Source organism: Cavia porcellus, unplaced genomic scaffold, assembly GCF_034190915.1.
Source record: "Cavia porcellus strain 051 isolate PalLab524CR breed Dunkin Hartley unplaced genomic scaffold, mCavPor4.1 scaffold_1, whole genome shotgun sequence".
Lineage (NCBI taxonomy): Eukaryota > Metazoa > Chordata > Mammalia > Rodentia > Caviidae > Cavia > Cavia porcellus.
The window spans coordinates 131,840,673-131,912,761 of NW_026947484.1; the positions used below are offsets into that span (position 1 = coordinate 131,840,673).

The 72,089-nt window shown below is 37.8% G+C and overlaps 1 long non-coding RNA gene across 2 annotated transcripts; it reads left to right on the forward strand.

Annotated features, from left to right (window-relative positions):
- The first annotated feature begins 1,382 nt into the window (after nucleotides 1-1,382).
- LOC134477534 (uncharacterized) lies at nucleotides 1,383-23,137 on the forward strand. Of its 2 annotated transcripts, none has more exons than XR_010049556.1 (2): nucleotides 1,383-1,505; nucleotides 22,596-23,137. It is a non-coding gene; the product is annotated as an uncharacterized LOC134477534 (long non-coding RNA). The 2 variants fall into 2 exon arrangements; XR_010049555.1 differs by lacking the exon at nucleotides 22,596-23,137 and adding an exon at nucleotides 15,130-18,398 and having other exon boundaries at nucleotides 1,388-1,505.
- Nucleotides 23,138-72,089: the final 48,952 nt, after the last annotated feature.

Consider the following 72,089-nt stretch of genomic DNA (forward strand, 5'->3'; position numbering starts at 1 on the left):
TACGATGCTGAGTTTACCTCACTGAAACCTTGAAAGCTCATGTATACAGATGACTAACAGTGGTTAAGAGTTTAGAATCCTGAATTCAATAGAAAAATAGGTTCTCTGTAGAGAGAATCTCTAGAGCAAATCTACTTCTTGCTGTAAATACTAACCTGGAAAGAATCCTCTGAGCATCTCTTGGATGGTTACTATGGAGGGAAATCAGTCTGAATCTTGGTCTGCCTGGTCTCACAGAAGTCACTCAACCAGGACTCCCACCTGCTAAAAGCACAGCCTGCTTTCTTATACTTTTGAGAGGAAGCATCAGGTTCCTAAGCAGCATTCTGTAGGGCTTTGGGTGTTTAATAACCCAAAGAAAGATTGAGAGAAAAATCGGGGTCTCACGTTTCTTGGTGGAAATGTGGACTCTGTTGGTGTCCTTCCAATGTGACAAAGAAAGAGGTCCCTACCAGGAGCTAAAACTGTCCCTTGTGCCAGAGGTTATGGGCACTGGTTCTTCCAGATAGATTTTGGGATGCTCCTCTGTGAGCTGGGAACTGGAGGGAACTAGACATAGCTACAGGAGTTCTGAGGAAGCTTTTGAGCCAGAATTTGTGGGTAGGGCAGCTGCTGGGAGTCACAGTGGCGTCAGTCCATCTCCCCTGCTCTACTGTGGTGGGTGGAGTGGGTAGGACTGTGGCTATGATTCATCCACAATACAATTTGAGGATGCTGCTAGTACACCCAGCCGGACATGCTCTCCCGGAACTGCAAAACTAGAGGGACAAGGTCAGCACAGCTTGGTCTCAGAAAGTAAAGTTCCCTGGAGGGTTCACTGGGCAATGCCAACAATGGCGTTCCTACCATTTATCTGGATGCCTCAGGTTGGGTCAATTCCTGAGTGACAGAGCTGGCTGCCTCCCCACACTGAGCCAGGACTTGAGCCCAAGTGAGAACCTCTACTCAGTCCTATCAAGAGATCAGTGAAGCCTGTGCTTTGCCTGCCAGGACAGTGTCCTTGGCCCCCTCCTCAGCCATGCCACTGCACATGTACAAGCAGTCTTCCTTTCCCAGGGCCAGCCAGCTGCTGCTCTGCTGGAGTTGGAGGCCTGTTCAGGGTATTTGAGACAGGGGAGTAGGAGGTAAGCCAAACGGAAGTCACAAATATCAACTTAAAAATAACCCCCTCTATGTCAGCCAGGGGGAGGAGCTTGCTAAGGAGCCAAGTTATGATGGTAATGGCTCATGTCCACATAAGAAAGGCCTCAAAGCAAATCAGCAGAGGTTAAACCTGGAGCCCACCCCTGGCTCTTATCAGCCTGGGCAAGCCACTGCCCTACTTGTCTCAGGGACTTCCTCTCCAGCCAGCATCTGTTTCCTCTCCTATATTTAAACAACCAGGTTAGTGAACTTGTGAGAGCATTTCTGCCCAGGAAAAACAAAGCCTTCTACACAACACACAGAGCATACTGTGCCTCTCAGGCCTTGTGGCCTGCTCTGTGGTCCTTCTCAGCTGCTACTGGGTGAGTGTAGCCTGGGGTCCTGTCCTCCAAATCCATTATTTTGTACAGTGAGTAGCAAAGCTGAGGTCTGAAGAAGTCCTAGCTTGAGGGAGGGAGGGCAGGCAACTGATAAGGTCCATCTAAGCAGTGCATGATGCCTTCCAATGCCGGATAGCATGAAGGGTTTGGAACCTCAAGAAAACCAGAAATATATGTAGTAACTTGTTTCACAGCCCTAGGCCTGAGGGCTGATGGTGCAACCTTTTCATACTGCTGGTCTTGAGATGAATTCAGGCCTTTGATTCCAGCAACATTCTCACTTTTATCTAACAAAGCTAGTTTTTTGGGGGGTAGGAGGCCCCATCTGTTGAGAATCATTCTATATAATTGTTGGGAGAATTGCAGTCAGGGCTTGCCTGAGGCCTAGTGTCTTGCCATGCAGGCTGGCTGTGGGATATAGGAACATAATTCTGCGTGCCTCCTGTCACAGTTCAGGACTCGATGGTCCTGTGACATTGTGCTGCCCCATATCAAGACTGCAGCACCAACTAAAGACACTCTGGTTCCTTGAGAACCCAGTAGTAATAAAAATAGGGATTCACCTTGGAAAAGAACAAACTCCTTTTTAACCTACTATCTCTCCCCACTGTCTTCATCAACATAGAGATCTTCATTAGCATAAAGTCATCACTACCCTCTGGGTCATCTGATAATCCCTCAGATAATTGTACACACTAATAAGTAGTGGCTGTCTCGGGATGTCTTTGTCTCTGCCTGTCCTGAGGCATTGACCTCCCTGTCCCCCTGCCATGCATTATTAAATTTGTCTTTGTTTCTTATTTCATCTTTGTACCACACCCCTCATGCAGGCAGTTGAGGATGTTGGCCAAGTCCCGATAACCATGCACTAGAATCTTTTCCTGCTTCTGCTGGCTCCTTAGACCCAAAATCTTATGATCTTGTGGTCCTATTTTATCACACACATATATCTCATGAAACATTTGGTGGGAGGAGAGGTGTCTCAAAAAACTTCTAGATAATCTCTCCTCTTGGTGAGATCTTGACTCACAACACTGAGTAAACCAACAGCTCATATGTCTTCTCGTAGGCCACCTACGAAGAATTATTCTCTGTGAGTGATTTTATGCCGTCCTGGCACTGCAGGATGACCTCACTGAAAGTAGCAATTGTCATTGAAGATAGTAAGGATGGCTCCTGTCGGCAGGATTCTGCTCCCCTGGACTCATTTGCACATAACCCAGGTCATTTGTCCCAGCCAAGAAAGAGAGAGGCCTGCCTTTAAAACTGTTGTCCTTTCCTTAGATATAGCAAACTCCCAGCTAGTTGAATGTTTTATATTCTGGGAATTTTCTCGGAGCAGTGTTTCTGAATTCCAGCCCATAAAAACACAGGCTGGAGTTCTGCCAGGATCCAAAACTCCAGCTGTCACCTAGTGGATGTTTGAGTTAGAGCAAGTTACTTTAATTTTCGTGAGCCAACTGCCACATCTGTAAAGTGAGACTGAAATTGGTCAGTAAAAACCACCTCAAAGAGATGGGGGAAAGGCAAGAAGATGATATTTATAAACACCTTTCCTGGAAGCTCATAATGGGTCCTCAGTGGGCTGATGCACTTTCTGTTGCATCATGAGTTTTCTATTTCTGTTTGGCTTGTGTTCTCCTTCAAAGTCTACATCAAAAACTTCAGACTTCTTGTTGAAGCCAGAATCTTACTCAGCATTCACTCTAAAACTACTCCCTTTGTGTTACCAGCAAGGATTATTTGACCATTGCCATACTGTGCTGACCAGCCCTTTGTGTGTCTTGAAACCTTCCTATAATGCAGGTATCATTATTGCACCCATTTTATAGATAAATTGGGTGAGGTTAAGTGACTTGACCAAGGACACATAGGTAGTAAAATGGTAGAACCAGGATTTGGACCAAGAGAGGCTGGCTCCAAAGCCATCACTTTTAGCTACTTGGCTAGACCTATGGTAACACACTTCAGGTACCATTAGGGATTTTTTCTAACTTCAGTGCAGATGTGTTTTGATTCTTGATTTTCCAGAATCTGGCCTACAATTTACCACACTGAAATGAAGTTTATGTCTAAGTCAGGGTTTCTCAACTCCAGTTCTAAACAAGAGTCTAAGCTTAAGAGAAGTCAAGCAACTTTTCTAAATTCTTGAAGGCAGCAAAACCAGAATCTAAACTAAGGTTTCTCCTAATATCAAGGCCCAAAAACTTATATGACTCACTTAGTTCCTAAATAAAGGTGTGAACTCCATCCTGAAATCTATTTGTTCCTTCTGATTTTCTTTCTGCAAAACTGTTCAGCTTCTGAATTTACAACACCCAGCTGCTACTTATCAGAGCACAATCTAGATGTAAAGATTTTGGAGCTAAATCAACTGTAACCTAAGGGTTTAAGCTCTTGTTTACAACCCTGTGTCCCTGAGTGTGCCAGGAGGCTTGACTTGAGCATCTACTTCCCAGGTTCCTCCAGAATCATGGTGAGGGCTAAGCAAGCCTTGGAAACACAGGGTGACTACTCAGCTGATTGACTTCAGCCACTGTTGAAAAGAACCAAGGCAGAAATCACAGCTCAAACTTCTGCCTAAATGTCATCACCTTTTGGCTCCAGATTAATTTATTAAAATCTTTATGGACATAAAATGGACCTAATTTGCAAATTACATCACTTCCTTGATATGGAGAGATGTATAATTTAAGAGACCACTAGGCACATAGTATCCAATTGCATATAGGAGCACTAATGCATAGCAGATTGAGACTATACCAAAGCTAGGTTTCTTTAGTCTTTATTTGTCTTTATATTTGGTCTCTATTTCCTTCTCTAGGTACATGATTTATTTCTCCTCTTTGCTGGGTCCAGCTGTACACAGACACAGTCATCCAGATATTATACTGTACATTAACAAATAGGATCCCTTCTCATGGTTATATACATGTACCAAATCCCTACAATGAATGTAATCATTATATATGTATATAGTACATATATATATATGAGTTTTCTATTTCTGTTTGCATATATATATATATAATATATATGCAAATAGGTACCAATAAAATCTTTTAAGAAGGTTCTCTTTTCCATCCATTCCTCAATGCATAAACAAATTTGAAAATAAATTCTCAAGGAAACTGGAAAAAAAGTGGGTTGTCTACCAGAACCGGCTTGTTTTCCTTTGTGAAACAGCAGCTAGTAGCAGCTGTTCCCAGGTTAGTAAAGTCCAAAGGCCTTGGCAACCTTAACAACTGGGCAATCAGCAGTCAGTAGTCAGCTGCCATCCCAGGTCCTCCAAAGCCCTGCAAAATATTTCTCCTGACTCAAGTCATCACAGAATAAATAATTTTCACTGTGAAATAAAATGAAAAATCTTGCAAACAAATCAGCAGAAAGATGGTGACAAGGGAATGGAAGAAGTCTGTCTCCAATATAAGAATCTGAAAGATTAGGACCTCAGAGTATGTTAGGGTTCCATATTGCTCAACTTTGTAAACAGAAGAGAAGATAAACTTCAATGGTAATGATACAGAAATTTCCTCTGAGTGACTTTTCAGTGTAACTAAGAGACTGTTTTGGGTTCATTTTTCAATAGTGTTTAAAATAGTGTTTTCAAAACTAGGCATGGCAGAACACACCTGTAATCCCAGCACTCAGGAGGTGGAGGCAGGAGAATAGCAATGAGTCCAAGCCCAGCCTGGCCACACAGTGAGTTCAAGGTCAGTCTAGACTTCATAGCAACACTGTCTTAAAATAATAATAATAATAACAATAACAAAATAGTGTTTTCAAAGTGTAAGTATCAACACAGGAGTGAATTATGAAATCAAACTAGTTGATCATGACTGAAGTATAATTTCAATTAAAGAAATAGAATAAAATGGATATGTCAGATTACTTTACACAGAGTAAGGGTATTTTTGTTGTGGTGTGTGTTTTGGTTGTTGGCTAGCAATCTAAAATATATTCCTCTAGTTTTATATCTTTATTGAAGTAAAATTAACATGCAATAAACTGCACATATTTAAAGTATCCAATGTGATCTATATGTGTGTGAAATCATTAAACAATGAACATAATAAACATGCCCATGGCTCCCCAAAGTTTCCACATACCGCTTTGTAATCTCTCTCTCCATCCTTTACCCATTTCTTCCCCTAACTGCTTATCTTTCACTGTAGTTCGGGCTTCCTAGAAACTTATATAAATGGGACATACAGTGAATACGTACCCTTTTGCATTTGGTTTCTTTCACTCAACCTGATTGTGAGATTCATCCATATTATTGTGTGATTTCATCATGCAGTGTTATTATGGAACAGGAATCCATCATATCAACCTATCACAATTTGCTTATGCATTAATCTGCTGATGGTCAGCTGGGTATTTCTATTTTTTTTTATTTTTGGCTATTTTCTTTCTTTCTTTTTTCTTTTTTTTTTTCATGATAGGGTCTTCCTATGTAGTCCAATCTGGTCTTGAACTCATTGTATAGGCCAGGCTGGCCTTGAATTCATAATAATCCTCCTGCCTCAGCCTCCTAGTGATGGAATTACAGACATGTGCCACCATGCATCGCTCAAACTGGACTATTTTTACTTTGGGACTGTTACAGATAAAGCTGTCATAAACATTTATGTACAAGTCCATATATGGACATACATTTTCTTAGGTAAATAACTAGTTATGGAATGACCAGATCATATTAGCTGTCTATTTAACGTAAGAAACTGCAAATCTTACTGTAAAATGACATTTTACATTCTTATTGATAATGAATGAGAGTCCCAGTTCCTCTAGATAAATCTTCACCATGCTTAAAATGGTCAAGTGCTTTCATCTTAGGCTTTGCAAAGATTAGGTAGTAGTGGCTCATTTAATTTGCACTATACAATCACATTCCAATTAACATAAGGGATTGGTAAGGTAATTTCATCCTCATCGTGTGAACACCAGAGAGTGCACGTACACAGATCTAGATGGCATATAGGTCAATCACTCCTCATGGCTTCTTGATGTGATCAGGAGATGCAGGAAACCAGAGGTATGAGGCTGCTATCACCATAATGTGGCACACCAGTTTACAGTGAACGCTTTATACTAAGTAGAAGTACACTCTTAAAAATGTTAAAATATAGGGGCTGAGGATTTAGCTCAGCAGCATAAGTGCCTGCCTTGCAAGCAGGCAGTCGTGTGTTCATTCCCCGGTACCTATAAAAAGGAAAAAGACAAAAAAAAAAAGTTAAAATATATAGTACAGTAAACACATAGACCAGTAACAGTCATTCATCATCATCATCAAATACTACGTACTGTATGTAATCATATGTGGTGTACTTTCATATGATTGGCAGTGCAGTAAGTTTGCTTATTTCAGCCTCATTACAAACACATAAGGAGTTTATGTAGTCTTTTCAGATCTGCTTCTTGTGCTAACATGCATTTAAATTTTCTCATGTCTTTTCGTAGCTAATAGCTCATTCATTGTGGTGCTGAATGATATTCCACTGTCTGAATGTATTACAGTTTATTTAGTCACATGCTAAAGGCCATCTTGGTTACTTCCAAATTTTGACAGTTATGAATGAAGATGCTATGAACATCCCTGTTCAGATTCTTCTGTGGAGCCATGCTTTCAAACTCATTTGAGAAAATACCAAAGAGTGTGTGGTTGCTGGATAGTGTAAGAGTACATTTACTTTTGAAAGAAATTCCCATTAGTAATGAATTGGTTTTAGTTAATCTACATCTTCACAAGAATTTGATTGATATCTTAGATTTTGATCAATGTAATAGCTGTCTACTGGTATCTCATTCTTTTAATTTTTAATTCTCTAATGATATACAAGGTACAGCTTCTTTTGATATATATTTATTTAATATCGTAATATCTTCTTTGGTGAGGTATCTGTTCAGGTCTTCTGTTCACTTTTTAACTGGGTTGTTCATTTTGTTAATACTAAATTTTAAGAATGCTTTAAACATTTTTGTGTAACAGAATATTATCAAGCCAGGCATGGTGGCACACTCTGTACTACCAGTATTTGCTGAAGATGGAGGATTACCATGAGTTTGAGGCCAGTCTGAAATACATAGTGAGACCCTGCTTCAAACAAACAAACAAAGAACCTTATCAGATATGTCTTTTGCAAAAGTTTTCTCCTATTCTATGGCTTGTCTCCAATTCTCTTAACATTGGTTGTTTTTGGGGGCGGTCAGACAGGAGTTCTGTATTTTAATGAAATGCAGAATATCAATCATTTCTTTCATGGATCATGGATGGTGCGTTTCTTGTTGCATCTAAAATGTTGCCATATCCCAAGGTCCTCTAGATTTTCTCTTGTTGTTTTCTAAGAGTTTTATGGTTTTGCATTTTACTTTTCACTCTGTGATTAATTTTGAGTTAGTTTTTGTAAAGGTTATAATGTCTGGGTCTAGATTCTTGCTAGCTTTGTTTTGTTTGTTTGTTTTTTGTTTTATGTGGATACCCAATTTCTCATCACCGTTTGCTGAAAAGATACTTTTCTCTCTATTGTATTGCCCTTGCTCCTTTGTCAAAAGTCACTTGACCATATCTATTTCGGGACTCTATCTTCTATTCCATTTATATATTTGTCTACTATTTCACCAACTCCACACTGTCTTGATTATTGTAACTTTATAGGAAGTCTTAAAGTTGGGTAGTGTTAGTCCTCTGATTTTGTTGTTCTCTTTCAGTATTGTATTGGCTGTTAAAGAGCCTTTCACTGCTCAGGAAAGACTTTAGAGTCAGTGCATTAGTATCCACAAAATAATTTCTGTTTTAGGTGTTTTGTTTGGCTTTAAATTTGGTTTTGGTCTTTTGAAACAGGACCTTGCTATATAGTTCACGCTGGGTTTGAACTCTTTGTAGTCCAGTCTGGCCTTGAAATTTCAGTGATCCTCCTGCCTTAGCCTCCTGAGCACTAAGATTACAGTAATGCATGACCACACTTAGGTAACTTCTGAATTTTTTCTCTGAAATTGTGTTGAATTTGTAGATCAAATTAGGAATAAATAACATCCTAATACTATTGAGTCTTATTCATGCCCATGGAATGTCTTTCCATTTATTTAATAATTTTTCCCCCACTGTTGGATATGAAGCCCATGACCTTGCACATGACAGGCAACTCTCTACAACTGAACCACATTCCCAGGTCTAGTTCTTTTTACTTCTTTTGTCTGAGTTTTGTGATTTTTCTCACATAGACCTTGTAAATATGTTGTTAGAGCAGATGCTAATGTAAATGCTAATATATCTTAATTTGATAATCCAAATATCCAATGACAGTATAATAAAGCAATTTACTTTAGCAGTTTTAACCTTGCATCCACAACTTAGCTAAAATTATCAACTCCAGGAACATTTTTATTGATTCTTTGTGGTTTTCTACAGGCAATTATGTCATCCAGGAAAATTTTACAACTTCCTCTTAATCTGTATTCCTTTTATTCCTTTTTTGTATCTTATAATAGCTAGAATTTTCAGGATTGCCCCCAAAAAGGAGCAGTGACAGATGAAATTCATGCGTTGTTCCTGTAATTAAATACTTTTAGTGATTACATTTTCTCTCTTTGGTTAGCTAATTAGCTGTAACTGTTTGATTTTTCTATTATATAATAAAACGGTTATACTACACAGACTATCCTCAACTAATACAATACCATTTAATATATACTATAAGACCCTTAAAACAGTTTATCTTCATCCTCTTCTCCTTGATATTTATGCTTTTGCTGTACATTTTACTTACTTATGTTATAAATCTTTCAATATATTATTATTTTTGTTTCTCATTGTCAAATATTTTAAAGAATCTTTTTAATAATGAAATTATCTTTTATATTTATTTATATATTGACTATTTCCAGTACTTTTTACTGCTTTCTATAGATCTGGTATTGTTTTCCTCTTCTGCCTATACAATTTCCTTTAACATTTCTATGTTTCTTCTTTTGTAATGCTTAAGATTAAACACAGGGCTTTGCACATGCTAGGCAAGTGCTGTACCATGAAGTCTACCCTCAGTTTAGCTTTAATATTTCTTTTTTCTTTCTCTTTCGTCCCCCTGCCCTTGCCCCACTGGAAATTTAACCCAAGGCCTCATACATATAATTTTAACATTCGTCTTACAGACCTGCTGGTAACTAAGTCCTTCAGTTTTCATTTCCCTAGAAAACGTCATTTTTGAAATGACTAAAAAAGTCATGTTTTAAAAGATATTTCTACTCTTGTTTAAACGTGTTCTCTAAGATCAGAAGTTTAATCTTCAATACAACAATATTGAGAAGGGGATCTTTAGGAGGTTATTGGGTCATGAGAGGTCCCACATGAATGACTTCATTCCATGACTGCAGGAGGGTCCCTGATGAGAGGATGAGATCCCATCCCTTCCTCCCTCATGCATGTGCTCTTAGCCCTTCTGCTTTCCACCTGGGGATACTACACCAAGGAGGCTCTCACCAGGTGCAACAAGCCCCTGGCCTTGGACACCTCAGCCTCCAGAACTGTAAGAAATAAATCTCTGTTCTCCACAAGTCACTCTGTCTTGGGCATTTTGTTATAGCACCACAAAAAAAAAAAAACTAAGACAGTTTTTGACAGATTTTTTTTTCTGTCAATGTTTTAAATATCCTTCCAGTTTATGGCTTTTTTTTTCTTATATGCTGCTTTCTGCCATTTTTGTCTTTATTCCTTTACATTAATATGTCTTTTTTTCTGAAGATTTTTCAGATTTCATCTTTAGCTCTGCTTTTGAGCAATTCGGATATGATGTTTCTTGGTATGATTATTCATGTGTAGAGAATATTTTTGTTATGAAGCTTATCAAGCTTCTTATGATTAGAAATTTACATTAGGAATTAAATTTGGAAACTTCTCAGCTGGTATGCTTTATAACATTTTTGCTGTCGATTCTTTTTCCTGTCATTCAGGGACTCTATTTACATGTATATTAGGCTGATGGAGATTGGACCACAGTTTATTGATATGTTTTCATATTTTGAAATGTTCTTTTCCTTATGTTTCACTTGATACTATTTCTATGCTGTCTTCCTTTATTAATCTTTTGTTATTTCTGTTATGTGGCATCTAACTGCTGTTAATCTCACTGAGTGTATTTTTTGTTGTTATTTCTGATATTGTAATTTTTATCTCCAGGATTCTGTTAGGGTAGTTTTTGTTTCTATCTTTCTCATCTCTATTTACAACACTCATTCTTTGTCATCTAGAACACATGGGATACACTGAAACTTTTATTTAAATTTTGTCAAATAATTTTATCAAAAATTTAGTTTCCAAGTCTCTCTTGTTTTTATTTTGGGTTTTTGTTTTTGTTTTTGCCTTTGTTTTTGAGACAGGAATTCACTGTGTGGTTGACACTGGCCATGAACTCACTAAGTAGCCCAGACTGTTAGAACTCTTGGTGATCCTCCTGCCTCCATGTCCTGAGTAATGGGATTTATAGACATGAGCTATTATGACCAGCTGTTTCTTTTGATCTTACTCATTATTAGTCATAGTCTTACTTCTGTACATTCCAGGTAGTTTTCTGAATGGATTCCAGGCCTTATGAATTTTACCTTGTGTTATGGCTTGTGTCTGGATGCTCCTCACCCCTGCCAGGCCTCATTCAGTAATAGGTGGGATATTTTCAGAGGTGGCCAAATCTAGAGTGTGTGAGTCTAGGATTAAGGGTGTATAATTACTAAACAAGCCCCTTGATTGGTTTGGCACTGTCCTTATTCCAGTGGCCAAGAGTATAAAAGGGGAAGAAAGAAGCTATTAAGGTCCCTTGCTTGCTTGGCTACCTTCTGCTTGCTATAATCTGTGTCACCTCTGTAATGCCTGTCTGCCATCCAACCTGCCTTGGGGCTGGATATTACAAATTGAAACCCTACAAACTGGACACTAAATAAACCTTTTCTCCTTTAACTTATGAGTTAAGTAAAAGTAGCTAAGTTACCTTGCTGGCACTAGATAACTTTTATTTCCATAAATATTTTTTAGTTTTATTCTATAGCACAGTTAAGTTACTTACTTAGAGATGGTTTCATCCTTTCTAGGTTTGTTTTTAAATTTTTAGGTGAAGCTAGTGCTACCCATAGTACAAGGTCAATTTTGTCCTACAATTTAGGCAGTAGCTTTCTAAATACTCTGCCCCAAATCCCAATAATTAGGAATGGTTTCAGTCTGGTTGGGGGCATCAAGGGACATGAATGATTTGGTACTTTTTGGTAATTTTTTCCTAAGCTCCAGGTAGTTTCCTCACAAATGTAAGCTGACTAGCACTTAGTTGAAAACTTCAGAAAGAGCCTGTTCAGGTTCCCACAGCTTTCTCTGGATACATCAAAACCCAGCTTGCTCTGGTATGGATGTGTTATGCAAACTGTAGCTCTGTTGTCCTCTCTAGACCCCCGTGTGCATGTCCTCAACTAGTAATTTCTCCCTGGCTTTCTCCTCCTTGCACTATAATGGGAATGTCTCCCCCAGAAGTAGGCTGGGCTACTTGTAGGGCCTACGCCATCTGTTTTTCCTCTCTCAGGGGTCACTTTCATGCACTGACTGATAAAGTTAGTGTTACAAAATTGTTGTTTCCTACATTTCATCCAATCTATTATTTGTTCCACATAGGAAAGTAAATATCATTCCTCTTACTTCATCTTAGTCAAAATTAAAAGTCTAAAATGTATTTTTATTTGGGTTGGGGAGGAGTGTGAACAACACTGTCTTTAATGACACATTTCTCTGAGTAATAAACATTCATCCATGCAAAGGTGCAACCAGATTTAGAAAACCATCTCTTTTAAAGAATCCTAATTTTATCATTGGTCATTAGAAAAATGCAAATTAAAACAACATTGAGGTTCCACCTCACTCCAGAAAGAATGGCCAGCATCAAGGAAACCATCAATAACAAATTCTGGAGAGGCTGGGGAAAAAGGAACTCTCCTGCACTGTTGGTGGGAGTGTAGACTGGTGCAACCACTGTGGAAATCAGTCTGGAGGTTTTTCAAAAAGCTGGAATTAGAAGTCTAATTTGACCCAGCTGTTCCAATTCTGGGCATATTCTCAGAAGAAATGAAAACATCATACCACAGTGATATATGTGCACCCATGTTTATAACATCACCATTTGTAATAGCCAAATCTTTGAAACAACCTAAATGCTCATCAACTGAGGAATGGATAAAAAAGATGTGGTATTTTTATGCAATGGAGTACTACTCAGCTGTAAAGAATGATCACATCGAGGCTTTTATAGGCAAATAGATGCAACAGGAGACCATACTCATAAGTGAAATAAATCAAACAAACACACATGGTTAAATACTGTATTGTTTCCTAGTATAAGAAACCAAAAGAGTGGGGCTGGGGATTTAGCTCAGCAGCATAAGCGCCTGCCTTGCAAGCAGGCAGTCGTGAGTTCGATCCCCAGTACCGATAAAAAGGGGAAAAAAAGACCAAAAAAAATCACAAGAAACCAAAAGAGTAAGTAAGATACAAAATCTACAGTGAACATTGTGAAATGGTAAGAAACTGCTCAAAGGGGAAAAATAACTCAGATAGGGAAATAGAGAAAAGAAAGAAGGGAAAAGAAAAAAGATATAAGTGTGTGTATATATACACCTAAGATAGTTAAGATGATTGTGCTACTAATTCTATTAGTTTTTGGAATAAGACAGTTAACATTCACAAGATTAGTTCAATTTTGCATACATACATCTGGTAATCTGAGTAACTCTTTTGAAGGTAACTATGTAAAACAACAACCTTAGTTATGTTCCTACAACTTTGTTTTGAAGGCCTAATTATTGTTTTGGGCTCTTTGTTACTGTTATATATTTGTCTCTTTTGTTTCCTGTTTTTCTTGTATTTTATTTTGCTTTGTTTTTCCCTATAATACAGAAAGGATAGATGTACATGTACAGACTTACACATGCCTAGAATTTACAAAAATTGATTTGAAGGTATGAATAGCTGCTTTGAAGAAAATAAGACATTACGGTAGCCATTGTTGATTTTCTATCATCTTGTTTTGAAGTCCAATAATGCTTTTATTCTTTGTTTTGATTGGTTTCAGTCTGTTTTCTATTATTTGCTTTCAATATGTGTGAAGACATGGACAGCTATTTTGAAGAGAACAAGAGATATTATGGTAGCCATTGTTGATTTTCCGGTTGTCTGGTTTTGAAGGCTTGTATTGCTTTCATTAATTTGCTTTGATTGGTTTTATACTATTTTGTTTTGGTTGAATTCATGGTGTGTAAAGACATGGATAACTATTTCGGGGAGAACAGGAGACATTGTGGTAGCCACGGGTGATTTCCTGTTATCTTGTCTTGAAATCCTGTGTTACTTGCATTGTTTTGCTCTGATTTGCTTTGTTCTGTTTTTTTTTTTTTTGTTTTATTCTCTTTAAAATTAACAAAAAGAATCTTAATTTGTCTTTTTAGAGGACTCTAATTTATACAAATACTTCACTTGAATTCAAGTATCTTAAATATTTAAAATCATGTACAAAAGACAATGAGGAATTGAGCCCTTACAAACTGCACAGATCAGCTTTACTGTGAGAAGATAGGATCAGCAGAGAAACGATTCTCAGATATCCATCAGCCCTGACTGATAGTCAAGACCGACTTGACTATCTTCAAGACCTGAGCCAAAAGCTCTGATAGTATCCTAGCCTTCTCTGGGGAATGAGAGCAGAGAGAGCCAGCCATGGGCTTCAGAGTGGGAGAGAGGAATGGATCTGCTTAGTTTATTTCACAGACCTCTGAACACAATCAGAGAAAATCCTTTTTAGTGCTAGACTTATATCCTAGGCATAAATGAGGAATTTTGGGGATATAGCAACACTTTCCTAGGACCTCATAGCATACTCAATTAACTTCCAAATGTTACTCATTTAGTAGCTGAGTAAATGAAACTTCCCACTCACACCTGGTGTGAGTTTAGTACAGCTACTGAGTCTTACAAGATACAACTCTCAGCATGTTTCAGCGCTGATCATCTGTTTATTAGAAAGCTACCTTGTTAGACAATACATTACATTTGCATTTGCATTTGAAAAAATAATCTAGCATAATGTAGAAATTTATCAAGTTTGGAGTTGAACTTGAGTTTATCTTCCTCTGCTACAAATGGATGGGCTGGAGATTTGAAGGTTAATCTTGACTGTCAACTTGACTTGATTAAGAGACTTCTGGAGCTGGACATGATAGTGCATGCCTGTAACCCCAGCAGTTAGGGAGGCTGAGTCAGGAGGATTTCAAGTTCAAGTCCCACCTAGGTAACTTAGTGACACTCTAACTCAAAATTTAAAAAATAATAAAATAAGGTCTGGGAATATAGCTCAGTGTACTGAATCTCTGAGTTTAATCCCCTGGACAGGAAAAAGAGAGAAATATTCCGGAGAGATTTTGATGGTACTAACCCCATTAATGGGCTAACCTACTGATGAGTTCATAGCTGAATAGGGTATTTGGAGGTGAGGCTCACTTGGAGGAATTGAGTATTGGGAGTGTGATTTCAGGTATGATATCTGATCCACAATCCCTTATTCTTTCGCTCTTGTGCTCCTCTCAGCTTCCTGACCACCACCAAGTAAGCAGCTTTGCTCTTCCACCAAGATGTTCTGTCTTACTTCAGACCCCCAGAAATAGAACTAGCCAGCCATGGACTGAAACCTCTGAAACCATGAGCCAAATAAACTATATCCTTCTTTGAGCTGTGTATGTCAGACAATTTGTCCCAGCAATGGGAAAGCTGGCCATTCACCGGGGAAGACTCTTAACTTTTCTGATTCTCTGTCTCATCCATTTATAAAATGATATGTGAAGAAGGAGGAGTGGCCACATGAAAGAGATGTGAAGATGGTATCTCTTATCAAAATGAAAACATTAAATGGTCTGAAATGAAATTCTTGTGAGCCCAAGAAAATCTACAGAAAGTTCATCTGTAATCCAGAAAATTAAAATTCTCTGAAGTAGTCTAAGTGAGAATGGCTCTTTTTGGACATGGCAAATCATCCTTCAAGTCTACCTTTTCCAGAGACTTAAGTCTTTCCTGTAACAGTGTCCTCCACTTTGAGACTCTGATAAGGAGAGGTGAAGGTTGGTCAGTTACACTAGTCAGAGTTTAGCATTGCCTGATCATTTTGTATTCAATGAAGGCCTTGATATGAAAGACAACAGCATGGTACTTCTCCAGGAGACCTTGGCCTAGTTCAAGGCAAAAGGGAAGAAGCTGATAACAGATCTGGCAAGCGAACTACTGGGATCTGTCAGAATATGACCAATTCAGACAAGCCTATCAGCAGGCCAGCAAGGTCTCGGTAGCTGAAGCTTGATCCAGACCTCACAGGCTAGTATGCTTTTTGGGTAACCTTGTTTATCCATAATGCTCAGCAAAGAGAGGATCACTGTTTGTCTTTTTCATAGATAGAAAACCCACTGCTGCTTTAAAGCAGCCTGCTCTTCAAAACAGAATAATTGATCTCAGAATGGATATACGTTTTATCTTTGTTACATAAATTGAATCATAGCATGCATACCATAAGTGTATGCCACCTAATAAATATATCATAGGTATGTTTCAGTGTTAATACATCTTCATTCATTTTAATGACAACATGAAATTCAATTGCATAGTTGTAAGAACTGAGTTCTTTTTAGATTTAGAATATAAGATACTGCAGTATACATGACAGCATATCACAAAATGTGTCACAAAATGTGATCTTGGGGTCTTGGGTTGTAGACATGTATGAGAGACAATACAAAAGAATCAGCGTTTGCGGAGAGAGGAGCAAAGGTTATGGATAGATAACAACTGGCTACAGAGGCTCCCTGAGATAGTCAACTTAGAATTCAACATAATACAGAGTGGGGAGCCCCAAACAGAGGGAAATGAATTCTCTTGTCCCAAGAAGAAAATAAATTGAGAAGAGCCAACCAAACACACAGTCCCATGCTATTATTGGAACAACTAAAGGTTCAGTGTTCCCGCTACAGCAGGTGACTTGCTGACCATCCGAGGTCTGGCTGAAACTTGCTGAGGTCCTGCCATGACTTGCCGAGGTCCCACAGTGACTTGCCAACTTGTCCGAGGTCCTGCCACTTGGACTCACTGGAGGCACAGTTACATTGAGTTTGGAGATTGGTGAGCCAAATGGAAAGCTGAGTTGGCAGGGTGCCTACATCGACAGACAGCCATGAATTTGTGGTAACCTGGTCAAAAGGGGTGATCCAGAAGATTCAAAGGGATTACCAGGAAATTAAAAACTCTATGGAAAGACAGCAAATCAGCTTGAAAGGAACTAAGGATAGATTATACAAACTGGAGGACAATTTTGCAATGTGGGAGTATGAAAGGGAAAACTTTTTAAAAATAACAAGGAAACAAGCAGTAACAATACAAAGGCTAGAAGATGACAAGAGGATCTATAACTTGAGAATAAAGAATGTGAATGAAGAAGCTGGGGTACAAACAAAGGAACTACAAAGGTTATTCACAGAAATAATTAAGGAAAACTTCCCAAACATAGGAAAAGGAAATGATATTCTGATATATGAGGCATACAGAACTCCAGCACCTACAACCAAAACAGAACTAAACCCAGGCATATAATAATCAATATCCCAGAAATTCAGTATAAGAACAGAATATTAAAAGCTATTAGAGACAAGAAACAGATCACCTATAGAGGAAGGCCCATCAGAATAATGACAGACTTCTCAACACAAACCATCAAGAAGAGCCTGGAGCGAAATATTCCAAGCCCTGAAAGAAAATAACCTCCAGCCCAGATTGATATACCCTGCTAAACTGTCTCTAGAAATTAATGGAGAAACGAGATGCTTCCAAGACAAAGAGGAACTTGGGAAATTCGCAACCACCAATCCAACTCTACAGAGAATAGTGCAGGGCATTCTAGAGAGAGAGAAAAGTACTAGGATTCCAGGAATAGTGGCAGAGAATGGAGCAGAAAACAGAATGAAGAAGATAAGCAGACAACTGATGGCAAAAAAAGAGCATAACAGAAATGAGGTAGAGAAGATTTTATTCAAAACTGATATGATTGATAGTATCAAGTCTGAGAGTATAGGCAACTACACTGAAGATGACAGTATTCTACGATACACATTCTGGTTTGATAACTGCCAGTTTTTGAAGTGCTATACTATATACAAAGTTTTGTTTTTATTAATACTGTTATATACCGATATATTCAATTATACTATGTCCAATGATATAGCCAATTCTATTGGAGATAACAAGAGACAACACAGGAACCATGGTAGCTCTTTGTACAATGGTCTTACATGTTTTTCTTGATTTCCTGTGTTTATAGGAATATGTTTTTTTGTCTTGTTTTGTTTTGTTTCTCCCTCTAATATAGAAAGGATAGAAATACATGTTAAGACTCATGCATGTGTAGAATCTATAAACAGTTTGTGAGAACTGATCTTACGACACATGATGAAATGAACAGATACTTTGAAGAAAAAGAGACACTAAAGTACCCAGTGCTGATCCTGGAGGGTCATAATGTGAAACCCAGCAATAGTACTATTCTTTGTTCAGAGTGATATTAGACTCCTTGGGTTTGTTCACTCTCAATATAATTGAAGATATGGATAACTGCATGTATGTTTAAGTGTATAGGATTGATAATCATATTTCTAGTTTTTGTTGGACAGTTGAACAGAACTGGTTGAAATCTCACTGTTTGAATCCCCACTTTACATGTTCCATTTTTGTATCTTGAACAACTATTTGTAAAACGACAATATGTAAACATCAACTAGTGATTTAAAAAAAAAGAATCAGCATTTGCTTTTATCAATACTGAATTCCTAAAAGATAAGAGTGTTTTCTTTATGTGACCTGCGAGCTGCTGATTACACTTACAATTCATATTGATCAATTTTGATGTATTCCTCTCCAGACATGCTTTCTGGCAGGCCCTTCAAAAGGAAGCCACATCCTTCCTTCCCCTTCCCACGACCTGGATGGGGAAGAATTAATCCTTCAGGGAAGATCTATGTATAACCTAGCAAGAAAAGAGCCTCTGGAAGCACATGAATGATGTGAATATAGCTAGTGGGCTGGCTTGTACACATGTGTGTATGTAGTTGTGTGTTAAATGTGTGCATATGCCTGTGTATGTAAGTGTGGACTTGGTGCCCTGAATTCTGCCTTTACTCTTCACCCTGATTTACTCTCTCATTACTTTCTATTCACACCTGGGACTTGAAGTATACCAGTGAATACTAAAGTGGTCTATTCAGAATTAAAATATACCATGACCGTCAGAAAATCAAGAGGAAGAAATTGTGAAAGTTAGAGGAGCATCTTGATCAGTGTCTGACTATAAGTACCAGGCTCCATCACGTATCAGCTTTATTACTTAAGCTATATAGGATCAGTTTCCCTACCTTTAAGTTGATGAAGATAATAATATTTACCTTATAGAGAATTAAGTTATTTAAATTCATAAAGTACTTCTAACAGTATCTAGCACAGAGTAGCAAATAAATGCCAACTATTATCATTACATCTAAAGGCGTCCACACATCCCCACCTCTAAACCTCAGTTTCCCTTTGTGATAACTTGCATAAGCTTCACTGTGTATAAAAAGATTTCATGTTTAAAAAGTTATCATTCAGAGGCTTAGTGAAAAAAAAATTATCACTTTAGAAATTGTTCCCAAAAAGAGGGTTGGAAGCATTTTAAGAACCATCTGATTAGATCCTGTAAGCAATAGGCACAGAAAGCCCTCTGGACTTTTGAAATCAGATGGGCCTTTATTCAACACATTCTAGTAGGGACACTTTACAAAATTAAGTTAACACAGCCCCAAAAAACCAGTAGCCCAGGAAATCACCCACCTAAAATGGTCATCATAGGCAGAGTAAGTGTTTAAGGAACGGTAAAGTGTTTGACTGCTTTTCATCTCACTGAAAGTCTCCATTCACATACTTGCTGAACAACTCACTGAGGCTACGTGCTAATGAGGGGTGTGGACTTGTGGATGTGCTGATTGTTTCTTCGAGTTTGCAGCCTGGGAAACTAATAGAAATATATGTGTCCTGTAAGATTTGTCTCTAACACAGAGAGAATCAAAAAGGAATGAAAAAGATGCTGGCCATTGAGCTCTAGGAATCCAGTTGCCTTCTCCCAGCCTCTGGACACACAACAGCCCCATTATGCGAGGACAAAAATTGAACCGAAGCTTTCTTGCAAGCAATTTGAACTTGGACCTTCAGTACACAGACTAGCAGCCAGCTCCCAACCCCAACACCCCCTCCCCTTTGCTCTCCTCTCCATCTTTGCAAGAGAATTTAGTTCCATTTAAGTCCAGGAGACATGGCAAAAACAACACTCCAGACACCACTTCCATTTATGGCAATGGGATCAAACAAGTGAGACACAGCCCTTCAGCTCACAAGGCCCTTAGATTCTCTGTGCCTCATACATTCATGTCTTCTCCTCCCACTAGAGAGGAGGGAGGCCAGAAGAGTTGTTCTTTTTAAATTTTTTTGAAGGACCAAAAATATCAGTCAAAGAATAGAGTCACTAGTTATTTACACAAGAAAGGTGTTAAGTCAGCCATAGGTCACTTTCCCCATCCTTTAGATGAGGAAACTGAGGCCAAAGAAGCTAAAAGAAAAAAGCACACTGAGAAGAATCCCCAACATGAGCTACCTTAGAACATCAGAGAAGCCCAGACTATGCCCTTGTCTCCCCATACTTACTTGCATTATTAGATTCGTGTGTGTGTGTGTGTGTGTGTGTGTGTGTGTGTGTGTGTGGTACTAGGGACCAAACTCACGACCTTGCACTTGCCAGGCAGAGGCGCTTATGCCACTAAGCTAAATCCCCAGCCCCCATTATTAGATTCTTATTAACATGCATTGACAAATCACTGTATTCTAACTCCTATATTTCAGAGAAGGAGCAAAATTCTACCTTGTGGGAGCTGACAATAACAAGTCAATTTGTCTTTGGATCCACTTCATCTCTGCTGCCTCCCAACCCTTTTCATTGTAATAATACACCTTTTTCTTTCTTTGTTGTCACTCACGTTCAAATCCTTAAAGTTATATTTCACAGTCACCCCTTTTCAGTAATCAACAAGTCATATTAATGGTTTAAGTAGTCAATCATTCTTTCAGCAGACACCTGCCTCCTTCAGGTACAAAGCACAGGCTGTGTGCCTTCCTTTCTTCTCCAGTCCTTTTCTTAATACCCTCAACCCAGTCTCTTTGTCACTTTCCATTTGACTGGTGCTGCAAAGTCTACTCAGAGGCCAACTTCTGTCACCAACATGCTATGTCTAACTTTGCTTTAACAACTCACACTCATGCCTTCCTTCTGCTCCTTAGCCTATAGTTAATTGCTTCCTATCATCCACCAATTCAAATTTATCTCTTGGTTCAAGTTTTCCTGCAACCACTTCATCTACTCGTTTATTTCCCCATTATTTTCATCTGACTCCGTCAAGGTCTAGGATCATGTATCCCTTACTCTCTGTAGAGCTCTTTTCACCCAACCTCAGAATAATGGCTTCCTTACTTCTTCCCAATCATTCACATCTAGAACAGCACTGCTCAAACTGATATATGCTTATTTGCTCATAGCTTATCTCGTTACCTGGATGCTCACTATACTTCTTGTTTTGCTTTCTGATGTCTAGCAGGGTGTAGGAGCCCAACAAATACTTTGCACTGGATTAACCAATAGCTCCAAGCTTAACTATGAGTTCTCCATAGGTGTTCAATGGACCTCTTGCTGAGCACCTGAAGGAAACCTGTCATCAAATCATCATCCCAATGCAGGCAGATATGGAAACAGTTATTGTGACATAATAATATATGATACGGTATTTATCTTTAAAGGCAAAACTTCCCTTTTTGAAAAGCCAAATCCAGTGAGGGTAAAATTTCAAGCAGCATTTTCAACATTTTCTTAGGACAAACTGTCTTAGTACCAGGGAGATCACCAGACTTCCCTTTCTTGACATACCATTTAAAGAAAGAGGAAGAAGGTAAGTTTTGGAGACACACAATCTTATTTTATTATGCCTAAGGGATACATATCTATTTTAAGAAAATTAAAGCAATATAATTAGCAATATAAGATATATGGAGTCTATGATAACAAGAATAAAAATATATGATCTTTTTCTGTTGACTCACTTTAACTAGTACTCATTTATTCAAGGGAGATTTCCTCCTGCATCTTTAATTACCAAAATTGGTTTTTACTTTTTTTGAGGGGAGGAGGTTCAGACAGGGTCTCACTATATAGTCCAGGCTGTCCTTGAACTCACTATGTAGCCAAGGCTAGCCTCAAACTTGCAACAACCCTCCTGCCTCAGCCTCATGAGCACTAGGATTACAGGCATGCACCACCACATTCAGGCCACCATTTTCTTTAAATACTTTCCTTAAATACTTAGGCATTTAAGATATATTTGCTTTGTTAGTTCATATATCTTCATAAATTTTAAAAAGAATGATTAGATCCCAAATTGAGCATATCAGGATGATATCAGTCACTAAAAATACACTTCTTGGGTTGGAAGTGTAGCTCATTGGCGGAGCACATCCTTAGCATGGGTAAGGTCCTGGGCTTACCCCAAGCACCTCAATAAACAAAAAATACAGTAGGACTACATACACTTCACTGAAAATCACAATTGCTCTTACAGAATTGGCTCTCATAGCAAACGTGTATCAACTACATCCAGTGGATAAGCAAAATGTGTATCTGTTATTCCTTGCTCTCAAATTTATCAAATTTCGAAGCCAGGTTTGTGTTGGGAAGTCCACCACTTACTTCCTCACTTCCTTACTGTCTACAGCACCCATGTATGTCGGCGAAGTACAGCTCCAAGCAGAGGTAAGAAGGAAGTTCCTGGTGACAGTGTCTCTCTTTTGTCCTGACTACTGAATCAGCCTGCTCTCTATGTCTGGTCATTTCGGTTGGCACCTTCCTCTGCTTATTTTGTCTTATATGTATTTGCTTATCTTTGATATCTCAGGAATGAAGCTCACTGGATCTCCTCCGATTTAGATCCATATCATCTATAAAACAACTGCAGCATCTTCAGTGATGAAAGATATTCGGAGAAACATCCTCAAGAAATAAAGTTGCATAAAGCAAGTTTCCATCTAAAAACACTGGAGAATAAAAAGAATCTCTGAGCCTCTGGCATTCCTCCAGGAAAGGACTTCTGTGCCACAGAGGAATTGGACTTTTGCCCAGTGACCTTTGGAATGACCTGAACTTTATATACTTTTTTTGAATAGGAGGCCTGTGTAAGCAACCTGGCAACAGGAGAATTTTTCCAACTCTACTCTGTGAAAGTCCTCTTATATCTATATTCTTCTGTAAGTGTTCATGTATTCCACAATAGCCTTGTGAGCTTTATCCTTAGCACCAACACTAGATAATCTCTCCCATTTAAGCTTCCCTTTGGCCACAGCAGTGATATCTCACCCAGAACATCAGGCCCTCATCTTACAGACACCAAATGCCTTTTACTTCTTCTAAATTAAGTTTAACAGACCATATCTCCCAAAACATTGTGTTTTGTGTTTATTCACGGTGTTTTTTGAGTTTTGTTGTTGTTAGACTTGTTTGTATGTTCATTTGTGGATTTTTTGGTGCTAGGGATTAGACCCAGGGCCTCACATATGCCAGGAAAGATCTCTACTTATGAGCTACACCTCCAGCTCCCCATAGGAAGTTTTAAATAAAGCAGAAAAAGAAGATCTAGCTTCCAACTTTAAGGGACTTACCTAAAATTACTATATATTATAATATCCAAACAACATAGACTGTATGCCACTAGAACTCAGAGGAGAGAATCTTAACACAACCTGGGTTTTGGGGAAGGTTTCTTGAAGAAATGATATATAACCTGATTCCTAAAGAAAGAACTAGAAGGAAATATTCCCCCTCTCCCCCAAAATGGAAATGGTGTTGTTGGCAGAAAGGACAGTATAAGCCAGACATTGAAGTATATAGGAATGGGCCACATAAGAAGTACAGGTATTTGGGGATTAATGAAGAAGTTAGAAAATAAGTGCAGTACAGAGGAATGGGGTAGGCGGGAAGGTTGGCAAGAAGCAGAGAAAGAGGGGAGGATCTTAGAGGAGGAGCCTCCTAAGGGATGCCCTCAGGAACATACTTCCTCCAAAGAGGTCCCAACTTGTAAGTAAGAACACGTTTAGCTTTAATCTCATCCATGGAGTAATCCACTGATATGTATAGCCTCCCCAGGAACCAATAGCCTTCAGAAAGTCTCGCTTTTGAACACATAAGACTTTGGAGGAATATTCTAGATCTAAACTGTAAAAATGAGTTATAATTATAAAATCTTGTAGATGAAAGCACAGGAAAACTTGAGACCTTGGATGTGGTAATGATTTCTTGAATGTGACACTTAAAGCATAAGGAATAAAGGGGAAAAATAATTATTATACGTCAAAATTTTAAATTGTTGTGCATTGAAAGTCACTCTAACAGAGTAACAAGGCAACCTATAAGAGAAAATACTTTCAGTAAGGGGTTATTATTTCACATTTGAAAGGATTTCAATACCAACAAATCTGATTTTAAAATTGGCAAAGACATTAAATAGACATTTCTCTAAAGAAGATATAGAAAAGGTCAGTAAACACATGAAAAGGTACTTAATATCACTCACTAATCACTAGAGAAATATAAATTAAAGCCACAAGATAACACTTGACTCCTATTATTTTTTTTATTTTATTTAAGAGGAAAAAGAGAAAAATACACTGAGATACCATCTCACTCCTGAAAGAATGGCCAGTATCAAGAAAACCAACAACAAATGCTGGAGAGGCTGTGGGGAAAAAGGAACTCTCCTGCATTGTTGGTGGAAGTGTATACTGGTACAGCCTTTGTGGAGATCTGTCTGGAGATTTCTCAAAAAGTTGGGATTGGAAATCCCATTTATTCCAGCTATTCCACTTCTAGGATATTCCCAGAAGAACTGAAAGCATCATACCACAGTGATATATGTGCACCTATGTTTATAGCAGCACAATTTGACTCCTATTATAATGGCTATCATAATAAATAACAGTAACAATATATCTTGGTAAGACTGCAGAGACATGAGAATTTTTGTGTATGTTGGCAGCAATGTATGACAGCTGTAGTGAGTTGGTAACTGGTAGTCAACTTAAACACCAGCTGAACTCAATCAGTGTGGTACTGACTGTGGATCACCCACCTGAGCACTGCTGCCAGCATAAAAAGGAGACCTGGAGGGGAAGAGCAGAGTTGGGAGCTCTCGTAAGTGGTGTTATTGTTGTTTGGAGTTGTTGGTATTCCAGAAGGAGCTTGTAATGCTGGCTTCCTTAATATGAACTTGGCTATTAACATGGGAGGAGTCTGGACCTTGTGCTGAGAATGACTGTGGTTCTCTTTGTGGAAGCTTTGGTTCTTACTTTGAGCAATGCTTCCTGGCCCTAGAGGGGAAGATGTGTGCTGTCTAATCTCCAGGAGAAGTTTGTCATGCTAGCTTCCTAATATGCACTCTGCTGTTCTCATCGTCAGGAGCTTGGGTCCTCATTGTCACTGAGGATGGCTGTGGTACTTTTCAGGGGAACCCTGGTACTTATTTTGAATGTTGCTTTTTGTTACTTTTTCTGGTACTGGGGATGGTTCTGGTACTCACAACGTCACGCTTGCCAGGCAGGCACTTACACCGCTGAGTTAAATCCCCAGCCCCCTAAATGTTACTTCTTGGCTTCAGTGCAAAACCCTCAGTCTACTGCCACAGATCCTTAACCCTGCTGGCATAGACTTTCTAGCTTCTACCGCTGACCTTAGGGCAGCACAGATCCATGAAATAGACTTGCATGAGTCATTGTTGTGAGCTGTAGGTTTTCAGCTAAACTCAAACAAATTATTGCCATGGGATCCAAGCTCTCAGCTGGATTTTCTAGGTCTTTAGTGTTGTGGACAGATTTCCTGCACTTTCTTGTATTTAACTCTGGGTGATCATTATAAACAATATTATAAATTATGTGTCTTGTATGTAATTGTTCTCCCTGCAACCCCTCACTAAAATGGTCCAGCAGCTATAGAAAACAGTATGGAGGTTCTTAAAATGTTCAGAATTACCATAATTCAACATTTTGCTTCCAGGCATATGCCAAAAATTTTAAAGTAGGAACTTTAAAGTAGGTGTTTACAAACTCATGATTATAGTAGCATTACTCACAAGAGCCAGAAGGTATAAGCAACCCAAGAAAGAATGAATAAACAAATGTGATATTCATATGTACAAGTACTGCAATAATCAAAATAAGTATGAAATTCTGACACTTCTTGCAGCATGGATAAACCTTGAGAATATTATACTCAGCAAAATACAACCTGTCCCAACAGAACAAATAATGTATATTCCTTCAAAACCTACAGTAGTCAATAGTCAAACTCATTTGACAAAAGTAATAGTGGTTGACAGCGATTGGGGAAGAGGGAAATGGGGATGTAGAGTTGGGTGGGTACAAAGTTTTCATTTGGAAGAATGAAGAAAACTTTAGAGATGGTTGATGGTAATGATTTCACAATGCTTCTTTTTGTCTTTGAACTATACGTTCAAAAATGGCTAAAATTGCAAATTTTCTTATTTTTATTTTACCACAATATTTTTAAAACCTAGCAACTAAAGAAAAGCAAGACATCCTGCATTATATCCTTATATTCCCAGGCTTCACTACCAAAACTAACATCCAGGAGCAGCATACGTGTCGTGGTCCTGTTTGTGTGTGGAATGGATTACTCCAGCTGTAGGAAGGAGGATGGATTTAAGCAGGACGAAGGGTAGGAAGATAGGTGAGGTCTCCTTGACTGCATTTCCTCACTCCCTGAGTGAGAGATATACAGAGAAACACAATTAAAAATTTAACTAAAATACTTTTCTCAGTTATAATTTTTTGATGAATATTGTTTGCATTTGAAATGCTTTTGAAAGATGATCAGTGAAATAAAGTAGAAACTCAGCAAATCATACTCATTCCACATCTTGATATACAAATTTTAATATTTTAATTAAAATGTAGAATAATGTAATACAATTAAAAGTTGGAAATATGATTCTGGTAGTTTGTCATTTGTTAACATAGTTACAATGGCTATATGTCATAATTATCTTCCTTGTATGTTTCTAATTAAGATGAATCATAAGAAATACTCTGCATGAGCTTTGGAAGCAGCAGCCGTAACGTTTTGGCAAGTAAATGGTTGGTGACAGAGCACTAGGTACTAGGGCGACCCACATACAATGTCCCTATCTGCTGGCTCATCTCCTTTGCATGGTGTCAGCAGCTGCCCCACCTCCTCCTGGAGCTTCCTTCGGCTTTTCTGACTCCAGAGCCAAATGAACACTTAACTCCAAAACAAAGTGACCTGCCCAGTTCTCCTGTAGACACCAACACTATTATTGTTGCAGGTGGTGAGAGCTGAGATAGGTGTCCCTGAGTTCCTGCTTGTTCCTTGTTCCTTTTCTCCACTTTACGCTCATCTCTGTGCCCTGAAAACTTTATGCTTTATTGTCAAACACAAAGATGATGCTTCACAGAGTCTGGTAATCTCACAATTGTGTAAGGTCAAATTTATAGTGGTTTTGCTTCTTTGAAAGTACTCTGATAGAGAATTTGGCTCCAATTAGGACTCCAAGGTATAGATCCTAATGTAATGTTCTTGGAATAGATTCTAGGTTCTCTTGAATTTATTCTCTGATTATACTAGGTTTATAGATATTAATGGCCCTGTCTCCAGGGGTAAAGAGGATGCTAGTACTGTATGCCACACAGTAGCAAACAGTTACATGTATCAACACTTTTTACCAAGTGCTTAAAGACCAAGGTTTAGCAAAATTTTTCTTAAAAGATAAATATTTTAGATTTTGTAAACCACATAGCCCAGCCACAACTATTTAACCCAGCAATTGTAGCACAAAAGCAGCCATAAACAATAAGTACTATACACGGGAGTGGCTGGGTTCCAATATAACTTTATTCACAAAAATGGGAAGCAAGCCAGATTTGGCCCAGGAGGCATAGTTTGCCTACTTCTGCCATAGAAGGTAATTTAGAAGAACAAGGATTTGCTTCCACAGATATTTTAGTGAAAATGTGAACTATAACAGGATTGATTAATTACTTCAAGGTGCACTGCAGAATTTGGGGCAAGGAAATGATGAATTCAGGGTTTTACATTCTTAGCTCAAACTTCTTCCATATAAGGAATATGAACTCTTCTGTGAGCACCCAGAAAGAGTCCTGATTGGTTTAGTGATGACAGAACCAAAATCAATAGATGATCTGTAGGTTTAATGGAATAGGAAAAACACATTTATTTGTAAGGAAGAAAGATTGGGACAGTCAAATTCAGAGGCAGCCAAGCAGGGACATTTACAGCAGCTTATGGAGCCCAGACTTCTTGACACACAAATTTGGAAACTACACATGTGTGTATGGTCACAATCATGAGAATAAGAAACTAACAGGAAAAGGTGGGAGGGAGAAGGGCAGCAGGCTAGGGCAGAGTCTGAGGGTCCTAGGAGTCAGTGGATGGGCAGAAGACAAGGTGCCAATAACAAAGCACAGAAAATCAGATGTAGGAGGCTCATGCCTGTAATCCCAGAACTCTGATAAACTAAAAGCAAGAGGATTTCAAGTCTGAGCCCAGCTTGGACAATGTAGCAAGAACTTGTCTCTAAATAAAAAATAAAAAGGCCTGGGAGTACAGCTCAGAGCCCTGAGTTAATCCCCATTACCTTTTAAAAAAATAAGATCCTGAGAAGTCTACAACCCCAGAAAGCTGAGTGATGCCACCAAAGCCAACAAAAGAGTTCCTAGAAGTTTGAGTGAATCAAATATGGTAATGATTAATGAATAAGCTGAAATTGAAAGACACAAAAAATATTCACTGACTTCCAAGAAACAAATTTGGTTTTTGTGTACATTTTCACTAAAAATACCAAACTAAAATGATTTTGTGTGAATTCAGGTATATATATTTTAACCTTAAAATCAAAGATTCTGATTTTTAAAACTAAAGAATTTCATTTCCAAGATATTCTGCCAGACAAAAAAAATCTATACTGGGAGGTCTCAACAAGTACTTCTCCTGTCCATTTCCCACACAGCAACCAGAGTGATCACTTAGAAATGCAGCAGTATTATATCAGTCTTCTGTTCCAAGTCCCAATAAAGAGTGGTTACAAAACTACTAATGCAATCACTTCTTGGTGCCTTAATGCTTTAAATAAATAGAAAGTGAATTTTTCCTCACTAAAAGACTGTGCCCCACTTTGAGGACATGTGGAGGGGTATACAGTGTGATAGAGAACATAAATCTCTCAACACCACCAGGTAATATTAAGCAAACTTCTTTTGTTTAGTAAGAAAAAGAAAATATTGAAGACTAACAAAAAAATGAGACTGCTGCGCATGGTGGTGCATGCCTATAATTACAGCATTTGGGAGGCTGAAGCAGGAGGATTGCTGTGGGTTTGAGGGCAGCCTGGGCTACAAAGTGAGTTGAAGGCCAGCCTAAACTGCATACAGAGACCCTGTCTCAAGCAGAGAGAAACAGAGAGAGAGCAAGAGAGAGAGAGAGAGAGAGAGAGAGACTATAACACAAATATGAAGAGGAATTTGAATGCTCTCCTACAACATTGGCTGGTCCCAGTAATCTATAGCAGTTATTTTACTGGCCAGCAGGATAGAAGACAGTTTCAAGCCACATAAATTCAAAAGGAAGATTACAGCTGAGTATGGTGGCATACACCTGTAATCCCTGCACTTGGGAGACTGAGGCAAAAAGATTGCCATAATTTCAAGGGCATCCTGAGCTGCATAGTGAGCTCAAGTCCAGCCTAAACTACATAGATCCTGTCTCTAAAAACAAGTCCTAATTAACATAGGTACAAAAATCCTCAATAAAACACTAGCAAACAGAATGCAGCAAATCATCAAGAAGATCATACACCCCAACCAAGTGGGATTCATCCCAGGAATGCAAGGACGGTTCAACATACACAAATCAATAAATGTAATACACCATATTAACAGAGCAGAAGACAAAAGTCACATGATCATTTCAATAGATGCAGAAAGAGATTTTGACAAAGTCCAACACATTCATGTTAAAAACCCTACAGAGATTCTGGAAGAACATGGCAGATAGATAGCAGCAGCCTCTGAGACTCTCAGAGAAACCGCACTTGAAATCTAGGAATGGTGCTGGACAGGAAGTCCCAGGCAAGGGGGGATATTCTTTGCTGACCCAGGAATGAATTAAATTAAGAGAAACCATCTGGAAACACACTCCTGGTGAGACAGCAGACACAGATAAGGTCTCAGCATGGAAGCTGGACACACACTACTGGAAACTGCGATTTGAATTACCTGCAGCCGCTGTTGCGTCCCGGTTGGCACAGCAGGGAGAGAGGTGCAAAAGCTCAGAGAATGGGAAGCATTGAAAGGAGTTGGGAGCAGGACTGGCCAGGTGCCCTGCATCGACCTGCGGTGAGTGAGCGAATTGGACCCTTACATAGAGAAAGAGGCTTCAGCGGAGTACATACTCGGACCGGGCAGACTTCCCGGAACAAGAAGCTGCAGTGACTTCAGTCACATATCCCCCTCTCAAGCAGGATTGGTGGGGAGTGCCTGGCCTGTGAGACGCCACTGGCTGAGACCCAATAGGCTAGCCCAACTCAGGTCCCAGCACCTGAAGGTGCACCCTAGAGGTGAAGCCTTGGGGTAGGTTGACCTGGAGGGGCGGGCCCAGCATAGGCTGCCCAGGTCTGTGTCTCCCTAGTACACTGCAGTGGGCGGGAACACCTAGCCAGCGCAATTCAAACAGACTGTGGCTGACAGGGAAGGAAACTGGGCCTCCTGTACATGCTTAAATGTAAGGAACAAAGAATATGGGAAGAGGGAGCAACAAGAAAGGGTCCTCAGCCCCCAATCCTGAGAAACACGCAATAGCAGACACAGCACCAATAGATATAAAGTGCTATCTCCAAAGCCTCATAGACGAGTTCAGGAATGAAGTTATTAATGACCTGAAGCAAGACATAAGCAGAATAGTTAGAGAAATGCTAAGCACTGCCCAAGAAAAAACAGATAGTGGAATGGAAGAACATAAAAAAAGGGGAGAATTGTTTGATGGAGAAGATAGAGAAAACATATAATACATGAAGCAGGTTCAAAGAGATTACCAGGGAAACTAAAAACTCTATCAAAAACTGGCATAACAGCTTCAAAGAAACTAAGGACAGATTATATGAACTGGAGGGAAGATTTGTAATATGGGAGAATGAAATGAAAAATTTCTTAAAAATAACAAAAAAACAAACAACAACAATACAGAAACTAGAAGATGATAAGAGGATCTATAACTTAAGAATTAAGAACATAAGAGAAGAAGTGGGGACACAAACAAATGGACTACAAAAGCTATTCACAGAAATAATCCAAGAGAATTTCCCTAATTTGGCAAATGGTAAAGATACTCAGATATATGAGGCATACAAGACCCCAGAAACCTACAACCAAACAGAGCTACACCCAGGCATATAATAATCAAAATTCCAGAAATACAATATAAGAACAGAATATTAAAAGCTGTCAGAGACAAGAAACAGATCACTTACAAGGGAACACCCATCAGAATTACAGCAGACTTCTCGGCACAAACCATCAAATCACAAAGAGGGTGGGGGGAAATAATTCAAGCTTTGAAAGATAATAACCTCCAGCCAAGATTGATATATCCTGCACAACTGTCCCTAGAAATTGATGGAAAAACAAGGTGCTTCCAGGATAAAGAGGAACTAGGGGAATTTGCAATCACTAATTCAACTCTACAGAGAATACTGCAGGATAGTCTAAAAAAAGAAAATACCAAGATTCCAGAAATAGTGGCAGAGAGGCCAGTAGTGGCAGAAAACGAAATGAAGAATGACAAACTGACAACAAACGACAGAAAAAGAGCTCAACAGAAATGAGGCAGAGAAAATCGGAAGGTAGAAACAGCTATTTTGGAGAAAACAAGACATAATAGCTAGTGCTGATTTAGTATCATCTTGCTTTGAAGTCCCATCAAACGTGTATTCTTCAGTCTCCATTGGTCTTAAAAGGTTGTATCTTATTGGATTTTATTATATATGATAATATAAGCAAAAACTTTTATAGACAAGGAATTTATATAGAAACCATTGTTCATTTTCTGTCAATTGGTTCTAAATACCCTGTAATAATGTCATTCTCTTGAATGGTTTTATAGTGTTGTGATATGTTTGGTGCTACAGTATAAGAAGTTATACTCAAAGATTTCAAGGAAAGAGACATTATGGTAATTATTTTTATGTCAGCATATCTTGTGGTGAAACTTAAATGGTTTGCTTAAATGGTTATGATTTGACCTGCGCTGTTCTGTTGTTATGCCCTCTTTTATCTCAATCCCCCCCTTTTTTAAAATTATTTACTTTTTTCTTTTTATTTTTTAATTAAGGGAAAAATAAATAAAAAATATCAGGATACATTATAGGAACCTACTTTGATTTCCTATTAACTTGATTTGAAATCCTGTATTGCCCTCACCATCTTGTTTTGACTGATATTTCTCTATTCTGCTTTGCTTGATAGTACCAAGATCGAAAGTATAGGCATAACTGTGAAGACAATAAGAATCATTATGACGCCCATTCCGACTATTATTTTCTTTTAAAATCCTGTAATGTCTCCAATGCTTTGGTTTTATTCTTTCCTGTTTAGTTCAATTTTATTATAATTGCCAATTCTTCTTAAAATAGCAAGAGGCAGTATGGTAACCATTGTTGATCACCTTATATTTTGTTTTTACATTATCTATTATGTCCATTCTTTTGATTTGACTGACTCTGTTCTGATATGTCACATTTAGTTTTACTCTCTTCCAAAAAAGTAATAAGAACTGTGGGAGTAATAAAACCCAAAATGTGTAATTGTCATTCTACAAAAAAAAAAAAAAGAAAAGAAAGTGCTCTAAATGTTATAACTGCATATATGTTTAAGTGTATAAGATAGATAACCATATTACTGAGTGTTTTTTGGATCATTGAACAAAACTATTTGCACTCTCACTGTTTGAAAGTCCACTTTAGGTGCTTCAATTTTGTAACTTGCACAACTATTTCTAAGATGAGAATATGTAATCTATTAACTAAGGATTTCTTACTGTTTATTTTTTAAATTTTATATTATTTGTACCCTTTTTCTGTTTTTTTTCCTTTTTCTCCTTAAATAAAAAAATAAAAATTAAAAGTTTAAAAAAACCCTACAGAATTTTTTTTTAATTTTAGGGGCCTTCTAGGAAAATTGTGGAGTAGTAAGCAGCAAAGAAATCAGCCTCTCTAAGAAAGACCATCTAGACGTAGGAATATCCTATTTTGAGGAAGACAAGAAGGAAAGAAGTCAGCCCCTTGGACTCAGGAAGAGTTTGAACTCTGAATCAAAGTCTACATAGAGAGTAAAAAGAAAAACTTCAGTGAAGAAGGTGGTAGCTGGTGGCACCTTCATCTGGAGCTGGTCTCACTGCACGAGGGGAGCTGTTGGAAGCTGTGGATGGTGATGATGGTGGCTGGTAACCCCTGAGGGCTCTGTGCAGAGGCTCTGTGGTGAAAGAGAGCTGCAGAGGTGAAGGACTCTGCTGGCTGGTGGTGAGTGCAGAGGAGGGAGTGACTGTCTGGGAGTAGCTGGATAAGGCCAGAATCAGAACTGTTGCTGGCTTCCTCCAGCAGCTCCTAGCTGGGGCCACATCTCTGGAAGTTGCTTGGACTGTGGCGAGCCCAATGAGTCCAATCTTGGGACAGGCCTGTTAACATTGTCTGCTACTCTGTCATAAAGCAACTCCTGACTTGTAGGGATACAGTGGCATGATTTGCGTCACTATCTCCATAGACTGTCTACTAGTGAATCCAGAGACAAAGTGGAAGTGGAATATTTTGCTTTATTTTGTCCTGTTTTGTTTTATTGTTTTTGTTTTTCTTCTTTCCTTGTTTGTTTTATTCAGTTTGTTTTTTATTTCACTATCTTTTTTTTTAATGTGAGTGTGGTTCATAACCTCCTTGTGGGTGTGTAGTTTTGTTCTGTTCTACCTTTTATCTCTTCCAGATTTCTTTTCCTGCAGTCCTTCTGCATCAGTTTCCCCAAGTTGATGGGATTCAGCTTTATCCTCCAATCTACTTCTAATCTCTTTCTCTTTTCCCACTTTTCTGTTTTCTCTTTAATCTATTTTTAATTTTAACCCTTGAGGACAGAATAGATGTATTGCAGTCTCATATATTGTATATAATTGTTTTGCATTCCATTGACAAGATATGAGAAGACACTTAAATAAGACACAACTTCAGATACCCAGTTCACCAAAGGCAGACCCAGGGGGACATGACACTGAAAAATCCAAAATCCCCCTACCAGGGCTCTCTGAAGTAGTAACAAAGCAACTGAATGAGGCTCCAGAAAAAAATGAAATCAGAAATAACCTCTCAAATAACTACAGAAATTACCAAAATACATACCATGCTTAGTGATGTTAGACACAGACAAAAAATAGGCAAGCTTAAGCAAATTATGGAAGCATGACATAAGAAACAAGTGGAATCCATAAAGCAGATTCAAGCAGATATCCAGGAGAATAAAAAACTTCAATGAAAGTATTCAAGTCATATTAGGCCAATGTGAGGACAGGATCTTTGATAGTAAAGACAGAATTGTAGTTAGTGAGCAGGAAAAGAAAGATTTCTCAAAACTAGCAAGGGAACATGAGAAATCAATCCAGCAGCTGCTAGATGAGACAAAGAAGAATAACTTAAGATTAACTGGAGTCAATGAACAGGGAGGAGATACCATAAAAGACATTAAAAACATGTTCACAGACATTGTGACAGAAAACTTTCCTGGTAGAGAAAAAGAATTTTACATACAAATAAGTGAGGCATGTAGAACTCCAATTAGCAATGATCAAAAAATCTATAACCAGGCATATCACAGTCAAGATTCCAGAAATTCAACACAAGAATAGAATTTTAAAAGCTGTTAGGGAAAAATACCAAATCACTTATAAAGGAAAGCCCATAAGAATTACTGACTTCTCAGCACAAACTCCCAAGTCAAGGAAAGCTTGGAGTAAAGTACTCCAAATTCTAAAGGGTAAGAACTTTCAACCCAGATTGATGTATCCTGTGAAACTATCTTTCAATACTGAGGGAGAAATAACATACTTCCTTGTCAAAGAACATCTGAAGAAGTTTATAACCATCAAACCAGTACTTCAAAATGTTCTGAAGGACATTCTAGAAAGATATAATAAGGAATATAAGCTCTATGAACCCCAGCAGAAGGAATCCACCAGGAAAGGCAAACAATTAGAGGGAAGGGAAAAAGGAAAAAAGGGGGGGAATCAATATTAGAAAAATAACATGACAAGGATAAATCAATACATATCCATTTTAACCATTAATGTTAATGGTCTCAGTTCACTGGTCAAAAGATACAGACAGGAAGAATGGATCAGGAAGCAAGATACAACACTATGCTGTATACAAGAAACACATTTAATCCAAAAAGAAATTTATAGATTGAAAGTTAAAGGATGGAAAATAATATTTCATGCAACAAGAACCCAGAAAAAAAGCAAGGATTGCTATTCTATTTGCAGACAGCGTGAATTTCAAGCCAAGACTGATTAGGCGAGATAAAGAAAGTCACTACATTCTGGTAAAGGGAACAATCCAAGAGGAAGTGATAACAATCATAAATATATATGCAACAAATGTTAGTGTATGCAGTTATATAAAACAATTATTAATGGACATGAAAAATCAATTAAGCTTAATATAGTTGTACTGGGAGACATCAATATTCTGCTATCACAAAAAGACTGACCAACTAGACCAAAAAAATGAAATATTAGAGCTAAATCAAACTTTTGAGCAAATGTACTTAGTAGATGTCTATAGAGTGTTCCACCCCATAACAGCAGAACACATTCTTCTCAGCTGCACATGGCACATTCTCCAAAATAGACCATATACTGGCTCATAGAACATGCTTAAGTAAATGTAAAGGAATGAAATTATCCCATGCATACTATCAGACAAACTGGGCAATGAAATAGGAAATCCATGCCAAAGGAAACCACAAGAACTTCATCAACACGTGGAAATTAACAAGCACCCTATTGAACAATCAATGAGTCACAGATGAAATTACAGAAGAAATTAGACAGATTTTGCAGTTGAATGACAGTGACAAGACAACATACCAGAACTTGTGGGACACAATGAAAACAATCTTAAGAGGGAAATTTATAGCAGTAAATACCCATATCCAGAAAACAGAGCAAGCACATATAAACAACTTAATGCTGAAACTTAAACTTCTAAAAAAAAGAGCAGGCTAAACCAAAAGCTCATACAAGGGAGAAAATTGTAAGGATCAGCGCAGAAATTAATACACTGGAGACTAAAAAAAAATAAAAAGAATCAATGAGTTGAAGAGTTGGTCCTTTGAAAGATTAAATAAAATTAATAAACCCTTGGCCAATATTATCAGAAAAAACTCAAATCCGTGTGATTAGCAATGAAAAGAGTGAAATTACGACAGACCTTGTAGAAATCTAGAACTTGCTTTGAAATCCATACTTACTTTGAAAATTTGTATTCTAATAAGATGGAAAATAAAGAAGAAATGGATAGATTCCGAGACACGTGAATTACCAAAGCACAAGAAGATATAAAAATCCTAATAATCCAATATCAATAAACGACATTAAAGATGTAATTAAAAACCTCTTAACAAAGAAAAGCCAAGGCCCTGATGGATTCACTGCTGAATTCCACAAGAAATTTAGTGAAAATCTAACACCACTACTTCACAAACTCTTTAATGAAGTTGAAAGGGAAGAAATATTCCCCAATTCATTCCCAGGAGCAAGCATTACTCCGATACCAAAACCAGAGAAGGACCCAACTAAGAAAGAGAATTACAGGTCAATCTCCCTAATGAACATTGATGGAAAAATCCTTAATAAGATACTGGCAAACAGATTGTAACAAATCATTAAGAAGATTGTACACCATGATCAAGTGGGATTCATCCCAGGGATGCAGGGATGGTTCAGCATACAAAAATCCATAAATGTAATATGTCTATTAACAAAGCCAAAGACAAAAATCATGATCATCTCAATAGATGCAAAAAAAACTTTTGGTGAAGTCCAGCACCCATTCATAAAAACCCAACAGAAAATTAGAATAGATGGTCTTTATCTCAATCTGATAAAAGCCATCTATGACAAACCAACAGCCAACATCATATTAAAAGGACAAAAATTGAAAGCTTTCACTCTATAATCTAAAACAAGACAAGGATGTCCACTATCTCCACTCTTATTCAACATAGTCTTAGAAACTTTAGCCAAGCAATTAGACAAGAGAAAGAAATAAAGATAGGAAAGGAAGAAGTTAAATTATCATTATTTATAGGTGACATGATATTCAACTTAGAAGACCCCAAAGACCCCACCAAAAGACTTCTAGATTTAATAAGTAGATTTAGTAATGTAGCTGGTTGTAAAGTTAGCATTCAAAAAATCAGTAGCCTTCTTGTATATGAACAACAAACTCACTGAGACAGAAATCAAGGAAACAATATAACAGGATCTGAAAAAATGAAATATCTAGGAATCAATTAACAAAAGATGTAAAAGACCTCCACACTGAAAACTACAGTACTCTGAAAAAGATTGATGAAGACATTAGAAAATGGAAAGATATCCCGTGCTTTTGAGTAGGAAGAACCAATATAGTGAAAATGGCCATACTTCCAAAACTGTTATACAGATTCAATGCAATCACAATCAAAATTCCAATAGCATATGTTACAGAATTAGAGAAAAAAATCCCAAAATTCACCTGGAGTCAGAAAAGACCTAGAAAAGCAAAGGTGATCCTGGGTAACAAAGCCAAGATGGGGGCATCACAGAGAGAATGACTTCAGCCAAGCAATGACTCAGGCCACACACAGTGGGTTACTTTAACTAAGCCTCTGTGAGCCATTTTGAATTGACTTTTGGATGTCTTAAGAAATTTTTGATGTGCTATAAGGTTTGGATTTTTTTACATGTGGATATCCAGATGTTTCTGTATATTTATTGAGGGTGCAATCCTTTCTCCACTCAATTGCTTTTGCATCTTTGTCAGAAATGAATTGTCTGTTATGTGCGTATTTATTTTGCGACCATATGTTGATATTTTGGTGGTTTGTCTGTCCTGATATTAATGCTGTTTTGTAATGATTGGTGTAACTAATACACCAATCATGGTGATAAATCGTGGGATTGGGGAGGGTTGGAGCTCTAAATTTGTTCCTTTATCAAAGTGGTTTAGACTATTATAAGTCTTATATTTTTAAAGAAATATAAGAATATAATGTTAATCTATACAAAAATGATGCTGACAGTTTTATAAGGAATTGTGTTTTCTGATCTTTATTATTTTTTCTATTTGTTTTTCGTTTTATTCTCTTTTTTATTTCTCAAGGAAAGATATGGGACATTTCATAGCTTTCTTCTTTTCTGATGAATTTACTTGGTGTTAAAAACTTTTTTAGAAAATAAAAACATAAAAACCCAACAGAAAATAAGAATAATCTCTACCTTAATCAGATGAAAGCTATCTATGACAAACCAACAGCCAATATCATATTAAACTGACAAAAACAGAAAGCTTTCACTCTAAAATCTAGAGCAAGACAAAGATGTCTACTATCATCACTTCTATTCAATATAGTTCTGGAAATATTGGCCACAGCAATTAGACAAGAGAGAAATAAAAAGAATAAAGATAGAAAAAGAATAAGTTAAATTACTGTTATTTGCAAATGACAGGATACTCTACCTAGAAGACCCTAAAAATTCCACCAAAACACTATTAAAGTTAATAAGCAAGTTCAGCGGCATAGCTGGATACAAAATCAATACTCAAAAATCAACAGCATTCTTGTACACAAACTCACCAAGAGAGAAATGAGGGAAACAACAGCTTTCACAACAGCAAAATGAAATAGTAGTCAATTTAACGAAAGATGCAAAAGATCTCTATATTGAAAATTACAGTACTCTGATAAAGGAGATTGAAGAGGGTATCAGAAAATGGAAAGATATCCCTTGCTCATGGATAGGAAGGACCAACATTGTGAAGATAGTCATACTTCCAAAACTGTTATACAGACTTCATGCAATCCAAATCCAGATACTGTTAGCATAACTCACAGATCTAGAGAAAATATTCCTAAAATTCATTTGGAAGCAAAAGAGACCTAGAATAGCAAAGGCAATCCTGGGCAACAAAAGCAAGGCAGGTGGCATCACAATCCTTGACTTTAAATTATGCTGCAAAGTAACTGTGATAAAATTAACATGATACTGGAAAAAAAAAAACAGACCCGAAAATCAGTGGAACAGATTAGAAGAAGATGAAGACACAACCTCAAACACATTCAGCTGCCTTATTTTGGGCAAAGGAGCCAAACATGTTCACTGGAAGTAAGATAGCCTCTTTAATAGGTTTTACTGGAAAGACTGGTTCTCTACATGCCAAAGGCTAAAACTAGACACATGTCTATAATCATGCACAAAAATCAAAATGGATCAAAGATCTAATATTAAAACAGAAGCACTAAATCTACTTGAAGACAAAGTAGGCAGAAATCTTGAAGACATGAGTAAGCAGAGAGCTCATGAACAAAACCCAAACTGCATGAGCAGTACTTCAAAGAATGAACAAATGCTATCTTATCTTATTAAAAAGTTTTTGCACATCAAAAGAAATCACCAACGGAGTGAAAGACAATCCACAAAATGGAAAAAAATTTAGCCCACTGTCCCTCAGACAAAGGACTTTTATCTAGAAAATAAAAAGAATTGAAAAAAATCAGGCACCTCAAATTCAAAGCCCCAATCCAAAACGGCATATGAAATTGCCAGGTAAAGAAATACAAATGGCAAATAAATATATGAAAAAATATTCAGCAACTCTGGTCATTCAAGTGATGCAAATTAAAACAACACTGAGATTCCATCTCACTCCAGAAAGAATGGCCACCATCAAGAAATCAACCTATCACAAATGCTAGAGGACCTCTGAAGAGGAAAGAACCCTTTGCCACTGTTGGTGGGAGTGTAGACTGGTGCAACTACTGTGGAAATCAGCATAGAGATTTCTCAAAAATTAGAATTAGGGGTCCCACTTGATCCAGCTATTTCCCTTCTAGGTATCTTCCCAGGACAATTAAAAAACATCATACCAAAATGATATATGAATAACCATGTTTATATCAGTACCATTTTTTAAAATTTTATTTAAAAGGAAAAAGAGAAAAAACAAAACAAAACAAAGCGATGCAAAGGTACAAGTAATACAGAACTATAAAAAAAAACAGTAAGAAATCACCAGTTAATAGATTACACATTATCGTCTTAGAGATAGTTGCTCAAGTCACAGTATCAAAGCATACAAAGTGAACATTCAAACAGAGAGACTGCAAACAGTTGTGTTCAATGATCCAACCAAAAACATTAATATGGTCAACTATTTAACACCCCTAAACACACTTGCAGTTGTATCCTTTAGAGCACTTTTTTCCCTCTCTTTTTTACAACAAAATTTACACATTTTGGGTTTTATTACTCCTTAGTTCTTATTACTTTTTTTTGGAAGAGAATAAAGTCAAATATGGCAAAACAAAGCTGTCAGTCAAAACCAAGGATAGACATAGTACATGATGTAAGAACAGAGTACAAGGTTATCAACAATGGTTACCATAATGTCTCTTGTTTCCTTAAAAAGAATTGTCTATCTCATTAGGTTATTATAAAGTTGAACAAAACAGTAGAGAACAAGACCAATAAAAATTAAACATTGTAAACATTACAGGACTTCCAAAGGAGATAATAGTCAAACCAGAATGGGCATCTTAGTGAATCTTATTGCCTTCAAAGTAGTTGCCTATACCCCCAAACTTGATACTATCATACAGAATGGAACAGAGTCTAATCAGTCAAAACAAGATAGTGGGAGTATTACAGGACTTCAAAACAAGTTAATAGGAAATCAAAAAAAGTTACTATAATATCTCCTTCTAATTTTTTAAATTTTTCCCCTTAATTAAAAAAACCATAAAAAATAACTAAATAATTTTTTTAGTGAATAAGGGAGAGATTGAGATAAAAGAGGACATAACAACATAACAATACAGGTCAAAGCATGACTGTTTCAGCAATCTAGTGCTTCACCACCAAATAACCCGATTTAGCAGTAGTTACCATAGTGTCTATCTTTTTCCTTGAAATATTTGAATATAACTTCATATACTATAGCTTCAAATATTTCCATATCAAGAAGCCCAGAATAAAGCCTTTCCAATTAATAAGTGAAAACTTTATAAGGCTTCAAGGCCACATAATGGGGAATCACGATTACCACATACTTTTATATATCTGAATCATTACTTACATTAGGGAAACTATTTGATATTCACACATGCGAGATTGATTTATTTCACTTATGAGTATGGTCTCAAGCTGCGCCCATTTATTGATAAATATCTCAATGTGGTCCTTCTTTATAGCTGAGTAGTTCTCCATTGTATAGAAATACCACAGCTTTTTTATCCATTCCTCAGTTGATGGACACTTGGGTTGTTTCCAAGATCTGGCAATTACAAATTGTGCTGCTATAAACATAGGTGCACATATATCACTGTGATATGATGCTTTTAGTTCTTCTGGGAATATGCCTAGAAGTGGAATAGCTGGAATAAATGGGACTTCCAATCCCAGCTTTTTGAGAAATCTCCAGACTGACCTCTACAATGGTTGTACCAGTCTACACTCCCAACGGTGTAGGAGAGTTCCTTTTTCCCCACAGCCTCTCTAGCATTTGTTGTTGTTGGTTTTCTTGATCCTGGCCATTCTTTCAGGAGTGAGATGGTATCTTAGTGTGGTTTTAATTTGCATTTCTCTAATGACCAATGATGATGAACATTTTTTCATGTATTTATTTGCCCTTTGTATTTCTGTATCTGAGAAGTGCGTATTCATCTCAGATGCCCATTTTTGGATTGGATCTTTGAATTTTGGGGATCTGAGTTTTTTTTAATTCTTTATATGTTTTAGACAAGAGTCCCTTGTCTGAGAGAGAGTTCACTAAAATCTTTTCCCAGTTTGTGGGTTTTCTTTTCACTATGCTGGAGATTTCTTTTGACATGCAGAAACTTTTTAATAAGAAGTGGTCCAAGTTATTGATTCTGGGAAGTATTTCCCGTGCGGCTTGAGTCCTGTTCATGAATTCTCTACCACTCCTATGTCTTCAAGGCTTCTACCCAATTTGTCTTCCAATAGATTTAGTGTTTCTGTTTTAATATTCAGATCTTTGATCCATTTAGATTTTATTTTAGTATCAGTACCATTTGTAACAGCTAAATTTTAGAAACAACCCAAATGCCCATCAACTATAAATGGATAAAAAAGATGTGTTTTTTTATGTAATGGAGTACTACTTAGCCCTAAAGTAAGATAAATTTGAGATATTTCTAAGTAAATGGGTGTACCTTGAAACTATACACTTAAGTAAAATAAATCAGATACACGTGTAAATATTTCATTGCTTATAAGAAAACTAAAAGCATAAGTAAAGACTGAAATGTACAACAGATACTGTGAAATAGAAAGAAATTGTTCAAAAGCAGTGAGAAACCAAAGAGGGGGAAGAGAGAAAGGAAAGCAGGGGATAGAAAAAATGATAAATGTAGGATAAAATGGAAATAAAACTTTGTAAATATGGAGAAGAAGAGGTGTTGAAGGAAGGGGAGAGGATTGGGAGAAAAAAGAAAAATCAAAATGTATCATACAGGGCTGGGGATATAGCTCAGTGGCACAGTGCCTGCCTATCTAGCACAAGGTCCTGGCTTTGATTTCCAGTACCCTTCAAAAAAGATATATCATACACATACAAATTCTCTCTGATAAATATGATTATTATGTATATCTAAATTGTACCGATAAACTTAATTTTTAATTATGATTTAATTGCATTGGAAATTTTGAATATGAAAACATTTAGCAATAGTGAACATAAGCAATAGTGAACCTACTGGTGCACGACAATGAAAATACAAATTAAAACTTGTGTTATGCAATTAAATCACTAGAGGGATCTTACATAATTGACCATATTAACACCAACAAATCAACTAATTTAAGGAATGCAAAACATAGCAATGAAAACAGATTTAAGGAATTAAAAAATCTGGGCATCATGGCACATGCCTGTAATCCCAGAACACAGGAGCCTGAGCCAGGAAAATCACTGAGTTCAAGGCCAACCTGGGTTACAAAGTTCAAGTCCAGCCTGAAATGCATAACAAATCCCTGTCTCAAAAACACCAAAATAAACAATTTTAAAAAGGACACAAAGAAAATAATTTAGTCATCAATTAAACTAATACTTAAGTAAATACCTACTATAAGACATTGAAGATACGCTGATGACCTAATCATATCAAACTCTTTTCTTTGGGGGACTTGGGGCTTGAAGTAAATATAATACAGAAATAAATATAATTCTTGTGTCCTAGTCTTAATTCTCCCAGTAACCAGCCCTGAGTCTTTGCATATGTCATTTATTTTCAATTTGCCTCCCCTTCTTTATCTGGAAAAGAGATTATTCTGTATTATCTATCCTATTGGTTGATATAAGTAATCAGATAGAATCCAATGACAAATAATATTCTGGAAAAGATAAATATACAAATGTAAAATGATTATTGTTAATATTTAAAACATCCCCTTTCCTTTTTCTTTCTTTTTTTTGTACCGGGGATGGAACACATGACCTCTTGCTTACCAGGCAGGTGCTCACGCCACTGAGCCAAATCCCCAGCCCTGCTTCCATTTGTTATTACTATCTTCCCAGATTTGGAGAAATATAATAGCAGCTTGATTTGTGTTTTTCTTTTGATTAGCTAAAGGCCATGCAATGATTCTACGAGTTTTATGCTGGGAGAGAATGAGTCCTTGGTCATCTGACTTTGTAAAATCAAAGACACAGAAAAAAATTATTAAATCTACTTTTGCACATGCTTTGTATATCTACAGTTCTACAATGGGATTTTTACAATGCTGCATTTCACAATGCCCAGCTTTTTAAATTCCTTAACAATTTTCCTGTCCCTCACCTAAATATCAAAAGTCCTGGTGTTGACTGCAGCCCTTCCAGGGGGAGAACCACCAGTGTCTTCTGAGATCCACACCATGTTGGAACTTAGAATGCTGGGAAACCAAGCAATAAGCCTGCCTCCCTGCTAAACAATAGTGAACCTACTGGTGCACGGCCTAGAGTCAAATATCCCACTTCCCCTATCCTCTTTCCCCTGTCCCCCTATTAGTAAATGGGAACCAGAAATCTGAGCATCTCCTGGGAGGTTGACTATAGCAAATAAGGGGGAGTTCCTTCTACCATCTCTTTGAAGGCAAATATTTTTATTACTGTTTTGCTCTATTCTGATTAATGATACTGCTCTATTCAATATTCTGTTTTGATAAGTTCTATAATGTTCTGTATTTCATTTTATTTTGATATACGTGATTGAAAGAACAACTATTATAAAGATAACGAAATATATTATGATGCTTATTGGTGTTATCCCGGTAACCTGCTGTGAAGTTCTGTACCAATTTCACTACACTATCTCAGTTGGGTTTATTCTGTCTTGTTCTGTTGTATTTTACTACTTTCAAAATTTAAAAAAAAATTTTAAAAAGTCCTAGTGTTACAGGAAGCTGAGCCAGTTAGAAATATTAGAGGCAGTCAGACAGGGCTAGGCCCTCAAAGAATCCGGCACAGAGGACCAGATGTCTGATGACCTTGGAGGAGACACAAAACTCTTGCTGTCGGCCAGATCTCAAAACGGAAGGCAAAACAAATGCAACCACCCTCTTAAATATAATCCTTAGGGATTAAATCTGGATCACTTTGAGAAGCCAGGAGTCACCATTTCAATCCCTAAGGAGGAGTCACTGCTCCCTAAGAATACCCACTTTCTACATGACTCATTTCCCCATTTGTTCCCAATTTAATCAATTTTACCTGAGCTATTAATCTTATTGGCTAAACACAGCTCTGTCCTACCTCATCCCCCTTTATCTTGCAAGTTCTCAGTTTTCCCCCATGTTAGACCCACCTCACCTCATGATTTTACTCTATAAAAATCCCAAGAAAATGCAGAATCTTGGGCAACTTACTCCAGACCCCTTCTGTCTGTCTCTCAGACAGAAGCTTTTTTTCTCTCAATAAATATTTCTGCTCTTAGCCTCCGTTGTTCCTAAAATTCATTCTTCGATTTTAGAGAACATGAACTCATTCCAGAAATACAGTAGGTCGGGATTTTCATTCCCCTATATCACTGGGATACCAAGCACTAATTTAAAAATTGTCTTTCAGAACAGTTCAGTCTTACGCTTCATACTCTTACTAAGCATTTCCTATGTATTGGGCAACAGGCTCAGCACTGCAAATTCTGAGATTATAATTTAGTAGGTGAAGCAGAGAGAAACTACATAGCATTCTCTGAATACAGTTAAAAACTTGAGAATCATCAAAGAGAATACTCTTATCCCTACCTAAGCTCACCTGTATCCTGCTAGCCTCAGAGCTGAACTACCAGAGAATGAAGTCATGATGTGGGTTTCTTTTATTGTCTCAGTATTCCCAAAGCATGGGGCAGATGCTGATATCCAGTAGGTTTTTAACAGGTACTTGCTGAGTAAATAAATAAATGGATTGTGTGAAACAGGAAGGTGTGATAACTAAAGGTTGGTTGCCTTGAAGACCAAAGAAGTAAGATTGTATACAGCCAACCTCCCTCCATTCTCCCAAATCCTTGTCAACTCCCACCCTCCTGTCTCAGGACACCCAGCCCAATCAGCCTCACCTCTGCAATCCTCTTGTTGAAAACCTCACAGGATCTCTAGCTAGTCCAGAAATCAGGTAAAAGAGCTGTCACTTTCTTGAGTATATGTCCCATACTAAGCTGAGTTCTGTTATTTGTCTAGTGAACAACAATGACTTGAAAAGAGAACATATCCCAAAGGGTAAAACACTAGGACTTTCTATCTTCAAAGGACCTTCCATCTCAATTGTTAATTTTAGATGGATAATCTAATGACCAGCTGGCTTCTGTAAGTTTCCCATCTGGCAGAGGAAGAAGGGAGGGCAACACAGAAGTTAAAGCTCACAGCACATGTGAGCTGTGTTCAAGTCAAAGAGCAGAGGAATAATCATAGGCCATTACTATTCTCACCACTGCCCACCATTGTTGAATTTTTATAATTTCCCATTCTTATTCATGGAAGTTTCTCTTGGGAGCACAGCATTTCTCTTATACATAATTTGAAAAGGGTCATGAGTTTGATCAATTATATAAGAAATATATCTAAAATTGATATCTCCTATTCCCATGGTTGCAGTCCTACTTTAGGGATGATCATCATCGGCTGGATATTTTCCATACTTCCCCTAATGCTCCTGAACTTTCTCCACTCTGTTTCTCCTCACACTGCTATCAAAACTAACTTCAGACTCATGTCACCCCCAGTTTAACTTCCTTCATAAATTCTGTATTACCTTTGTAGCCAAGTTCTGTTTAAGATAGAATTCCAGGTCCTCTGCATGCTGAATGCAAATTAACTTTTCAGTCTTGTTCCCTACCAGCCAACCCACTTTGTGATTTAGTGACATCCCATATACCACCAGGTCTTTTCTTGAGTTGTTTCCTCTCTAAAAGATTACCTTCTCTAACATGGTAGTCTTAGTCATTCTTCAAGACTCTCATTTTCAGGGGCTGGGGATTTAGCTCAGCGGCATAAGCGCCTGCCTTGCAAGCAGGCAGTCGTGAGTTCGATCCCTGGTACCGATAAAAGTGAAAAAGACCAAAAAAAAAAAAAAAAAAAAAGACTCTCATTTTCTCTGTGAAATTTGTCCTGACCCTATCACATCTCCCCATCTCTCATACCCCATATCATTTTGTATATAACCCTTGTATAGCACATTCAGCATTTCAATTTAATGTTTAAATAACTATCCTTGACCCTGGAACCTACCACCGAGCACAATGAAAGTTTAAAACCTGTTGATTATGCAGATAAATTAAACAAATAACCAAATAAGTAAGTATAATGCTACTCATTTTTACTGATATACAATATTACACATATATTTTTGTCCATAATTTTTTTCTGAACAAGAAGATCCCTGATCTGAAAATGGAGATGATTTGAAATTGGGAAACGTCCTAGGGAATACGTGTTGTGCTGTACCATACCCATATCCCACATTGCAGGATTAATATTGCCAACACTCCCTTCCTCTATCTAAATCCACTAACATTTCAAATGAGATTTGTCAGCTGTTAACCCAAGAAAATAAATTGCCTTTTCATTGCTGTCCAAATCTCTACCTCAGTCAGGAAATCATAACATTCCTGTTTCTATTGATAGACTATGAGACTAGAGCCAAGACTTGCCTACAACTATTCTGCTTTCTTTGCTTTATCCCCAGTACTCACTCAAGTACATTGGGAAAACTAGTTTCTAATGTATGTTTAGCTTTATGCTGGTGTCTACTGTTAATAAAGTTCTGTTGGTTAGTCTCTTACTATGTACTAAGTACTGGGTTAAGTATTTCAGCCATATGCTCTCTTAATTTTCACAGTTACCCTTGGAAAGAATTATCATGTCACTATCATAGATCAGAACATTAACACTAGAAGAGGTTAAATGAACTACTGAAGTCCTACCCTGCTGATGAGAAGCAAAGCCAAGCCTTAAACTTAATACTAAATGACTCAGAAGTCTATACTCTTAACAGCAAGCAGTTGATAGTCTATCTGGGGAGATAAAACGTCCTTATCATAAATTGCTAGAAAACAATACTTACTGAAATTCCAAAATATGGTTCCTTAAATAACAAATTATGATGGTTCCCTTGGGTCAGACTGAGATTTGATTTTCTGTACCTTGAGAGATATTTAGGAAGGGCCTGAGTCTACAATATAAAAGTTTGTAAGAGCTCTAAGTTATTATATAATCAATAAATTCAGTGATTGAAGGCATAGAGTGAGCAGATAAGAGAGTCCCTGGGAAAATGCCTCCACAGATAGTAGCTTCTTTTTTTTTCAATTTATAGAAAAAAAAATAAAAAGGATAGAAATAATACAGAATTTCAAAAAATAACAGTAAGAAATCACTAGTTGATAAATTACATATTGCTATCTTAGAAGTACTTGTTAAAGTTACAAAATCAAAGCATAAAAGATGGACAATCAAACAATGACAATACAACTACTCTGTTTGATGAACTAATAAAAACTTAGTAGTATAGTTACCCATCTTGCACACTTAAACATACATACAGTTATATCCTTAAGAGCACTTGCTTTTCCCTTCATTATTACAATACCTATTATACATTTTGGATCTTATTACTCTTTCAGCTTTTTATAATTTTGTATACTAGAGAGACAATATGATATTTACAAATGTGAATCAGATTTATTTCACTTATGAGGATAGTAACTTGTTTTTGACACTTAGCAGTTCACAGCGAACTTTTACATCTATTGTGTGACGTCATGTCATCATCACCCAAATCCTGTGAAATACAAACTATGTCTATTCTAGAAGGACAAAGCACTGATTAAATAATTTGTCTTATATCACTAAGTGGTAATTTGTCTGATATTACTAAGTGGTCAGTGAATCTTTGCCTCCTAGTTCCTACATTTTCTGCTATACCTTGATACCACCCAGAACACGAGCAGGTGAGCCTCCAGACGGGCTGCTTTTTATGAATTTTCCTGCCTGGCCCCTTCTGCTGAGAAGTCTTGCTGGCAATATTTCCCACCAATCAGACTGGTATTTCACCAATTGCTTCCAATAGCCTCATTCTATCCATTCAAGCCTTTTGCCTCTAGACAATCAGGAGTCTTGCTGGTTGTAGGGAGCAGAGAATCAGACACAGTCATGAAACATCAAGTTTTTAAAGCTCATCATTAACCTTTCTCTTTTGAAATAATATTTACAGCATAAAACAAGGAAAAGTTGATCACTGAGTGACTTTCCAAGCCACCTGGACATGACAAAATTTGAAATGAAAGAAATACTGGTATTTCTGAAACTCTGATTCTGAGTATCTTGTTGACTTTTCCCTTTCATTGAACTCCTCTATGAACTCCTGTAGTCTAAATTTCTTCCTTTTTAAAAATTTTTGTTTGTTTGTTTTGACACTAGAAATCAAACTCAGGATCTTGTGCTTGCCAGGCAGGTGTTTATGCTACTGAGTTATATCTCTGGCCCCAATAATCTAAGTTTCTTGTGGTCAACAAATATTGATTGAGCACATATTCAGGTACTGCTCTAAATTCAGATGGAACATCACTGAATATCACAGGAAAAGGTACTTATAGAATGGGGCCTGTGTTAGAAAGGTTGGTAAAGGAAGGCAGTTGTGATGAAGCATATAGCACAGTGCTAATAGAGCAAGCCAAGCAAAGGGAAGAGCTCTCCAGATTCAGTGAACATAGTGCAAAAGCCCTGAGGTTAGCTCATACTTGGGTCATGGTAGTCCAGAATGCTGGGTGCTGACAACAGAGATGAACTGAACATTTCACTATCAAGAAGCTCAGAATCTAGTAAGAACACACACAAGTAAGCAAGACATTATTATCACAGTGTAAAAAGTATGGTGATGGGGCTAAGCACAGAATATTGTAGTAACATATGTTACTACATACAGGGGGATGTCTACTTCAGGCAAGGAATGTCAGAATGTTATGTCTGAATGCATTCTAGCCAGTAAGGTGGCCACTAGGCCAGTGGGATTATTAAGGATGTGAAATGTGACTAATCTGAGTGAGGAAGTGAATTTTTAAAGTGTTACTTAATTTAAATATAACATTGAAGTAATGTGTAGTATTTTTTCATTCAGCATAATTCAATTTAGAGATCCACTTTCCCCACTGCATCACAGGAGATTGCATTCTTGTTTTATAGTGCTTATATATTTTTTGCTTTATAAAATGTAGCTACTAGAAATTTGCAATTAAATAAACATGTAGGTCATATAAAATTCCTATTGGACAGCATTAATCTAAAGTGATAGTGGGAGAGATGAGTCGAGCAGAAGCTTTAGGCAGAGGAGGTGACCCATGCCCAAGTCCAGATGGTAGACAGCGGCACCTCTAAGGGATGGCGTGTGCTCAGCACAGTGCATCCTGAGGTACCAGCAAGGAAAGAGGAGTTGAGAAAGGAAAGGTGTGAGGGCCTTGTAGAGAATGTAATAGAACCAGAACTTTCTCTTGAACGTAGTAGGGAGCTACCAAGAGACTCAGCAGAGAGTTGTGCTGTCATTAGAAATTGTTGAGGAGGCCACTCTGGCTATCACTGGACATGAACTGAAGATGGGCAAGAATGGAAGACCAGTTAGTGTTATTACACAAATGAGATGAGTTCAGGACAGTCATGGCAGAGAAGAGAAAAGTGGGATAACATGGGACATGAATGCAAGGACAGGTTGGCTAAAGCTGCCTTTCAGCAGGTATGAAGAACAACTCTGAGAATAGTGGAGATGCTAATTTAAAAGCAGTCCCTAACTGGCACTGGGGAGCAAACTATTGTGCTCCTAATGGAACATGGGTTTTACTGCTGACTTTCTTCTCTCTGTAAAGATCATGAGCAATAATTGCTAGGAAGCAAATTCTCCTGGAATCACACTTAGGCATCTTTTTGTCTTTAATTAATGTGATTTTTGAAAGTCAGTGTACTTTATGCTGCCAAACACACAGCTCTAGCATTTTCATTTCCTTTGATCAAAGCATGGCTGAGTGACAGATTATATTTCTCAAAAAACATCTCAGGGAAAGGAAAATGTATCTGGGATACTTCCCATCGCTCTCCAGTGGCAAGTAAGCAAGAAGTAGCAAATATAGCAGGAGACACACCCAGTCTTCAGCAACCCAGGAGGCATGTCCATGTATTTTGTTTTTAGCTTTTTGTGTTTGTTTCTTTGTTCATTTATTTGGTCATTCGTTCATCTGTTTGAAACAAGATTCAGGCTTGGTCTTGAACTCACTATGTAACCCAGGCTGTTCTCAAATTTGTGGTGATCCTCTTGCCTCAGGCTCCCACATACTAGGATTACAGAAATACACCACCAAGTCCCGATAGTGCACATTTTCTAGACCATAAAATTTAGGTAATTGTTGGTTGATATGGGGTTTGTTTCTTGTGTTGTTGATGTTTAGAGAAAAGAGTACTAAATGATTAACTCAAAATCACTAGATAAGCCATCAAAAACGAGGGACTCTGATGCTTAAGCTTTGTTAGCTTCCTGGAATATCTGCCTCAGCAGGTAGAAAGATATCTGCCTCCTAGGTAGGAGGTTTTTTTTTCATCCATCAAACAGACATCAAATATGTAACGGGTGATAGACACTAAGCAGGATGTTGGGGGAAATAAATGTGAATGGGACCAGACATAAGTTCTACTCTGGAGAAACCTGGGGAGACGTGGACAAGCAAATTATGGTAGAACTATATTGTGAATGCAAGCATAATGCTCTTTGCAAAGGATTATAAGTGCAGACAGGAAGCATACTCAAGTCACTTGAGGGGAAGGGCAGTTTGGGTATCTTCCTGAGGTATACAGCCCTAAAGGGTGTGAAAGAGATGCGAACTATTTAAACATTATGTCAAAAACAGCGTTGAGGTAATATTTTCTTCCCCCATGAAGCTGGGAACTTGGACAGGTAAAAAGTAAAAAGGTCTCAAATGGCAAGGCTAGTTCTTGCTAAATCTCATCACCACCAAGATGAACTGCCTATTGATAGTTTGAGATTGTCCCCACAGTAAAATGACAGCCCCAACCGCTGTCTCTTCCAAATTCATATGTGAAATCCCTAACCCAAGTATGACTGCATTTGGAAACAGAACTTGTAAGAAATTACTTCAGGTTATACGAGATCATAAAAGTGGGAACCAATCCAACAGGACTGATATCTTTAAAAGAAAAGTAAGAAACACTAGAGGCATCTTCCTGCTCTCTCTTTCTCTCTTTCTCTATCTCCCCACTTCATTGCTATTTCTCTTTTCCTCTCTCCCTCCCTCTCTCCTTCGGCAGAGTACAGAGGAAAGGCCTTCCAAGTAGTTATTCCTGGAGAGAAGATCACTGTGTTCAACGTAGGAAGGGGGATCCTCACTAGGAACCAAATTATCTGGCACCTTCATCTCAAACGCCTAACCTCCAGAACTGTGAGAAAGTACATTTCTGTTGTTAAACTACTCAGTCTCTAGTGTTTACTAATAGCAGCCTAAGCAGACTAAAAAAATCCTCTAGAAAAATAGGGTCTTTTTCTTACTAGGCCTGGCCCCTGGGCAGGATATCCAGGAGCAGTGGGGCTCTACTGTGCCTCCCCTTCCATAGTTCCATGGGAGATGTAAGAATTATGGTTAGTGTCCTCTCCCTGCTTGGGCCCTACTTCTTCCTTACACCTTAGTCTCTCTAGGCTACTCTTAGAGACATATTCACAACTAACCAATGACTCTGTTTACAGATTAAGGAGGTGGCCTAGTGATGCTGAAAAATTCTGCCAAGTCTTAGAAATATGTTGAACCATGCCAGGCATTGTAGTACACATTTGCAGTCCCAGATACTCAAGGATCTGAGGCAGGAAGATCATATGAACCCAGGAACTTGAAGCCAGACTGGGCAACACAGTAAGATACTGTCAGAATGAAAGAAAGAAAGAAAGAAAGAATAAAATAAAGATAAAGAAAAGAAAGAAAGAAAAATAAGGAAATTCGCTTGGGTACAAGATCCCTGGCAAATCAGGTCCTTTGATCAGGTCCTGTGAACTAAAAAGTGAAAGGAATAGGTAAGAGTATCCCTAAACTTCCTTCTACCTGAGTGATTTAGATAGAGTTGTACATGACAGTAGTTACCTTTATCCATGGTTTTGCTTTCTGGAGTTACTTGTGATCAACTGCAGCCTGAAAATATTAAATGGAAAAATTTCAGAAAGAATTTGTAAGCTTTTAAATATTTTTAGCACAGTATATTGCTGTAATTGTTCTTCTTTGTAATTATTATTAACTTCTCACTGTATCCTATTGACTTACAAGGGGGAGTTTTAAGGAAGAGCATGTTCAAATGGGAAGAGGAACAAGGGAGCAGGGCAGGGGAAGGGCAGGAAGGGAAAAGGAAAAAAAGAGAATGGAAGGGAAGAAATGGAAACAAAGTGTTTGTAAATAGGAAGGAACAAATGGATTGAAGGGAAGGTGGGGAATGGAAAAAAGAAGAAAATAGATAAATAAGATATGAGTACAAATCATCCATGATGAATGTGATCAATATGTATGACAAATATGTACTAATAAAAAATAAAAATTTTAAAAGGAGGCTTTCCATATTATATTCCTAAAACTCATTTATCCTCTGGGGCCTGCATGTTTTTAGGTACCACAAAAAGACATCATTTGCTAAGGTGAGGAGGTGTGACTGGTACAAAGTTCCCACAGTCACAGATGTGCTACCTGCTCAGATGTCAGATTCTCTACATTTTAATATGTTTGCATCTGCAGCTATCTTTGTGAGACATAGGAATTCAGAAATATCACTCAGAAGTTCTGACTAACAAGAAATACTTCTAAAAATTCTTTTCTGTTTTGAAGAGCTTCTATGGGATCCACTTGATCTAGGGGGAAAAAAATGTGTACAGTGACAGAAAGGGAAACTTGAGTGGTGCATAAGAAGGAAAAAAGAGGAAATTTCTTAGGGGATGTTATGGATTGTGTTTGAATGTTCCCTCAAAAGCTCATGCAATCACGGGGTGTGGGTTTTCTCAGAGACAGCTGTATCTAGAGTGTATGGCGCTAAAATCAAATATGTTTGATCAGTAAATGAGTCCACTGATTGGATTGGCATAGTTCTGGCTAGGATAAGGGTGTGAGTGCCCGCCTACCCTAGGGTGGGTACCCTGCATATAATGTAAGGAACAGAAAGAAGCTTGTCCCTCCCTTCATTGCTTGCTTTTGCTGTCTTCTGCTTGCCATGAACTGGTTCTCTTGTGTGTTGTCCTTCTGCCAAGCCACCCTGCCTGGAACAGTCAATATGAACTGAAAGCTCTACAAACTGTGAGCTAAGTAAGACTTTCCTCTTTTAACTTTGGATGTCAGGTGTTTTGCCTCAACAATGAGAAGAGTAACTAAGACAGGGGACATGCAAACCTGTGCCAACTTAACTTTCACTTTGGCATGACATCTCAGATGCTCTCAGAGAAAACAGTGCAGTCTGTCTCTGCACTGCCAGCATTGTGTCTGCTTACTGTGGTGGACCCTCTTGGAAGGTGGCATAGAGACCAAGCCTCAGGTCCAATTAGAGCCCAGGATCTGACTCTGCTTCTTGCTCTTCTCTTAAAACCCTAATGTCAGTGTTTGTTAAAATCCTGGAATAAAACCATATAGAAATTTAAAATAGCTTTAAAGTTAAATCAAAGCCTATGAGGTGCCTCAGTTGTTGGGCACCTACCAACTTGGCTTTGAACTGTGCCTTTTGTCATGTGCATCTGTGTTGGGAGCCGCAGCCCCGAGCCCGGTCGCCTCACTTGGCGGACGTGAGGCCTGTAGTAAAGAGTGAAGCCTGAGGTAGATTGCCCCTCCCATCGAATATGTTAGTTTCCTGCTTACCGCGTAAACAACCCGCTCAACAATATAGTCTGCCTGGCAACTGATGATGTTAGCCAATCAGCTTGCCTTGCTTACTTTAACATGATTGGACACTGTACCCGTATATATACCGGTGCCACCCCTGGGCGGAAGAAGAAGCCAGATAGAAGCCCAGAAGTAAAAGCCCAAAAGGAGCCGCGGAGAGCGGACCGGTAGAGGCTTTGGGGCAGACTGAAGCACAAAAGGAGCCGCGGGGAGCGGACCAGAGGAGGCTTCAGCTGGGAGAACCCAGGGCAGGCTGTACGGAGAAGGAAAATAAAAAGAAAAGGTTGTCCACTACCAGACTTTGTCGTGTGTCCTTCCTGCCGGCCGGGAGCGGACATCGACACATCTGAACCCCAATTTGTTACAAACTCTGTGACCAACTATTACTTTTTGAATTGCCTCCTTGATTTTTAGTGTCTTCATTACTAAGCAGTATTTTTTGACACCAAACGTGTAGGAATTTTCTAAACCTATTCCCCAGTTCTCTAATACTAACTGGTTATCTAACAATACAGTTCAATTCTAACGCTAATTGCTGGAGCTGGCACAGACTCCATGGGTTGGGGCTCAGTCCTTCAAGACTTTAAGGGTTCAACTACCACATTTCTGCCTGGCTGACTACAAATTCAGGAGTTACTGTAATCTCCCTTCAGGTTCAATAATTTACTAGAATGACTCACAGGATATAGGATAGCATTTTGCTTTCATTTACTAGTTTATTTGAAAAGATATGACTTAGGAATAGCCAAATAGAAGCAATGACAAGGGCCAGATATAGGGCAGAGCATGCAGAGTTTCCCTGACGTCTCCAGGTTCTGCTGTCCTACACACATCAGTGTTAATAACACAGAAGTTCCCAGGTCCTAGTGTTCAGAGTCTTTATAACCCATCTGTATCCTCTCTCCCCTGGAAGTCAATAGATGAAACTGAAAGTTTGTTCTTTCTGGTTGCCACACCACCCCCCATTCAAATCTATCTAGGGGCTCCAACATGAGCCATCTCATGTAGCATAAACTTAAGTGTGACTGAAGAGCTCTTTATCAGTAACAAAAGACACTTGTCTCACTCAAGAAATTTCCTAGGTTTTTAGGATCTCTGCATCAGTGACAAAAGTCTAAGACCAAATATATTTTTTACTGGATCACACTTACACACAGTATGTTCTTTGTTTTAACTTTTGTGGTCAAGAAATTATGCTACAAATCTATTGTGATAAAATCAACATTGTATTGGCAAAAAAAAAAAAAAAAAGGCCCGAAGATCAGTGGAACAGAATAAAAGATGCAGACACAGCCCCAAACACACTCAGCCACCTTATCTTTGATAAGGAGCAAAACATGTTCACTGGAAGAAAGCCTCTTTAATAAACGGTGCTGCAAAAACTGGCTTTCCACATGCAGAAGACTAAAACTAGACCCATGTCTATCACTATGCACTAAAGTAAAGTCAAAATGGATCAGAGATTTAAATACTAAAATAGAAACACTAAATTTACTGGAAGATAAAATAGGTAGAAATCTTAAAGACATAGATATAGGCAGAGACTTCATGAGCAAAACCCAAAATGCAAGGGAAATACTAGAATCAACAAATGGAATTTCACCTGATTAAAAAGCTTTCACACAACCAAAAAATTCACCAACAGAGTGAAAACAACTCATAGGGAAAAATTATAACCAGTTGTTCCTCAGACAAAGGACCTATATCTAAAACATATAAAGAACTGAAAAACATCAGACAACCCAAATTCAAAGACCCAATCCAAAAATTGGTATCTGAGATGAACATACACTTCTCAAATGAAGAGATACAAATGGCAAACAAGTACATGAAAAAATGTTCAACATCATTGTTCATTCAAGAGATATAAATTAAAACAACACTGTGATTCCATACCACCTCAAAAAGAATGGCTATTATCAAAAAATCTACCAACAACAACTGTTGTGGGGCAATGGGGGAAAGGGAACACCTCTGTTTTTCACTGTCCGTGGGAGTATAGACTGGTGCAACCATTGGAAATCAGTGTGAGGATTCCTTTAAAAACTAGGATTAGAGGTCCCATTCAACCCAGCTATTCTCCTTCTGGATATTTTGCCAGAAGAATCAGAAACATCATACTACAGTGATATATGTGCATCCATGTTTATAGCAGATAAATTTGTAATAGCTAAATCTTGGAAACAACCCAAATGCCCATTAACTGAGGAACAAATAACTTGTGACTTATGTGGAGATACACACACACACACACAATGGAGTGCTACTAAGCCATAAAGAAAGGTAAATTTGAGACTTTTATAGATAAATGGATGCAACTCAAGACTATACTCATAAGTTAAATAAATCAGACTCATGTGTCTAAACATCATTATTATCTCAATAGTGTGATAAATGGAACAAGTAAATGAGATTCAAAATATACAATAGACTGTGAATTGGGACAAAATTATTCAAAAGAGAAGACAAATTGTGATGGAAAGAGGAAAGGAAGAAAAGGAAAAAATGCACCAAACAGTTAAAATTGTTGTACAGCTACTTTCGCTTATTTCATTGAAAAAAAGATTTGTGCTAATAATGTTTAGATAAGATCTCATATTTGTATCTTCTACTCTGAATAACAGTACAAAGACAACAATAAACAATGTATTAATTATTATAACTCTCCTACCAACCTGTTTTGAAACTCTGTTTTATTGTTATTTTTATTTTTCTCTTTATAAATAAGTAAATAAATTTTATGGTCATTACACACTTTTTCCCTTTTTAACTGCATAACAGTTATACAGTATCATGGGCATCATTTTGGCATAGTAGGTTCTTAATTAAATATTAATCCATTAATTTCCTGGCTAACTTGGGGCACAGAATCATGATGAGGGACTAAAAATGGCTAAGGAAAGCCCTTTCTCTAAAATCAGAAAGACAATGAGAGATCCTTACTTTTGAGAGAGACCCTCGATTGCTACCAAGAGAATTATGGCTCTAATTTCATATATAATCTTAAATTTTGTGAAAGGTTACATAAAATGACATGCATTTGGGTATTTTTATTGTTAAACAGCTAAATTTCTTATCTGGCAATTTCCATGGAGCCAGGTAATTAAGTCATTATTTCTTGAGCCTTATCGAAACCTTATGGGCCAACAGTGACAACAACAGAAGCTGGAGATCAGTGTGTCTGAAACCTGTACTATTTCCAAATGCAGGAGATTCCAGAAGCTAAACCTGAGCAGGCTGCCAAGAGAAAGGTGCATTAGCACCAGGAAAGTGTCAGAGCAGGTCAGCAGGCTGTGCTGCAGTATTCAATTATGCAATAGGACTTGGCAGCCTTTCAGAAGCTCTTCTCACCACATTCCGAGGGCCCTGGCTTTAAGAAGCACATTGAGCTGCTCTCTATTCTCCCCAGAATGTTAGACTCAGGCCCACAGCTTTCTACCACTGCAGTTTCTCACATGTTATTCACTGAAACTGAGATTGCCTAAGGAAGGCTGATTGGATGTTTGGAACTCAGACTCCTTGAATTCTCAGGCTGAGCCACCTCAAAAGATTATTTTGTTCAGGTTTATGTGAGAACAGACAACACTGAGATGTTGCATTTATCCCCTGATCACTTCCCATCTCTGGAGGCAAGAGACAACCAAAGAAAATCCTGCATAAACCTTAAATTCACTAGCATTTTATTTACTGTCTTTTATTATTAATTTGAGAGGTCACATAGCTAAGCAGTACGCTCCCATTCGCTTTGCTACTGGTAACACTTCTGCTGTATAGTCACTCTGGTAGCAATTGTTTAAGTAGTCTTTTTAGAATTGGAAAGCTGCTTTTGCCTATCTCAAACTGGCTGAAATCACTAACTCTTCCTAGGGCCTTGCAGGTGTCTGACAAGTGACTCTTGACAGCAGGGGGCCAAAAACTCCATTTCAGATCATGTTAACACCATGATTTTCTGAGTATGTGTGCTATGAAGAATCATAAAATCTTACTATGCATGCACAGAACACCAATTACTTCACCTTTCCTTACTCTAATCATCTTTCCCCATATTCAAAGTATGCTGTTTTTTTTGTTTTTTGTTTTTTTGTTTTTAATCCCATAAATACCCCAAAACCCTATCCTTAAAGAGGTGAATTTAAGTCTGGAGCTCTCTTGTCTAGGTTTGGTCATCTCATGAATAAAACTGTTGTAAAATTCATCACTTTAAAAATTAGCACAATAGCCTTCTATGAAGCAAGCTCTGGCATGCTGATCACAAAGAGCCTCAGCCAGAAGAGAAACCATGCCTTCCCATGAAGCAGGCTCCACCATGCTAACGGGTGAAAACCTCAACCAGAAGATAAACCAAACCTTCCTGTGAGCCAGTCATTGTGGGAGCCAAAAGCTCAGGAGAGCTTTCCCCATCCTCACCCTCACCCTGCTGACTTGGAGGACTCAGAGTGAGATGATAGCAACTGAGGGGAAGGGAATGGCTTGATGCTTGTATGGCTTGGTTGATTCTGGGGCTGGCACTCTGGGCATCTACTTGGAGGACGGCAGCGTGCATTATGTCTACTATAGGGATTATTCTCCTGTATCGTTTAAAAACCAATGTTTTGTTGCATTTTACTGTCTTATCCCTGCATCTGGTAACCTGAGCTACTATTTTGAAGATAACAATGTGCACTATTGTTCTCACTGTTTTGTTTTGTTCTGATTCATTGTCTTGTTATATTCAATGTTATGTTTGTATGTTTTATTCTGGGGTTTTTTTTTGTTTGATTTTGATATGTCTGATGATATGGACAACTATTGTGAAGATAGCAAGATATACTATGGTAGCTGTTAATTTCTTATGCTCCTGTTTTGAAATTCTGTACCACTTTGACTGCTTTGTTTTGATTGGATTTATTCTATTTTGTTTGTTGGGTTCTATTGTTTTTAAAATAAAATTTAAAAAAGAGAATTAGCACAGTAAGTAGCAGGCAAAATGAACCTGGTTCAGTAAAATAAATTGAATCAAATTATTCCTACTTCAGCAAAAGAGAAAAGTTACACAGAACAGGCTGTGCCTGCTCTAGATTAATCCATTCTTATCCGGAGTTATTCTGTTTTATACAGCAGCAGTTTGACATGGCTGAACTCCATTTTGAGTACAAGTGCCAATGCAGAATGATTCCAGATCTTGTTTATGCAAATAAACAACCACCATCTTCCCAGTGCAACCATAAGGCCCAAACTGAAAAATAACTTATTCATGTCAAAAAATTAACACTTGTGAGTTTATTGAATTAAATCAAAAGCACATGGATATAATAAACATATTAAACTGTACCAGAAATTGTGCAGAAGAAATAAAGGTAAATAAAAAGAATGAGGAAAACTGTAATTTTAAATTATACTTTTAAAAAAACTTGCAGCTTCAGAACACAGAAATATTCAGATTTTTTTTTCCTTCTATGAAACTCAAAAAAAAATTCTAAGGGTCTTAAAGACAAATTGAGCTGTAAATAGATCTTGTGCTGTCCACCTATAAATTGGCCTTTTCCCCACAGACCTATGCACTGAAGGCAGCAGCAGTACTTGTGAGTAACATGTCTAAATGTCGAACGCCTGTAAATGGTCTGCATTCTAATATAGCTTCCAAATGAGTAACCTGACAGACAGTAGGAATACACATCCTAGATCACTCTTTTTTTTTTGTTTTTTTTTTTTTTTTGGTACTGGGGATCAAACTCACGACCTTGTGCTTGCCCACAGGTACTTGTGCCCCTGAGCTACATGCACAAGAGTACACTAAAATTCCCAACCCCAGACCCTATATTCCTTTTTCTTAAAGGCCTACATCAGTGATGGTGAAGCTTTTAGAAACCAAGTGCCCAAGCTGCAACCCAAAATCCACTTATTTATCACAAAATGCCAACACTGCAATTAAATATGAATTCCAAGTTTAGAAAAAAAACTACTGTTACTTGATGATCAGCTGCTGGGGTGACTTGGCTCGAGTTTTGACAGAGAAAGCTTTGCTGCAGCACATACACCATTGGTTCACCACCAGTGATCTACTCTATTCTCTCTGTGTATGTATTTTTAAAATTCTGCCTGGCAAACTTATTTATGCCTTTTATTGACTCATCTTGAAAATTCTATGTCTGTGATGGAAGTCAGCAAACCTACAACCATGGATGGGATGAGGTGAAGTCTTCATCTTCTTTTTGGGGAATCTCCTCAGGCCCTAACCAATGACAAAAATATCAGATGTATGAGCTTCCAATCATACCAGATATGACCTCTGGACCTAAGTTAGCTTATAAAAGGAGGAACACTGCAAGACTGGCATGGTGCACTGACCCATTACCTGAGTACTCATCAGATGCAGGTTTTCTTGCCTATGCCATTGCTTACCTTGAAACTGCTGTCCAGACCTTCACTTCATCAGCTCTGTGGCTTGACAGCTCTTTATAATGGTAGCTCTGTTGGTTTCACTAACCTCTTATCGGACCACATGCTGTGACACTGTATCTGCATAGATTTTTGTCTTTGTTCTTTGTACTATGTCTTAAATCTTGTCATCACCTTAAAATTTTCTCAACTTGTCTGTAACCTATATATCATTACATGAAATGTGATGCATGATTTAAGTGTTATAGATATTGCTAATTAAGATTGAAGTGGAATGGAATAAAGAATTTGCAATTGTCATGGTTGTAACTGTCAAATGAAATCAGAAGAACTTGATGAATTAAAACCAACAAATTTGATGTAGTTTATGAATTTATTGTGGAAAGATACAAAAATATTAGTCTATTTTAGTAGCATAGCTACTCATGACAGAGGCCTGGGTGAAGACATTCTTTTAACCTGATTCTGAAACTGAATTCCATTAATGCAATGTCTCCTCCTAACTTAGGAGATAAGAGAAGCAAATAAACTCCAAAATTAAAAATAGTCTATAAAATGTAAGTTTTGTGAGAAATCTATATTCCTTCCAAATACTGCAATGCATGGCACATAATAGATATCCAATAAATATTTATGCAATAAATGGGTAAACTACTGTAATTTCAACTCAGGCTACATGATTACCAGCTGTATGATAGTAATCAAGTTCTTGAATTTCTTTAAGCCTATTTCTTTATCTGTAAAGTGGTGATGATAATAATTAGTCATTTTGTAATTGTTATAGGCTGAATCATGTCCTCTCCCAATTCATCCTTTGAAGCATTAATTCCCAGAATCTCAAGAATATCTTTGTGAAAATTGGAAATCTGTACAGAGACACCAGACATGTGTGCATAGAAGAAAGCACATGTGAGAATACAGTGAGAAAGTGTCTACCAGCAAGCTCAGAAGAGAGGCATCAAGAGAAATCAAGCCTGCAATACCTTACAAACTGAAAAAATTAATGTTGCTTAAGCTACCCTGTCTGTGGTGTTTTGTTATGGCACCTTAAGCAAAAACAATTACCAGTACATAGTAATTAAAAAACATCACCTAGCACAAGAATGTTCAGTAAATATTTCATGGACTTATTAGTAATATTAATAAAAATATCTAGGCAGGACATCAAAAATATATAGTATATATGAAAGCATACAAAAGTATTCAGTAGAATTACTGCTGTATCTGAGGACATTAAGGACAGAGAAAACTACATTAAACTGGGAGTAAACAACATTGTATCCCAAGGTATGGGGTCTTATTAAAATGCATATGATCTTATTGAATTAGTGGGTCTGGGTGGGGCCTGAGTCTGTATTTCTAACAAATTCCCAGTGGACTCCCACTGCTCATCAGAGGGCCACAAGAGGCAACATTGAGGACATAGGCTGTTGGGTTCCAAGGGGAACCTGTATAATTAGATACACATGGTACAAAACCAAATACAACAGCACCTAGGAAAATATTCACTAAACTGTATCCTGTAGCCATGTGTATAATGATTAGAGATTGCAGTACCATCTAAATCTATGTATTATTTGGAGCCATAGAGTCAAGGTGCTCAGAGAGCTGATACTACTTGAAGAATTCTTGAAGAAAGAAAGGAAGACATTCTGTTCAGCATGAAAAATGAAGAAGATATCTCTAGGAGAATCTCTTTGTGCTAGACAATTTACATTATCCAAGCCAGGTTGTACTGAGGTCTTTATTTCCCTATTCAAATAAAGACAGGAGGGACAGGTTACTGCTCCTTCTGAGAGGGGGAAGGAGGGAGTGGAGGAAGATGTGCGTGTGTTTATAATACTGTTTATCCTCCTGCTAGTTTATGTTTGGTTTGGTTTCCTTATCTTTGAAGAATGTAATGGCTACTGGTGCCAGCTTAATGACCACCAATCTTTCTCAGACTCAAGTCATTGCTGAAGCTATCAGGAGGTAGGCCTCCAGGTTGGCCTGCAGCTGGAATTTGGGAAGAAGCTGTGGTAGGGGTTCTCATTTGGTGTTGGATCATTGAGGCCTTCATTCAAACTGATAAAGGATCAAGTACAGCATTGCATTTTAATTAGGAGCTTGAACTTGGAAGTGTGCTCTTCAGAAGTCTCTTATATTTACAAAATAATATTGTTCATTTTCAAGTAAATCATGAGGTAAATGAGAGACAAAGCATATATAATGCTCAGAATTTATTGCTTAATTTTTTTCTTTACCCCGGTTAATCACATTCCTCTCCATGATCTCACAGCAAGCCCATAAAAGCAATAGGGACTATGGACCTATTTCCTTTCTCTCTCTCCATCCTGAAGTCTAGTACAGTGTTTCTCAGTTAAATGTGTGTGTGTGTGTGTGTGTGTGTGTGTGTGTAGTAATAGTAGCAGTAGTAATAGTAGTAGTGACTCATCCCAGAATCTTACACATGCTAATCAAATGCACTACCAATGAGCTACATTTGCAGCACCTAGTTAAAAATCTTATTGAGCACCTCTATTAAAAAAAAATCTATTGTCCTAGAAAGAGACAAGAGGAGTCAAATAAATACAAGGTCAGTCATGCTCTGACAAGTGTCTAAATGAACAAGGAATGACAAAGCAGACCGTATTTGGAGGCTTGGATAAAAAGAGCATTCAGAGAAGACATGTTTGAATCAAGCTTTGAGAAAAGAAAATTGGCCATATATTCCAGAGTGTGTCTAGGTGTGGATTTGCATGCGGACAGTGGATAGAAGGCAAGGAGTGCAGTCACTCAGCAGAAGAGATGGTCTCTGCACACACAGACAACAGTGTAGCTGAAATTTAGGGTTGCCAGTATGGGATGTTTGAGGAAGGTGGCAGAGCAAATGGCACAATTTTTAACTATAGTCTCTAAGTCAGCCATTCTTAGAAGTTTGTGCTTCACAATGAGGTCAGTGGACAGTCAATAAAGGGGAGTGGCATGGTCAGGAGGATGGGAAAAGTGTTTTGACAAAACATTTTTCTCTAGTAGCAAAAATAACTTTTCAATGGAAGACATCTGGAGAACACAAGAAAAATGTCACTTATAAACTTACTGCCAATTCACAACTCTTAATGTCCACAGTTTATCTTCTCAAGAGACTATTTTTCTACTCTGTGTTCCGTATCAATACAAAGGACTTCTATGAGTAGATGAATATGAAGTTTTTTCCTACACAGCAAACTGTTCACTAGTACATGTCACCTGGGTGTACAATATTACAATTCTGGCTTTCTCTAGTGGAAGATAGTGTAGATGTTTCAGGTCATGAGCTCAGCACCTTAAGATGTCACCATTTCCTTTCTTAATTTTTACCTTTTTTTAGTACCAGGGATCAAACTCATGACCTTGCACTTGCCAGGCTGGTGTTTATGCTGCTGAGCTAAATCCCAGGCCCTAAGATGCTACCATTTCAATCACAAGTCTGGACTTCCCAGACCAACTGCAAATGAAGGTACACGCATTCAACCTCCTCCTTGCTAGGATGGCTCACAGAACTCATGGAAACACTTATTTTGATCATTTGTTATACTGGATGACTATGAATAGAGACAGAAGAGATGAAGAAGGCAAAGTATGGGAGAGACGGATGGAGTTAGATGTTGTACTTCTCTGGACACCTTCTGACACCCCATCTGATCCTCCCTCCAGGTAGCTCATTCAAATACTAATGTTCAAGAGTTTATATAAATTTGTCAGGCTTGGTGGCACGTACCTGTAACCCCAGTACTTGAGAGGCTGAGACAGGAGGATCTCAGTGAATTCAAGGTCAGCCTGGGCTACATAAGCAAGCTCAAGGTCAACCTGCACCACATAGTGAGACTCTATCAAAAGCAAAACAAAACATCAAACAAAAAACTTAATTTCCAACCCTGATACCCTTCCCTTCCTGTAAATCAGTGGGTGGAGTTGAAAGCTCCAAATCTCCAACCGCTAATCATTTAGACTTTCTGGTGACTGGCCCCACTCTGAGGCCTAGGGGCCTCACCTTAAATCATCTCATTAGCACAAACTCAGATGTTATCAAAGGAGTTCATTAAGACTGTCATCCTATCACTCAGGTATTCTAGGGGTTTTAAAAGCTCTGTGAAAGGAAACAGGGACAAAGACCAAATATATTGTTTTTATTACATTACACAAGGATTTGGAGCTAACATGGAAGTATCTACTTTGTGCAAGATTCTTTTTAGACTTTGTTATAGTTTATATTTAGATCCCTCCCCCTAAACCTCATGCACTCATAGGTGAGACCTTTGGGAATGACTGAATCATGGGTGTGTGATACTGGATCATGGATATATAATACTGGATTTGGCCAGTGATTGTTTTAAGCATAGTTTTGCTTGTAGGTGATGAACTTACTGAAAAGGAAAGATCCATTCTGAGTGTGGGTAGCACCAACAAATAGGCCTGTGGCCTGGATGAAATTTAAAAAAGAAAGCAGAAGGAAGGTTTCTGCCTCCTGCCTGCTATGCAATGCCATGAAAGTTTCTCCTCTGCAATGACCCACTGCCTGTCTGCCCTGTGTTGGAGCCAGCCTACTAAGGCCTGAAACCTCTGTAAACGGTAAGCTGAAATAAATCTTTCCTCCTTTAACTTGTAGGTGTAGAGTATTCTGTCCCAGCAACAAGGAAAGTAACTAAGACAGACATTATCTCATGTAATGTACTATTAAGGATCGTTGCTTCATGTGTGCCTACAGCTACAGAATTATGTACAAGGAGGGCCTACAGAGGGGAAGAGTGAGCTCAGCCTCACATGATCTAAAACAAACATTCTTACTAGTACCAAGTATCTGCATTCCCAGGGCCTAATGCATTAGTGCATTAATATATATCAATATATATCAATGTATCACTGGGTAGATGGAGCAAGACATGCAAAAGTTGGGGAAAGCAACTTTGCAAAAAGGACGAGAGGATAAAAAGTTCTCCTTGAGATGTTTGGGAGATACACAAATGTATATACAGCTTTAGTTCTCAGGAGAGAAACGTGAGCTGGAACACATGTTGGAATTAATGCTTGTATTAGAATTAAAGCTGTGAGAATAAGTGAACGTGTTCCAAAAAAGGGAAAAGACAAGAAACTGAGCCCTGGGGAATGCCAGATTTAAGAAACAGAGCAAAGAAGATCCTACCCGGACCTGTGAGGAAGGGTCAAAGAAGGGACACGAAAGAAAGACAACCTGGAATTCAACAAATATTTAATGTCATACAGGCCAGTGAGCTGAGCAGTGAGAACAGAACACAAGGTTTTGCCATCTCTCAGTAGGAACTTCACCAGAGCATTTCTCTCAGTGTTGGGAGGAGACTGCCTGCAGCAGGGGAAAGAATGGCTGGCCGGAAAGATAACAGTCAATGCAGGCTATGTTTTTTGACAAGCTTGACAATGAAGAAAGAGGTTTTTGTGGTTGATTGATTGATTTTATTTTTAAAGACTGGAGAAAATAGCATATTTTATAAGGGAAGGGAACTCAATAAAGGTTGAATGTAGAGGCTGCAGGGAGGGAATATCTCTCTGGGGGCAGTCAAAGTCCGGAGATACTGTATATTTGGTTATCACAACAGAGGCAGAGGAGTTGTTACTAACATTTATGGGTAGAGGCCAGGGATGCTGTCAAATATTCTATAATACTTAGGACAGTCCCCCACAACAAACTATTATTTGGCTCAAACTTTAATAGTGTTAATAGTGTTTTGTAAAATAAAAAAAAAATCAACAACACAGATGAAGTGGACATGGTGGCAAACATCTATAATTTCAACTATTTGGCATGTTGAGACAAGAGGATCTCAACTTTGAGTCTAAACTTGTGCAACTTAATGAGACTCTATCTCAAAATGAAAAATAGAAATGACCGATGATGTAGCTCATAGTAGAATGCTTGCCCTGGGTTCATTCTCTGGTACTGAATGTGTGCACACAAACACACGTGCATGAACACACACACACACACACACACACACACACACACAAGAGGATAGGAAGGTAGCTCAGTGTTACAGTGTGGGCTTATCGTGCATGCAGCCATGGCTTTAATCCACTGCAGAAGAGTAGCAGAATAGAGGAAGAGGAGCAGTACAATCCATGGGCTACCTCCACAGTCCCAGCTGTCAGGAGCTTGGGGCAACAGTATGATTGTAGTCTAGAAGTTCAGGGTCAGCCTGTGCAACATAATGAAAATCATATCAAAAATAAGAAGGAAGTTGGGGAGAACTGGGGGCGCTTGGGATATAGTTCAGTAGTAAAACACATGCTTAGCTCATATGAAGCCTTGAGTTCAATCCCCACCACCAAATACAAAAAGAGAAAGAACAGAAACTGTAGGATTAGCTGCCATCTGATATCATCAAATAAACATCTGCTGAATCAATAAGTGAATAAATTCTATAAGATTTTCTATAAGATTTTATTGTGTCTGTTTCCATCTGGAAATTCTATAATTTAAGCATGGCACTAAGAATTTGGATTCTCTATAGCAACTACAGACTCAGAGCTAAGACAGAATCATACACTGGGAATTTTGAAGAAAATCATGCTGCCTAGAAAATTTAGGAAGTTTTGGAAGATGGAAATGGAAGAAAGAAATCTATACATTATCTATTATGTTCATCCTTTTGATTTGACTGACTCTGTTCTGTCACATTTGATTTTACTCTCTTCAAAAAAAAAGTAATAAGAACTGTGGGAGTAATAAAACCCAAAATGTGTAATTGTTATTATACAAAAGAAAGGAAAAGAAAGTGCTCTAAAGGATATAATGGCATATATATTTAAGTGTATAAGATAGATAACCATATTACTGAGTTTTGTTGGATCAATGAACAAAAGTGTTTCCAGTTTGAAAGTCCACTTTATATGCTTTAATTTTGTAACTTGAACAACTATTTGTAAGATAACCATATGTAATCTATTAACTAGTGATTTCCTATTGTTTATTTTTTTCTGAAATTCTGTATAACTTGTACCCTATTTGTGTGATGTTCAGCTATTCATCACACTCTAGTGAGTAAGGCATTAACTCCATTAGCTGAAGAAGAAAAGTCTTAGGTCAAATTATCACCAGGTCATGGATCTAGTGAGAAATGAACCAAAATTTGAACCCAGTTATACCTTACCCTGAGGTCCAAATTCTTTCCACTGTATGATGCTGTCTTGCTGCAATAATTAAATCAAGTGATACTCCAGCCTGAAAAGACAAGGAGGAATTTACCAAAGAAAGGGAAAGAAAAAGAACTGAGGCATTCCAGATATCGTGGAGCACTTGCAAACGTCCTGGGTGTGAAACAGTCTATTTAGGGCAGCTGTAAGACTGAAACAAATGGTACCTAATGAGAAAGGCAACAGGTCACATCACAGGGACAGAGAAACACTGTGCCTAGAAAAGCTAAGTCTTTTCTAGAAGTCAGCAGTTCTTCTAGCACTTTACCTTTTGCTTATGTTGTTCAGCAAGCTAGAGCCTCCTCTACATTTCGCTTGATTTGGTTTTCCTTTTTCCCAGTATCCCAAGAAAGGAGGTGTGCAAATATTAACTTAGAGTTTAGTAAATTTTTTCCTTTTTCATGACAACAAAAACAAACTGTGTAACTTGCAACTCCCTTGACTGAGACACTCATTTTACAAGGCAAAGTGAGTTACGGATTAATTTAGGAATATTTAAGTTCCCATTAAGCAGCAGTGGGAACACAGTTATCCAGAACATAAAACCACAACCATTAGGCAGAAGCTCCATCTTGTTAATGGTAATACTAAATAAATGTCATCCTCTGCTCAGGGTTTTAAATAGTTCTTTAAAAATAAAAATAAGTACTCACTTGTATTTCCTCAGATACTTCCTGTTTACAGGGTGTGTGTTCTAACAGCTGTGTTAGAAAGCATGCCCTAAGAGCTTTCAGGTCAAACTGTTTGACTTTGAAGCTACTGGGTGCCAAACTGTGGGATTACTCCTACCCAGGCCAGTGCCTGGTCCCCGGGCTGTAAGAGTCCTCACCTCTTACAACCTCATAGTCTGACAACAGCTGCAAGAAGACACAGAGTGCATAGAGGCTGGGAGGACACTTCACCTTCATGGCACACGTCATTAATTAGAAAGGCAGCAGTCTTTTCCCATAGAATTTTGCAGGAACTCCTGTAGTTTCTAGATGCAAAGCATAGGTTTCCAGGTATGGACCAATGTTCAGCCTCTCAACTCTTCTGCTCTCCCTCACCCCTAAAGTCTCCTCCTTTACTGGAAAACTACAAAAGAGAAGGATATGTCCCAAGCAGCTGGACATGTGCTCAGTTTTTCTCTGAAACACAGAGTCTACCCCTCATGCTGACAAGTAAACCATTATGATAACAAAAAACAATTTTAAAAAAATAGTTTAAGCACAATTTCTACATCTGCACATTTAAAAATATTCAGTCACATTTTTACAATTTTTGTGTGAATCTCACATTATTCATAATAGCAAAATGAGTAGAAAAATTTTTAAATCAAAAATAAACTTAAAAATAGCAAAAAAATTAAATGCTGGTTTATAATCACAAATGAGTAAATAGAAACATAGTACACTGACAATGAGACATTATGCAGCTGTTGATATCGATAAGAGTATTAGAATTAAGAGGAAATTAATACATTATAATGTTGAATAAGCAAAAAAAGTACAATTATATATGTACACAATTGATAATTGCAAACATCATGCTTAAGAAAACTGATTGGAAAGATGTACGACAACATGAACTATGGATTAATTTTACCATCAGAAGGAACTAAATATGTTAACATTTTTTTGAGACAGGGTTTCACTACATAGTTCAGGCTGACCTCAAACTTGAAGCAGTCCTCCCAGTTTAGCCTTCCAAATTCTGAGACTATAGATGTGTACCACCATGCCCCGTTTAAGAAGTTAAATATCTTTTGTCTTAGTCTGAGCTGTTATAACAAAGTATCTTAGAATTCTCAAACAACAGAAACTTATTGCTCCATAGATCTGGAAACTGGGAAGTTCAAGATCAGGGTACCAGCAGCATCAGTATCTGATGAGGGCACATTCCTCATATTTGTGTCCTTTATGTGTCTTCTTAAGACGGAATAGTAAAGGAGCTGCTTGGGCAGCTTACAAAAGGGAACTGATCTCATTCATGAGGTGGGGCCCTGATTACTTAATCACTTCCCAAAGGCTCTCTCTTTTTCTTCTTTTTTTTTCCTTTTTCTTCAGTGTCATCAATCAAATCCAGAGCCTAGAACATAGATGTACATACTAAGCAAGTACACTTCAACTGAGCTACATCTCCAGCCCAGAGTCCCATCTCTTAATACTATGGGGAACACCAAAATTCAGGTTATAGTATCCCCTAAATTGGAAATGCTCACAGATAAAAAGAGCCCAGGAAAAGAATAGGATCTTTCATGTAGCCTTCTAATGTACCTAAGGCAATTCACTTATAAACAGGGAATAACTTATAACAAGCTGGTGACCAGAAGGACATTCTTTAGTAAGATTATAAAAAGTAACAACTATTATAATCAAGGAAAGGAACCCCAAACTGAGTCTTAAATATTTAAAATACTGAACTTTTACCGCTGACAATAAAAATCTCACTACATGGCTTGGGAAGTAAATCAGTGAAAGCACTTGTCTACCATACCAGGTACTACTAGATTTGACCCCCCAGCACCACACACAGACACACACACACAGAGACAAAACACACACACACACACATACACACACACACACACACACAGAAACATGCCCCAAGAATTTATGCAATTTTCTACTGAACAACTAGAAAATTAGGCATTTGACATCCTTATTTTCACATCCTCCACTATATTTTCTTGCTAATATTGGAAGCTGTGGGTGGTAAACAGAGACTGCTTCTATTCTGGCATGGACCAGAAGAAATGGACTGTCTGGTTGTTCCATTATGGTTTCATCAGCTGAGCAGGACGGATATCACTTCCGTGCTAGGTTTAATTCTCCCCTTTCAAGTTTGAACTTGGTTTCCTTAACTGCCCAAACTCGAGGGGACAACTGGTAAGTGAGGTGACTTGTTTTTTTGGATACTGAAAAACATCACATCAAATAATAAATTGCTGTCTATATTTTAAAATTAGTGCTCATGTGATTTTACAATGCCATGGGGACACCAAGAGAGTTTGCCCTGTGAAATATTTAAAAATAGAAAGCCATCAAGGCCACAGTTTAAGGAAATTAAATACACACAGATGAAGGACACAAATCAGAAGCATGTTGTCAAAGATTAGTAGCAGACGCTAAAGCTGTTTATTGTCCTTCTGATAAGAAAAAAAGTAATCACGGCATTTTTAATGGAAGTCTGGGCCATCAAGTCACTCTGTAACTTTTATCTGCTTTTGATTTTTTTGCCACAAAGTGAGGCAATTTCCTCCACTTTAAATAAATTTCTTCTGCCTTTAACAAGCCATGGGAGGCAATCTTGAATCAGCTGCCCTTCTCTTAGGACTCAGGTTTTTTACTTACTAGAAGGAAAAGCTGATGTTTATACTCCAGTAGTCTGTGTTTCTCTAAAAGAAAATGTCTTAGATAGTTCTGGACATAAATTATATATCATCTCTTATCAGACACATTTATTTGTAAGACACTCCATTTTTCTGTGTACTACTAACAAAGCAAAAATCTTGCCAGCTAAACTACAACATAATACCATAATCCTCAGACTCAGGAGTCACTCACATTAACCTTTCATGCTTTGAAACTGAGGTTATTCTTTCTGCCTTTTAATGGATTACTCAGATTATTTTAAGAAAAAATTTTGTATATCTCAGTAATAAAACAAAATTTTATTTTATTTAACTGTGGGTAGCTTTTTCAGGTCCCATAAAATACTTGGTTCTTTTTTTTTACAATGATATATAAAATTGTTATCATTTTTTCCAATAATGAATATTTGTTTCACTGAATCTTTTTAACATGATGGGGTCTTACAATGTAGTCCAGGCTAGTCTTGAACTCATGATGACCCTTCTGCCTCAGCTTCCAGAGTAGTGGGATTACAGGGGTGTGCCCAGCTGCTTCACTAATATTGAATTTGTGTCCCACTATTTCCATGTCTTCTGCAAATAAAGAAACTTTGCATTTCAATTGCCATTGTACAGCAATTTTTTTAAATTAAACACCAACTAAATTCAACATGTTATTATCAACAGTGTTCTGAACTGAAGTCATGACAGCAAAATCAGC